The 72,089-nt window shown below is 35.3% G+C and overlaps 2 protein-coding genes across 2 annotated transcripts in view; both read left to right on the forward strand.

Annotated features, from left to right (window-relative positions):
- Positions 1-1,896: 1,896 nt before the first annotated feature.
- LOC148954798 (uncharacterized) lies at positions 1,897-52,503 on the forward strand. The gene is made up of 6 exons (XM_089107944.1): positions 1,897-2,176; positions 7,507-7,642; positions 13,535-13,621; positions 38,672-38,807; positions 41,653-41,841; positions 48,919-52,503. Exons 1-6 carry the CDS (start codon positions 2,156-2,158, stop codon positions 49,118-49,120), a joined length of 771 nt encoding a protein of 256 aa, XP_088964070.1. The 5' UTR covers positions 1,897-2,155; the 3' UTR covers positions 49,121-52,503.
- A 13,851-nt stretch (positions 52,504-66,354) lies between these two features.
- Positions 66,355-72,089, forward strand: part of jar (Myosin heavy chain 95F jaguar) — a 165,268-nt gene continuing 159,533 nt past the window's right edge. Inside the window, exon 1 of the mRNA XM_089098663.1 lies at positions 66,355-66,491. The gene's annotated coding sequence lies outside the window, so the exon portion shown is untranslated. The remainder of the gene's footprint in view (positions 66,492-72,089) is intronic.

The following is a 72,089-nucleotide window of genomic DNA, read 5'->3' on the forward strand; positions in this document are numbered from 1 at the left end:
TTACTTTACGGTTACTGACTGAAAAAGTTAAAAAGATTTAATAAAAAATTTATATGATATTCTTTTATTTTAAAAAGGTATTTGATTCAGTGGATAGTCAGAGTTTGTGGAAGATCTTACTGCAATATGGAATTCTTACTGCAATATGGAAAGTCATATGGAGATCTTACTGCACTATGGAAAGTCAGTTTCGCTTATTGTTACGTTCTATGAAGATAGCAAGGGCTGGGTAAAGACACCGGATTGCTAGAAAAAGCAAGCCAAACCGGTCTGAAAATAAATTCTAAGAAAATAAAATGCATGGTTACCACAGACTCAGCTTTTAGCGTCAAATGTGGGGAGTAACACATAAAGCAAGTCGTCCATTTGAAGCATCTTGGAAGCATTACTGAAAAATATGGATCGATCACAAAAGGAATACTCATAAGAATTGGTCAAGCAAATAAAGCCTTCAATAGGCTACGCAAGGTATGGCGGTCCAAAATCTTCTCTCTATGGCTGAAACTACCGATATTCAACAGTAAGGTTAAACCAATTTTCCTTTACGCAGCTGAAACCTGGCACCTGAACCAGAAACAAAATAGAACAATACTAGCTTTCGAAAATCTACTATATCTACATCCTCTAAAACTATTAAAAACAGTAACACTAGGATAGTAAAGATTCAACTAAAATCTGTATCTACATCCACCAGCAGTAGAAGATAACAAATGTGTCCAACCTCTACTAGATGGGCCAGCCTCTTGTGACAGATGTTGTTAGAAATAATAGGTGTAGATACCTTGGCACCGTACTAGGTATGGTCAATATTCGACAACACAACGCAACGCTCCACTGGCAACCAACAGGCTTGCACTTTAGATGCAGACCCACAAACACTCTGTGATGAACATACAGGAACGATCTGCATAAACTGCACATGTCAATCGAACCTCAGTGGGAGGGCATTCTGGCAGCATCAAACCCTCCGAATGGTTGGTGGCTATTCTTGGTACCTTGGGTGCCTCTGGAGGCACAGGTGGATGTCATGTCTAAGGTAAGGTAAAATTAGCTCCTTTCCCATTAATTTAGACAAAAAAATTTAAAAAGGCAGCGTTTGATGAAATCCAGATATCAAGGTAAATTCAAGAGGAATTACCCAAACAGAAATAAAAAAGAACTTGGGAATTCTAAATAAGAAAAAAAAATCATTTTTTACGTAATTTTATTTAATTTTTTATCAAGCTACAATATAATTATTTCTGCTGTATGTCCTAATCAATTGTTAGATTATTGAAACTTAGACTAAACTTTTTTGCATGCTGACCAATGGTCTGCGTTGCGCAGATACCGATCTTCTGATTCGATGCTTTCGGCCGGGAGTGCAATGCATGGTTGGAACAAATCCTCCGACGCTTCCAGTGTTTTTTCCCCAGGTTTCTCCAGGTACCCATTCAGAGCTGGGTTAAATCTGGCTGAGCTTACAGGATCACACCATTGACCCCGTCCCAAATCAAATAAACAGAAACACCAGGACTCGAGCACCTGACCTCAGGGGTTCAAGTCCGGAGCACTAACCACTCGGCTAGGACGGCTCGGCTATTATACTGCACGGTATTTTCATGTACAACAGAATAACAGACATGGTTATTTGCATCATTTCTATTGTAAATCTCTTTACCAGAAATATGAACCGTTTTAACGGTTTAGCATTTAACTTCTTTTCATCAACCTGTAGCTTCAATTTTCTTTTGTCCCGGCAGATTAATGATTTTGAATAGAAATCACTTTGAATAGAAGTCACTCAACAGTAACAAAAACAAAGTTTGATGAATTTAGTTATAATTAAAGTAGTGATAGTTATCTACCAATGATGCTATGAATAAAGAGATCAGTAACGAGAGGAAAATTGAAATTTTGACCAGTGATTTTACTAATGACAAGGCAAGACTGTTTACTGCGTCTGTCCCAACGTTTCTTAGTTCACTTGTTCTATTGCTTTATTTCAGTGTCTTAATATTTAAGTATTGTGAAAATAGGTGCTCAACAATAAAAACCCCTATTTTGTCTATATCTCTGCGTTCATCACAATCAAAAGTGAATACTGACAGTGAAGAAAATACTGAAAGTGAAGTAACAAAAATTTTAGAAGCAACAGAATCTTATCCTGAAGAGTATGAATATTACGATGATTCAGGTAATTTTGTTTTGTTTATCGTAAAGTATTCAAAATGATAATATAAATTATTCACGCTTGGATCGGATTCAGCAACCATGATAGAAAGCCAATTGATTGTTTTTATGTTTTTTTTTTTTTTATCTAATTTACTTTATTTTGGGCCGAACCAGGAACAACAACATTAAAAAAAAAATCGTTACTGTATTTTCGCTTAACTAGTCTGTGACCCAAAACCGTACTTACCCTTAAAAGTTTTTTTAACACAGAATAATTTAACATACAAAAAAAACTTTGATTGGTGTCCAAATTAAAAAAAAAAAGTAGCCTGTATTACTTCTATCTAACCCGTATTTCAGTACTTGGATTTTGTCAATTATCATTTTTATCTCGTCCACGCTTAAAGATTCGATACAGCCACCCTGTGAAATGAGAATTCTTTCTTAATGTCCTGACCTATTTATATCGTTTCAGTGGTCAGCCATTGCTGTTCCTTGTTTTCCAACCTTAGATTTTATTTTCCATTTGTTTTTCATCTTTACCTCAGAAAGTTTTTTCCACGCCTTTAAGAAAAAGGCAGTTTAGATTCAAACATCATCTCACTTAATTTCTCAAGAGGTTAAAAATAACAAATGCGTCTTTTCCGCTTTCAAACCACATATCACTGTTCAAAATATCGTTTACAATTCAATGTGATTTACTCAGTCGTTTGTTCCATGCCTTTTTCTTTAGCTGTTCAATTCTCACTTTTACTAGTTTTCTAATCACACTTACCTGTGCTTCATTTTCATCAATCACCCCCTTAAAAATTTTATATGACTTTAAATTGGAATTAGCGCCTTTGCCAAATTATGTTTTTTTTTTCGTTATAGGACCTTTAACTTTTGTCTTGGCTTGTCTTTTGTCATTATGAAAAACACAACGCCGAACCTTTGTTTTCTTAACAAAAGCATGGTAAGCATTGATGACCGTATCAATGTCAAAATCCAAAATCCAATCATCATTACTATCATTTTCAATTTTGGCCCGTTTTGATTCCTGCTGTCGTTTATCTTCTAACCCCGTTTTTCTTTCTTCTTCATTTTCGATTTTCATTACTTCAGACAATTTGCCAATGCCCTTATCTTTAGCTGCCTTTATTGGTCTAGTTTTACATGATGGTCCAGGATGTAGATTTGTTAGTTCTTCAGGTGGTGGGAAAAAAACGTCTTTTTCTTCCAACGAATTATCCTTTATAACATTTGTCAATTTTCATTTTTTGGGTATACCTCTAAAGAAGTTTTTCATACTGATATGTCTTCTCATACTGAGGTCTTTTCAAAGATATTTGATTATTCTAGCAATGCCGATTTCTAACACTAATTGTCTACTAAGCTTCAAACTTTAGTGGTTTTCTTTTTTAAGGTTTTGGAATTGTTTTAATTACTTTTTAAAATATATACAAATATTTTTGCAATTACCAGTTTTTTGTTCTTTAAGCAATTCAATCTCTTTTCGTGCTGCAGTCTTTTAAAAGATATTTGATTATTGAAGCAAGTCCGATTTCTAACACCGATTGTCTACTAAGCTTCCAACTTTTAGTTTTCTTTTTTAAGGTTTTTCAATTGCTGTAATCCCTTGTTAAAATATAACAAATATTTTTGCAATTACTAGTTTTTTACTCTTTAAGCCTTTTAGTGTAATCTTCTTCATGCATGAAAATCTTCAATTTTTCCACATAGTGTGACGAGTGTCACAACGTTACTGAAATACTGATGTGTATAAAAATGACGTTACTCACGTAAATATTTTTTCCCAAAATTAAGGCTTTTAACGAATTTTCTCAAATTTCTGACCTATCTAAATCGTTTTTTTTAGGCCGGAATATAGGGAAGCCAATTTTGCCGAAAAAATATGGAGCCGTTTTATGAGAAAAAATAAATAAATACACACGCAATTGATTTTGTTTTCTCTTCTTCTTTTCCCCCTCCTTTTATGTCATTTCTCTTTCGTTTTAGTTTCTTTTAAATTTTATGTGTTACTCTGTAACTGGTATTCTTTGATTTATATATTGATTTGCGTTGTATTTTTATGTGTTTTTCTCTGTGTTACTCCGCGTTTGATACCTTTGTATAGTGTGGGTTAGAAATAAATAATAGTAATAATAATAATAATATTATTATTATTATTTTTCGAGTATAAAGATAGTAATATATATATATATATATATATATATATATATATATATATATATATATATATATATATATATATATATATATATATATATATATATATATATATATATATATAGACTGGCATATATTGATTCTCGTTATTGCTTGTCTTCTAACCGCAGAATATGTGAGCCTCTTCTTGATGTTTTGGCGTCACCATAGGTTCGATATAACCACCTTGGGAAGAACATGAGTTCTTCCTTAAAGTTGTGACCTATTTAGATCGTTTTTGAGGCTGGAGATGTGAATATGCCAGTTTCAAGAAAAAAAACAACTAAGTATGCGATTTTGAAGCCGAGCTTCCAGTACTCGGCACGCGGCAGGCTTCTTTATATCGATTCTCATTGTCGCTTGTCCTCTAACTGCAGATAATTTGAACCTCTTCTTTATGTCATGGCATCTGGTTAGGTTCGATGCAACCACCCCGGGAAAATACTGAAAAGGCATATAATTTTACTAAAAAGTTCTTTTAAATAAATGTACATATACTCGTTTAAGGGTGTATACACATTCGTTATTTTTTTTTTTAGGCATGAGGTGTCAAAAAAGCAATAAAATTGAGTTAAGAAAGTCTGGCATGAATTCCATTCCTCCTTAGTTTTAATGCATCAAAAAATCATCCATTTTATAAGATTTGATTTGTTTCGCAACTCGTAGTGAATCTCACTGTTACTTCTATTCGCATTGGTATAATCATAGTTTTATTGTTCAGTTTTAAGTAGTAGGGTGGCAAATCAGCGACTTCAGTGGAATTAAGAAATTATGTCTTTAATTCGATTCCTTTAGCTCATCCTTTACAGACGCTAAAATAACATGTTCCTTATTTAATCGCAATTTTATGAAATAGCTAAACTCAGCAATAGCATAACTATGGTGCTATTGTTCAGATTTAAGTTACATTTTCGTTTACAATTAAACGTGAATTCTTGGTGTTTCTTGCTCCATGTCTTTTTCTTTAGCTGTTCAGAGTCGTTGTGTGTAATTTTGAAAGTGTTATCAATATTAAATATTAATTTGTCCTTCTTTTCTTCACAGAAGCTAAATTGACACGTTCCTTAATCAATTGTAATTTTCTGCAAATATATATGCAATTAAAAAAGCCAACCATTCAATTTGAAAAGAAAAAATGTGTGAAAGACAGAAGTTATCATGAAAACTAATAAGCATTTTTGTGGAAATTATGCATGTTGAAAGTTGAGAACTATAGATTAGATCGTGTATTTCCAAAGCCACATTCAAAAATTTATGAAAAATAAAGAAATCACAACAGAACAAATTATGCTATATATACTGTACTAGTTATTTTTCTGAAACAAACTTCGCTAAAACAAACTGGCTGAACTTCTCAATAATTTTCCCTAAATATGAGAAGAGCTTACGTGGAAGTTATAATTAAGGCTTTTTAAGAGTTTTGGTTGGTTTCGACGAGGATTTTTCTTTTCTTACAGTTTTTTTTATGCGAGCTGTTTGCTCCTAAGGCTTTCTAAAATATGAAGTAGGGCTATTAATACCTCCTTCAACTCCGGTTTTTTCCCGTTCAAGTTAATATTCGTAAAACAATGATTTAAATATGACATTCATTCTTGAAAAAAAAATGCACAACACAAATATTTAGCAGGACGGTGGGGGATGGGATATCCAAAATTACTTAGAGGGTAATTAAAACCATGGTTTTAAGGGTGGATTCTTCAAACAAACCTGTTTTATATGGATGTTCGTTATAGAAACAAGTGGGGGGGGGCAAACCACCCGAGAAACGAGAAGGTATTAAACTTTATATATACACAGGAAATGAGAAATGTAACCATTTAAAGTCAATGAAAACAAAGCTCTTGGTGGTACTTACTAGCCACCCCAAAAAATTTTTTGGTGACGATCATGACGTGTCCCCACCTTTCCACCTCTATGCAGGTAGTCATGTGAATATAATCTTTTATGCTACAGAGAAAAATATTGTCACAATGAGAGTTGCGCTGTCGCCCCCAGCACCAATATTAAAGGCGTAGGTCAAACTCGTTCCCAAAATCAAATGGAATAAGACATCATTTCTACTCGAATATGTTGGCTTGAAAATCAAGAAAAGTTACTTGAACTACGATCTTCTGCACGACAGCAGGTTTGTTTTTTTTTCGTTTATTTTCCCCACAGCTAGTAGGGCACTGGAGCATAATAGAGAGCTGTTTAATGGCTCATTTGAAAGGAAATTGATATATTTAAAGACCTTTCACAATTAACAAAAATAATTTTTAAAACAAAATCAATTCTTTACGAAAAACTGCATTTTTCTATCACTCTGTAGTACAAAATCTTCAAGCCTACGAAAATCAAAATAGGATTTTCGCCATTATAAAAAGCATGTAGATATAGCTATGTAAAATACAGTAATTTTTGGGAGCTTCAACAAAAATCTAATTGTCAACTGAAACTAGAATAATTCTGAAAATTTTAAATAAATAATTTTAATTTTATTTAACTGTAAACTACAAAAATATTTATGATGTCTAAGCAATAATTTTAATTTTTAATTCAAATCAGAAAAATACCTGAAAATTTTTAAATTAGTTTTTTTTTGTTAGGTTGTAACTACTTGATACGTGATTACAAAAAGAAATAGTAGAAAACCAAGTAAACAGAAACTACGGCACACAGTAACTAAAAGTAAAAATAATAAAAGCACCCTATGAAACAATACTTGTCTGGGGTATAGTGCCATACTGAAGCTCGTCTCTCACTATTCCAACTAAGAAAAAGCCATAGGCTTTTACTGTTTGTAATTTCACAGTTATTCCAGGTTACAGCAGTAGCTAGCAACCTAGTGAGAGACGAATATACGGGTTTCAGCTGTAGATAACACCGTACCTGGGTTGCAGCAATAGCTAGCAACCTAGTAAGAGGCGATCACGCACCATACTAAGAAATACAATAGCCTATAACTCCTAAAAATAAAGTCAGATCGAAACAGAAAGTATACTATTAGAATTGCCTCGTTTAAAAATCTATTCAAGAAGCATATAAATTAATAGCGTTAACGTTATAATTCATTTGCTCTAATTAAACAATAAAATAAATAGACCCATTTGCTTCATCCAGATCATTTTTCTTAATCTTGTTTATGCCGTTATATTTTCTTTTCAGAGTACAGTAGGTAATATTACTTTAGCGAGTCAGTCACAATTGAGTACCACAGTGACGGAGCAACCATTGGTTAATCATGCAGTTCGACCACTCTACTCTTATGACACATCGACGGTCTCTTTGTCTCGGTTGGTTGGTAAGTCCCATCAATACCCTCTAGACACCTTTAGTATAATTAACGGATTGGCTTTGGATGAATCTTTCTATTTTGCCACGATCGTCAGGAATGGCCAGGTTGCTTAAATAAAATTTTGAACTTAGCAGAAAATTGCGAGGGAAGGTTTCACATATGGTTTAGAGATGACTAACTTTTAAGATTCTATCAGTGCTAATTTGGATTCTATTAAGTTTCAGTGCTAAATTGGATTCTAAATTAAGATTCTATCAGTGCTAATTTGGTATCAGTGCTTCTATTTTTACTGATGTTTTTGCGCAGTTGTTGCCCTTATAAATCCTTTATGCACACAACTATATGATTTTAGCGTAAAGAGCGGGGGGACGCGGAGGAAAGACCCCATCATATGCAAAATAATGTCTCTTCATTTTATGTTTCAATGTTGCTCTTGGCTTTCATCCGAAAGAATGCACGATCTTGAATTCCTTTTGAGAAATTAAGTACAAAAAGGAGTATTTTTCTTTAAAAAAAGATAACTTTCTTTCCATCTTTGCACCAGAATGTGATAAAGACGCTACTTTGCTGAGGAAAATTTTTTTTGCCATTTAAATTGACACTAGGATTTTTAATTTTCATTTGCCTTATACGATTGCCTCTGGAAAAAATAAATAAAAACAAATACACACCTTTCCAATGATTGCTCTTCCCAGAAAAATTTGCAACGTTTCATGTTGTAAATAGGAACTTGAACCTCTGCAATGTGGCTCTCTAATATATTGAAAATTATGGGTTGAATTCCATCAAGATCACTCACCTGTTTGGGGTGGTTTTTCCCCTTTTTTTGAAAGTAGTTAGCTTTAAAATTAAATTTGTTATACATTTAAAGACACTACAAAAATTTGGTTTTATTATGATTATATGTTATCAAAACTCATTTCCTCATTAGTAGTACAAGTTGCATTTTACTTACAAATCGGAAGGTTCTGAAAAAGGGGGCTTATTAAAAATAACTTATTATAATTGTTATTTAAGGCTCATTATTAATACTAATATCATAAATTCAGTGAATATTTAAATTTCCCGTGTCTCTGTTTGTAGAAAGATTTGCAAAAATATTTTGTTCATTTCAATGGCTTCTCTGCAGTATCAAGGCTGCTGATACCAACAAAGCTGCACATTTTAAGACTAATAGCACAAATTGAGCGAACATTTAAATTTCCCGTGTCTCTGTTTGTAGAAAGATTTACAAAAATATATTTTTCATTTCCATGGCTTCTCTGCAGCACCAAGGCGCCCGACACCAACAAAGCTGCACACACTCCTCCTTTATCTCAATCAATTCAAAGCCTCCCTCTTCATACCCTACCAAGAAGTCCAGATTTCCTTTTTGTATATAAATTATTTTTTTTGATTGTTTTGTTTAGTATTACAAATGATGACAGTCACTGTATATGTAAACGAAATAGCTATTATTTTTTTTTAATGTATCACTGTCTATTAAAACGATTTAACCTTATTGTAAATTTTATTTATTGCTTAGATTAGGAATAAACTAGGACGAAGAGGTGATAGTAGGCAACGAGAAAATTGACAGGGTCTCCAGATTCCTACTATGTGTTTTTGTCGGAGTAGAGCGCGTGCGACTGCCTTTCCACGAGAAATCATTAATTTAATGTTTAATTGAATCCTTAATTAATTGATCCATTAATTGAATCAAAATTGAAATAGATTATTCAAAGTCCAAATTTCTATAGCGCGAATTTGTATTTTAATCTTTCACATATTAATGTGGAAACTTTACTTTACATTCATATTATTAATGATATTGAGCAGTATTTTAGAAATAGAAATGTCCCTATGTTAAAATTAATGTCGCTGGAGCTGTTTTGTTTATTATTTGCAGATGACATAGTATTGCTTGCAAAATCGGCTCCGGATTTGCAAAACATTTTAGAGATTTTGGATAGTTGTCTGGAGAGTAAAAAATTAGTTTTAAATATTTAAAAATCAGTTATTTTAGTTTTTGGAAATGATGAAAGGGAAAATAATAAGTTTTATTTTAAGGGGAAAGAAATGAAGGAAGTTAAGGATTATATTTATTTGGGATGCAAGTACACAAGTTCAGGGAAATGGAATGATCAAGTGCAAATAGTGAATTGGAAGGGTCAGAAGGCTTCTTGGGCGTTATTGAAGAATCCCCTTAGGCATCTAGGACCGGCAGATATTAAGCTACAGAAGAGAATTTTTTAGACGAAGGTAGACCCAGTATTGAGTTACGGTGGGGAAGTTTGGGGGTTTGAAAAAGGAGAAAAAATAGAGAGAATTTATTTAGGACATTTCAGGAGACTTTTAGGGCTAAGCGGGAAATTTAATAATCTGGTGTTGAAGGGTGATCTAGGATTGTTTTCATTAAGGGTAAAAAGATTGGTTAGAATGATAGGACACTGGGAAAAGGTGATTGGTTTACAGAATAATAGGTTAGTAAATGCAGCTGATCTGGAGGTGTTGCAGGATAGAAGGAAATGTTCATGGGCTTCCCAGGTGAAATCAATCTTAAATAGTTGTGGGTTATCAGGTGTTTGGAATGAAGGGAAGGGGATAGGGCTGGAAGTAGGACATGTAGTAAAACTAGTAAAGGGAGTGCTTGAAGATCAGGAGATTCAGAAATGGCAGTGTGAGGTCGCAGCCTCGGTGTCCCTCGGCATTTACCGGCAATGGAAGGAGGTCTGGGGATATGATAATTATTTTAAAGCAGGTTTAAATAGTGAAGAAATTAAGTGGTATATATCAGGGAGGGGTAATTTTCTAGCACTTGGAGAAAGGAGGAAATATTTAGGGAGGGTAAGGGTAACGGACGGTCCTTACTCATGCCCTATTTGGGGAGAAAATGGGGAGGATCTGCTTCACTTCATGGCCCTTTGTCCCGAATTACAGGATCTAAGGAAAGATTCATTTTTTGTTAATGTGGGGACAAGTGAGTGGTTGGTTTCAGTAATGGGATCAAAAAATTATGGGACAATAAGAATGATAGCAAAGTATATAAAATTGGGTATGTCACATAGAGATAGATTTTTGTAAAAAGGGGTGGGGTGAGTCTGGAAAGTATTGTTGTATGTGTGTAAGTTGTTTTCTTGTTTGTTATTTTTGTAGTCATGGCCCTTGATTGATGTAACATACATCTATCTATTTATGTTAGTTTAATGGTATCGTGTGCTTTATTATGTTTTTGTAATGTTTTTTAATTTTGCGTTGTTATTGTTATGTAGGCTACCATACTTTGCTATGAGTGTCATAATCATGTTATTATTTTGTGTGATTTTCCTTTTTTTGCCATGGCCCAAAGTGGCTTTTATTGCAATAAATATCTATCTATCTATCTATGACCTCTTACTAACGAATCCCAGCTAGGCACAATTTAATATCAGACTGTTTAATTGGTTTAAGTGGGTATCCACAAATAGGGACCTACTATTGTTAATTTCAGTCACCCTCCCACACGGCTTGGGCCTTGAGGCAGGGTATTTTGTGGAATATGCTACCAAGCTTGGATGATGGACTGAAACCACCAATTGCTGCAGAACTGTACCCGAGGTCAATGTCCTGGATTATGAGAAGGTGAATAGTAGATCGCAACATGCATCCTAAGGCCAAAAACAGAGGAGAGACAAGCTAAATTTTAAGACAGGCTCGCCAGTAAGATCGTAGACAGCATTTTTTCAGTCTTTGTCACTTTTTTCCTAAAGCTATTCTAAAATCTATTTATTATTCTTTTGTCCACCCATATTTTCTCTATTGCATTTCGGTTTGGGCATCTACCTTTCCGTCTGTTTTCAAATCTCTTCAAATACTTCAGAATAAAGCAATGAGGATTCTTTTTAATGTTGATTGCAGAACTTCAGTTAGACACCTATATGGGACTTCAGGAATTTTCTCTTTGACCAACTTCATTTAATTTCTATCTCTAGTATTTGTCATGATTATCAATATAGTAATTTACCTGTAAATTTCTCCGGCATTTTCTCAACTAATTCTCAATTTCATAATTATCATACTACGCATCGTTCAGACTTTTCGTGCGAAATTCGCCCGACATCGAGAGCGGGATTCAGCATCCGTCACATTGGCCCAAAAATCTGGAACTCAATTCCTGCATCAGTTCGAGAATGTAGCAACAAGCGACATTTTCTAAGACTGGTGAAGAAATATCTTATGACATGCTAAGCATTTTGTTCATTAGGGTTTTCTTTTTCGTTGTTGTAAAATTTAGTTAGAAAATGGCTGTGTATTTTCGTTGGCAATATTTTCAGCGCTAAAGTATGCCACCAGGCATGTGCGCTGTTTTGTGACATTTATTTATGTACGTGTTATAAATAAAAATATTCTACTCTACTCTACTCAGCCCCATTTTTGATCTCACCAGCCAAAATACCAATGCTAGTAGGTAAGAGCCTACTAGTAAATTGTAAGAAATACGCTATCAAATAAGCTATAATATGAACTCTGGAAATCCGGTTATTTCTCTCTATACAACGAAGAATTTCAAGTTATGATACGAACTCTAAAGCTAGTTGTTGGGGTTCTATCCCCTGTTTCTTTTCTTTTCAGATAAATGACCTGTTTTCGTTCCGTAATTACATTTGCTTAGATTTGCCTATAGTATAATTTTCAATTGCAATTTAAAGTCTCGTTGCTAAACCATAGTTGTTTTGCAATAAGCAAGCTTTGAACTAAATTCTATTTTGGACTTCCTGGTTTGAGTCATTGAAAGATAAAGCTAAGAAAAAGTAGAATGGGTTTTGAATAGGGATTGAGAGGATTGGCTGGGCCAAGCGAAGGTCCACCCCTATGAACAGTTGCTGTACAGAATATTATTTTTGAATTATTCTGCATTTAGACCCCGTTCGGGGAAGCATATTTTTGTTATTATATGTGACCGTTTGGAAGAATGCAAGTAAGGTATTTTCTACAAACTGTGCACTAGTTTTCCCGGAACCCAGGCAGGGTAGGAACAGAGTTACGAGATATCGTCATTATTATATTGACAGGGGGGTTTGTACCTCCAAGGAGAGAGTTAGAGATTTTTAGTGGTAACCCAGGGCGAGTACAGTTAACCTTAGAAATTGGCCATTTGACCACTCGATCACGTTATCATACCCTGGGGCAGGGTATACTGTAAATAGGGTAGTACCAAACTCCATATTTGCAGAACCGGTGTGGTAGACGCGGGCATCCCATTATAATTTGGTGCCGGGGCTTTCCCCTCCAATAAGTGGTGACACCCGTACATTACCACGCCAATACTGGTGGCATCGTGGCCTAACGGTATAATATCGGTGGCTATCAACCCCAACACTAGTCTATAGTCCTAATATTATACTCCTAATACTGTAGTCCTAATATCTCAAGCATTTATCTCCGAAGAGCATCTGATTTTAAAGTGGGGAGGGGGTGGTTGATTGATTAGTCAAAAGAGCAGAAAAGGATAAACTCTGCAAAAACTATTTGAAATACCGAAATAAAAGATAATAATGAAATTTAGATCAATATTACAATCGTTTTTCACGATCACTTTTTAGTTCGTTTGTTACGGATTAGTAGGTATCTGATTCTACCATAATCTTAAATATGAAAAAGGGGAATCACTTTTCTCATACTAATCCTAAAATTCACATCTCTCTGAAGTAATATACCCAAAAAAAACTTAAAAGTAACACCCATGAAACTTAAAAGAAAGGCTTGAAAATATGTTTTATATTTTTATGGATTCTTTGTTGTTAATGGAAATTATTTTGTATAGATCTGGCTTTGGATACTAGAAATATTGCCCCAATACCAAAATAATAACCATTGTCTTAAAAAAAAACAAGCATTCATGTTTGTACATTACTATTTGTCATATTATTCATGTTTTAGAGACAGGAAGGAGTGGTGGATATGGATATGGAAGTGGGTATGGACTGTCTACTGATCCTGTGACAATTCTGAGTTTGCTAACTTTAGGTAAGTTACCTTAATGTACATAATTGTGTCTAAACCAAGCATTATATGGAACTTTGGTACATTATCGTGAGTATAGCAGGAATTGGAAGCTGCTAGTGCCTTTGACAACGCTGTGTTACTCAATACCATAGGAAAAGAAAAACTCGATTTTAGATATGGATGTTACCGAGTCAAAATATTTGAGGTTGGGTTACTATGTACGTTAGTATGTTAGTATGCAGTGTGCAGTATGTTAGTATGCAGAACGTAAGGAAGTTAAAATAAAAACAAAATAAAATGAATAAATATAAATAAAATTAAGTTCTAATAAGGGTGATTAAATGTAAAAAAAAGGAGTTAAAATAAAACAATAGTTAATTTCTGGGAAAAGTAGTTTTTAACCTTGGCCCAAAGTAAAGTAAAAGTAAAACAAAAGAGGAAAATGCAGTTATTAGTTAGATTTTTAATTAGCTTGCTGGTTTTTTGGGTAATCCATTTTCAATTTATTAGCATGCAGAAATTAGTTTTTGTATTCTTCAAAAAAAAAGTTAAGAGCCATGTTAAACTTAATACCAGCAGAAATAAATAATAGGCAGCGCAATAGTAATAGGCAGCGCAATAGCGCTGCCTAAGTAAAGAACGATGTTGGCACAATCTATTATTTATTATTTATTTTTTGGTTTTAGACCTGGGCAATTCGTATCGAAGGAGTTGTCGTAGAAAATTCGAAAAGGGCTCATTCTATTGGAAATTGCAGTGGCTTGTGCACTTTTTAATAGTCGAAAGTGATTGGAAGGCAACTAACACCCTTTCCACGCCCACAATTTCGCCAAACACATCCAATCAATATTTAAAGATATTCATTTTGTTCAACGTAATTAAAAGTTCTAGAAATTAGGTCTTTTAGGATGATAACCCCCACAGCTCTCAGGGCAAGGGTTGTAAACTATGCACTGAGGGCATATAAGGTTTTATAGAAATTGTTGTCATGGAAACTTCAAAAAGGGCTCATTCGATTGGAAATTGAAAGCACTAGTGCCATATTTAATAGTCGAAAGTTATTGGAGGGCAACTAACGCCCCTTTCACACCCATAATTTCCCCAAACACATCCAATCAAAATTTTGAGACAGACATTTTGTTCAACGTAGATGAAAGTTCTGGAAATTAGGTTTTTGAGGATGACAAACCCCTCCCCCCAGAGCCTTCAAGGCAGTGGTTGTAAGGAATGCCCTGGAGGGTTATGGTTCCAGCATGTCACGGTTCCAGCAATAGTTCTAACCTAGCAAAGAGCGAACCACAGTCCATAGTTACTAAATGTTAAAAAACGTAAAAAAAACTGTGACTAATGAAAAAAATTCATCATTTAAAGGTGGCTCAGGAATGATAGCTATCATATAGTTTCATCTTAAAGGCTTATTGCAGAAACAAATTTTCCGGAATTTTGAAAAAGAGCTTAGAACCTTCAAGGATGGCAACGAATCGTACCAAAAAAGTTCACCATTGGAGTCACCACGGATGAAAACTATTCAATCGAGGTTTTAATCCCCCCCCCCTCTCCTATCTTGAAAAAGAAGGAAAATGGTTTTTGCATTAGTAGCAGTGATATGTCTATATTTTATTCTTCCAGAATCATTCTTTTTAATAGTCGAAAGTGATAGGAGGGCAACTAACCCCCCCTCTCACGCCCACCGTTTGCCCAATCACATACAATAAAAATTTTGAGATAGCCATTTTGTTCAACGCAGTTGAAAGTTCTGGAAATTAGGTCTTTGAGGATGACAACCCCTTCACAGCCCTCAGGGCCAGGGTTGTAAATTATGCCCTGGGAGCATATAAGGTTTTATAGAAAGTGCTGTCGTATAAACTTCAAAAAGGGGTCATTCGATTGGAAATTGAAATGGCTAGTGCCCTTTTTAAAAGTCGAAAGTGATTGCAGGGCAGCTAACGCCCCTTCCACGCACACCATTTCCCCAAACACATCCAGTCAAAATTTTGAGACAGCCATTTTGTTCAACGCAGTTGAAAGTTCTTGAAATTATATCCTTGAGCAGGACACTCCCCCCACAGTCTTCAAGGGAAGGGTTATAAGTTATGACCTGGGGCCATATAAGGTTTTTATTCAAAGTTTTGTCTTAGAAACACGAAAAAGGGCTCATTCGATTGCAAAATCAAAGGGCTAGTGCCCTTTTAATAGTCGAACGTGATTGGAAGGAAACTAACCCCCCTATTACGCCCACCATTTACCCAAACACATACAATCAAAATTTTGAGATAGCCATTTTGTTCAACGTAGTTGAAAATTTTGGAAATTAGGTCTTTGAGGATGACAACCACCCCAAAGCCCTCAGGGCAAGGGTTGTAACTTATTTCCTGGGGGCATTTAAGGTTTTTATAGAAAGTGTTTTCGTAGAAACCTCAGAAAGGGCTCATTCGATTGGAAATTTAAAGGGCAAGTACGCTTTTTAATAGTCGAAAGTGATTGGAGAGCAACTAATCCACCTCTTACACCCACCATTCCCCCAAACACATGCAATCAAAATTTTGAAATAGGTATTTTGTTCAGCGTAGTGGAAAATTCTGTAAATTATGTCTTTGAGGATGAAACTCTCCCCACAGCCCTCAGGGCAAGGGTTGTAAGTTATGCCCTAGGGGCATATAACGTTTTTTTTTTCGTAAAATTTCAAAAAGGGCTCATTCGATTGGAAATTTAAAAGGCTAGTGGCCTTTTTAATAGTTGAAAGTAATTGGAGGGCAAGTAACCCCCTCTCATGCGCACCATTTCCCCAAGCACATGCAATCAAAATTTTGAGATATTCATTTTGTTCAACGTGATGAAAAATTCTGGAAATTAGGTATTTTAGGACGATAACCCACGCAGCCCTCAGGGCGATGGTTGTAAGTTATGCTCTGGGGGCATATAAGTTTCTTATACAAAGGGTTTTCGTAGAGACTTCAAAAAGAGCTCCTTCGATTAGAAATTGAAAGGGCTAGTGCCCTTTTTAATAGTCGACAGTAATTGGAGGGCAAATAACGCTCCTCTCACGCCCACCATTTTCCAAAACACATCCAATCAAAATTTTTAGATAGCCATTTTGTTCAACGTAGATGAAAGTTATGGAAAATAGGTTCTTGAGGATGACAACCCCCTCCCCCCCCCCACAGCCTTCAAGGCAAGGGTTGTAAGATATGTCTTGGGGGCATATAAAGTTTTTTTTATAGAAAATATTGTCGTAGAAACCTCAAAAACGGCTCATTCAATTGAATATTGAAAGGACTAGGGCCCTTTTTAATAGGATAGTCGAAACTGATTGGAGGGCAACTAGTCCCCCTCTCACGCTCACCATTTCTCCAAACGCATCCAATCAAAATTTTAAGATAACCATTTTTTTCAACGCAATTGAAAGTTCTGGATATAATGTCTTTGAGGATGATACCCCTCCCCCACCACACCCCTCAGGGCAAGGGTTGTAAGTTATGCCCTGGTGGAAAATAAGGCGTTTATAGAGAGCGTTGTCATAGAAACTTCGAAAAGGGGTCATTCGATTGGAAATTGAAATGGCTAGTGCCCTGTTTAAAAGTCGGAAGTGATTGCAGGGCAACTAACGCCCCTTCCACGCCCACCATTTCCCCAAACACATCCAGTGAAAATTTTGAGACAGCCATTTTGTTCAACGCTTTTGTAGAGAGTGTTGTCATAGAAACTTCGAAACTTCGAAGGGCTACTGCCCTTTTTAATAGTCAAAAGTGATTGGAGGAAAACTAACACCCCTCCCACGCCCACCATTTCTCCAAAAACATCCAATAAAAATTTTGAGATAACCATTTCGTTCTACGTAGTTTAAAATTCTGAAAAATTATGTCTTTGCGGATGACAATCCCCCCACAGCCCTCGGCGCAAGGGTTGTAACGCGCAAGGGTGATTAAATGTAAATAAAAGTAGTTAGAATAAAAGTAAAATAAACCAATAGTTAATTTTTGGGAAAAGTAGTTTTTAACCTTGGCCCAACATAAAGTAAAAGTAAAACAAAAGAGGAAAACGCTCATTTCATTTTTGGTTTAATGGAGGTTTTTACTTTTTTTCTTTTTTAACTTATTTGTGACAAAAGGTTTTTTGATTAGTTTCTATAAAAGTTCAAACTCAAAACGACCGGATATTGCTATTATAGAATAAATAAAACCCAAAAATAACAAAAACTAAATGAACAATCATAGCATATTAACATAAAACAGGTAGGCCTACTAATATAAACAAATAAATAAATCTTAAAATGTGTACAACTTAAACCGAATATTCAAAGCAAACTTTAAACAAACAACAATAACTATAAACAAGAGTTTGCCTAATTATAACTCATAGGGTCATCATTTCCGCAGTATTCAAGGCAATTTCTTTGAGCCTCCCCCTCCCCCGGGAAATCTTCTGATGGAGCTCAGAATACCTGCCCCACTTTTCTGCCTTTTTGCTGGTAAGCATGCGAATCTAATCTTGTATGTTACACGGAAGAAGATTGTCTCAATAAGAGGGACGATATCACCCTGCAGCACCCATATTTCAAGTGTAATCTGAAAAATCGTTAAAATCAAGGACCAATTTGCGTTCCTAACTCCAATACTTCTTCGATATTTATCTGAAGGCACATAGAGAGGCAGAAATTTTGGCATGAAAACGTACCTTTTGAGGTTCAAGCAAACTCCCCCAGCTTCACAGAGATCTACCGGTTCTCGTTTTTAGTGGCTTATATGCGATTATACACCATCAAATGAACCAACTTGGTTAAATAAAACTTTAAAGTAAATGCATATATGTCATATAATATTGTCTATACTTGACCTGACTTGACTTGCTTTATTTACAACTAATTACAAAATAAACTATATACAAGCAACCGCCCGGGGAAGGCTCAAAAAGCCTGATGAAAGACGGCTGCAATCCTCTAATTCTCAACCTTTTACTAATTTCATTTAAAAAAAAAAAAAAAAAAAAAAAAAAAAAAAAAGAAACCTGAACGCTCCCTCTCAGTTAACCAATAATACCAAAATCTAAGAAGAAAAGAAAAAAAAAGAAAAAAAAAACTGAGACATTAGTAATAATAATGACAATAATAATAAATTACCTGCCCTCTCCCAATAATTTTTTTTTATTTTTAATTTAAACGACCCAATGTGTTCAGCTTCCCGAACGCCAACTGGGATATCATTCCAAATAGCCGGAGCCAAATACCGAATTCCCAAACCTGCACGTGTGGTGTCTCGGTACTCAACCGTAAAATTTTCCGCCTCTCTAGTCGCATACCTGTGGAGGGAACTATTTACGCGAAAAAAAATTGTAAGAACTGGAGGACATACATCATTCCAACATCTATAGGCAAAAATAGCAGCTTGGTAATCGCGAATCTGATCAATGTTAAGCACTCTTAATTTTTTAAAACATGACGCGGTATCATTCACATTTTCAATATAATTCCCAAGAAGACGTACTGTTTTATTTTGTAAAATCTGCACTCTTTTGAAATTTGCATAAAAATTAATAGACCAAATGACACAACCATAAGAAATATAAGGCGCAACAATACTATGATACAATAATAAAAGAACCAATAATGGTAAAAAATGCTTCAAACGACGCAAAATTCCCAGACCTCTAGGAACTTTAGCTGCAACAAGATCACTATGGTGCTTCCAAGACAAATTACAATCAAGCTGGAAGCCCAAATAACGCACTCATGCACCTGTGACAAAGGCTTACCATAAAAAAATATCTCTCCATCAACACTCGGAGGCTTACCAACTCTTCTAAAAATCATAAAATTAGTTTTTTTAACATTCACTGACAAAAGGCTGAAACTTGTAAATGCATAAAATGACTTTAAAACCCTACTTACTTTCAACAATAGATCATCAATCATTCGACTAGACATAGTTAAAGCAGTATCATCCGCGAAAGTCGTGATAAAACACTCCAGTAAGTAAAAATGCATTGAATCAACATACACAAGGTACAGAATTGGTCCCAAGACAGATCCCTGAGGTACACCACACTTCACTTGATAGGGAGAAGAAAATGCATCATTTAAAACAACTTGAATAGATCTTCCTCTTAAAAAACTATCAAACCATTTCAGATAATTACCACAAACTCCAAGGGACTGTAGACGTTTGAGTAAGATTTTAAAATCCACTGTATCAAACGCCTTTCTAAAACCAATAAAAACAGTCAAAGGGATTTCACCACGTTCAAAGCGTATTTACAATATCACAGAGAGAATGCACGGCGTCCGACGTCGAGTGACCTTTCCTAGAGCCGAACTGAGTTTCACTTAACATCCCTGCTTTCGTAAGGTAATCATATAGCCTTCTATGCACAATTTTTTCAAATATTTTTGAAAACAGGGGAAGGATTGACATAGGTCTATAATTTTCGATATCTAGTTTAGACCCACCTTTATGGAGAGGGATGACTTTTGCCCTTTTAAGCGCATCGGGGAATACACCAGTTTCCAGGGAAAGATTGATTATGTGGACTAGACATGGTATTAAATAACACATCACTGATTTAAAAGCCTTCAAATTAATTCCATCTGTCCCTGCTGAATTAGATTTGATTGTTTTCACAACCTTCAGAATTTCATCTCCAGTACACGGTTGAAATTCAATTTCATTTCCAATTCCTCTTTCATCCAAAAATTCGTCCTCCAAGGAATCATTATTAAAATTCATTAACCCTTCTGCCTGCACATTTTGACCAATACTTGAAAAGAACTCAGCAAATTTATTAGTAATAATAGTTTCATCACTCACTGCTTCTCCTTGAATCAGCAGCGAATTGGGTGGAGCTTCTTTCCTCTTTCCCAGTAGGTCATTTATAACCCTCCAAGTTCCTCTCGCATTATCCTTATTTAAACTCAGTTGGTTAGCAAAATATTCTTTTTTAGCTTTTCTTCTCATTGAGTTCACTTTATTGCGTATTATTTTAAACTCTTCCAATTTCTTGACACACTTACTATTTAAATAATCTGCATACACTTGATTTCTTAAATCTGACGCTTCAAGAATTTCTGTAGTTATCCAAGGCTTCCTGGGTTGATCCTTATGCGGTTTCACAAATTTAACTGGGCAAGTCTTGTCATAAATTGGCTGTAAGATCCCCATCATGCAATCAAATGCCCCAGAAGCGTCATCTTTTATCTCCAAAATCTCGCTAAGATCAGTGCTGCTTAACTCATCACCAAACCTCTGTAAGTTCTCTTTTTTTAACGATCGTATCTTCACTTTTTTTCGTTCATTTCTTTTTATGCAAACACAAGGTACCGTTCCGAGAACTGGAAAATGGTCAGAACAAGGGTACAGAACCACATCAGCATAACTACGGTCCAGATACTTCGAACCAACAAAAATATTGTCAATAAGAGTAGCTGAATGACTCGTAACCCGTGTTGGAATATTAGCTAGGGGAAAAAGATCATTAGCAATCATCAAATTAAAAAAATCAAGATTCACTCCATTCAGCGATAGCAGATCAAAGTTAAAATCACCCATACAAATAAAATCTAAACCTGTCCGAGACACCGCACGCGTAAGTTGATCAAATCCACGCTCAAAATCTTCCTAGCTTGCGCTCGGTGGCTTATACACAATATTAATCAAAAATTTACTACTACCCAAATTTATATCTATACTAAAACTTTCAAACTTACCCTCTATCCAAACATCAATATCATTTCTTACTTGGTATGTCAATGACTTTGAAATCAAACACGCAAGTCCCCCTCTGTGAAGTGACGTCCGGTTTATAGCCTCCAAATTATAATCTGGAAAAGAATACAGCGAGAAAGAGTGTTCCTGACTAAAAAAAACTTTCAGATATACCAATAAAACTAATTTTTCCCTGAGAATCAGAAACAAATTGCAACACATCTTCATAACCAGTAGTGAGGAAATAGGCCAGGCCCCGGGACTCGGCATGTGGTGTGCTTGTATATATTAATTCTCATTGTAAGTAGCAACCTCCAAATTAGTCAGCTTTGTCTGCTACCCTTTCATCGGGAAAATGGAGGGTCCCGAGTAGCACAATTCTTTATTTTTCACTCCATTTTTGAGAGTTTCTGACACCCGTTTTCTCGCGACTGCTTGTAATTCTCATTGCTGCTTATCTTTAAACCGCATATTTCCTTGTTCTCGCTGTGGTACATCTATTAACCGCATATTTCTTTGTTCTTCACTTTGGTTTTGAGAAGTTTTGATTCTTGCATTCCCTTATCTTCGAACTGTATGTTTCTTTGTTCTTCACTTTTGTTTTTGACTCGTTGTAATTGTTGCTGAGGGAAGTACTCTGACTGTATGCATTTGTTCTTCATAAACTTTTAATGCCCTTTACCTTAGCTGCTCAGATTGGTCTTGTCACGTTTGATGATCTAGGTTGGGAGGGCGGGAGGTGAAATGATGCAGTTTATTCTCTTGAATTATACTCATAAATATAACGACAATCATGTGTTTTCTTGTCAATAGTAAGTTTTTTGTGTAATTTTGCCTGCATCATAGACACTAATTACAATACAACCGCTAATGAGGCAAATACGACGTATGTATGCGCATAAACGTGACGTCACTCATGGCTTTTTTTCCAAAATTAAGCCTTTTAACGAATTTTCTCAAACTTCTCAGAATACCAAATTTCCCGCCCAAACATCGAGCCGTTATCGAGGAAAAATTTATGTACATACAATTAAAACATGATATATAGCAACCGATAATTGGATATATGATATATATATATATATATATATATATATATATATATATATATATATATATATATATATATATATATATATATATATATATATATATATATATATATATATATATATATATATATATATATATATATATATATATATATATATATATATATATATATAATATATATATATATATATATATATATATATATATGATATATATATATATATATATATATATATATATATATATATATATATATATTTTTATATATATATATATATATATATATATATATATATATATATATATATATATATATATATATATATATATATATATATATATATATATATATATATATATATATATATATATATATATATATATATATATATATATATATATATATATATATATATATATATATATATATATATATATATATATATATATATATATATATATAATATATATATATATATATATATATATATATATATATATATAAAATAAAAAAAAAAAAAAAAATTATATATAAAATAAAAAAAAAAAAAAAAAAAAAAAAAAAAAAAAAAAAAAAAAAAAAAAAAAAAAAAAAAAAAAAAAATATTAAATAAACTATTAATAATAAAAAATATATATATATATATATATATATATATATATATATATATATATATATATATATATATATATATATATATATATATATATATATATATATATATATATATATATATATATATATATATATATATATATATATATATATATATATGTATATCATATATCAAATTATCGGTTGCTATATATCATGTTTTCGGTTGATTTTAGACCATGTTGTTCCTGATTTACAGTTTGTTACGACGATCTGTTTGATAAATAAAATGAAAATACTGTTTTATATAAGTAACAGGTAATATATTCATAAAGACAGCGAATAAGATAATCTGAAAAAGCCCGACCAATTTGGCTTCAGTTTGGGATGCTCTTTGTCAACTAAACATAGCAAAATCTTTATCCATTAACTCTTAATAGATACAATACAATTGCATTAAAAAGCCGTTTCCTAAGAAACTGCGTAGTCAGAAATATTTCCCAATGCATATTGAATAATAAATTTTAATTAACAGATAGATGCAACAGGAAAACAATTTGTCAATGTGGAAAAAAAATATTTAGGAATTTCAAAATAAGCGCGAAATCCGACAAGCGTGGAATGTTTTGCCAATTACAAAGACGTCGTATATAACAATTTACTTTCACTCTCTATTTTTTTTTTTGTTTTTTTTTCCTTGTTGCTCAAGATTCTCTGTAATTATTTAAAGTTGGTATTCAGCTATATTGATTCCAAAAAGAATCCCTAAAAAGGAAACAATCTTTTATACTTGTGACTTAAGTAGCTTTGTTGGCTACAAGCATACAAGTCATCATAATGTAATGGGTAAGCATAGTCATGGCCAACTAGACAAAATACGTGAACGCATGACAAAGATTTAGTCATCCCGAATACACTCTTAAGCACAGATCCTGACAGCTCAAAATCATATAGACCGCATCCTCGTGTTTAAGCGCTGGAGTTCCTCCTTTAATAACGCAGTTTTGTTTGCTAGCAGGGTTGCCAATATTTTGGTCAATGAATATGTCCCTTGAGCATCCAAAAATGTGTCCTTTTTAGACAAATTATGTCCATATTTTGCCTATAATATGTCCATAATATGTCCGCCTTGAAATCTCAGAAACTAGTTTTTTTACGACTTGTAAACCTCTTTCAAAGTGGTCAGCTAATATCGAATATAATGAAAACAAAAAGATTCATTTAATCATCCATAAAAAGTGAACTAGTGTGAAAGCACAAAAGTCATAAAAACATATAAACAGTAAAAAATTAATTGTCGGAGCTTAAGGCTCATCTTCCTACGAGAGTTTCGCTTGACAGGTACGGTCGGCATGAGGGTCAGCATTTTCACATCTTTGGGTAGCTTTATGCCAATAAAATTATTTCTTGCGCATGTCATAAGGTACAATCCAGGAGTCAAGCGAAGTTGCGGAGCGTTAGGTAAGCTGGGTTGCCTTTCAATCAGGGGGTGACATCCCCGAAGGCATAATTACTGGACCTTTCAAAAATGCTGAACAAAATAGATGTCTAAAAATTCTGATTGGATGCTGGTTTTCGGAACTAATAGGCGCGGGGGGGGAGGCGCTGCCCTCAAATCGCTTTTGACTCTTATAAAGGGTACTAAACTTCAATCAAATGAGCCCCATCTGAATTTTATACGACTACTCATTCCATAAAACCTTATATGCCCCTGGGGCATAACTTACTATTATTATAATTAACCGAGTCAAACTTAAAACGAGCAGAAATTAGCATAAGTTGGGCGCAAAACCCCTATGCCTTCCCAAGGCCAGAACAAAATTTGCACTTTACTGAAAAAATATAAATGTTTTTACTTTTATAGCTTTAACAAATCAAATAATATTAACATTTTGATTACTAAATATCAGTATATGTATATTAAACTGACAAGGCACATTTATTTGTATTTTTTCAGTAAAAAGCAAATTTTGTTCTGACCTTGAAAAGGCATAGGTGTTTTGCGCCCAACTTATGTTAATTTCTGCTCGTTTTGAGTTTGACTCGGTTAATTATTGTAATTTCTGTTCGTTTTGGGTTTTATTTATTTATTAATGCTGATTTGTGGTAGTTTCACGCTTTGTAGATTATTTGATTTTATTTTTGCCCATTTTTTGTTTAATGGAGTTCTTTCCTTTTCTTTGAAAAACTTATTTTATGGAAAAAGTGTTTTAGATTAATTTCTGTTCGTTTTATATTGACATACTCTTTTCAGGGAAAAAGAAAATAATACTTTAAATCTTTTCGTTTTTTAAGACTTTATAGTTTGGCCTGCTATTTGTATGCTGGAGAAAAACTTTCAGCAATTTTTAACAACATACACCCTTTTAAAAATCTTGACATAAATAGTACTGTTTAACTTAGTTTTATACCTCCTCTAGTTGACCTGAAATGGAAAACTTGATACCATTCGCAAAAAAATCTTTTTACTTTCTTTGATAGCTTGGATACTCTTACGCTATTTTGATTTGGTTAAATTTTAAGAGTAGAAACGGGAGGGTTGGCGTGGGAGAGTGGGCGTAGGAGGGTGGAAGTGGAAGGGGGATTAGTTGCCCTCAGATCACTTTTGACTATTAAAAAGGGTATCAGCCCTTTCTATTTTAAATCGAATGAGCCCTTTTCGAAGTTCCCAAGACAACTCCTTCGATACGGAGTGCCTGGTCTAAACAACAACAACAACAAAAAAAATACATTATACCCACTTCGATCTTTACTATAAAAATGCAAGCCTTCCAATCACTTTCGACTATTAAAAGGGGCACTAGGCCTTTCGATTTCCAATCGAATGAGCCCATTTGGAAACGAAAACACTTTCTACAAACACCTTATATGCCCCCAGGGCATAAATTACAACCCTTACCCTAAGGTCTGTTAGGGTGGTTGTCATCCTTTAAGACCGAATTTCCAGAACTTTCAACTACGTAAACAACATGGCTATCTCAAAACTTCAATTGGATGTGTTTGGGGAAATGGTGGGCATGAGAGGGATTTTAGTCACCTTCCAATCACTTTCGACTATTAAAAAGGGCACAAGCCACTCCAATTTCCAATTGAATGAGCGCTTTTTGAAGTTTCTACGACAACTTGTTCGATACAAAGTACCCTGCTCTAAAGGAAAAAATTAATAAATAATACACTCTGCCAACATCGTTCTTATATGCCCCCAGGGCAGAACATAAAACCTTTGCCCAGGGGGTTGTGTGGGAGTGTTCTCCTCTTTACTTAGTCCCCGTTTCTTGTCTCGTTCTTGAGTTTCCCCATTCTTTACTTAGGAAACGCGATCGTGCTGCCTATGATTTATACAACAACTTTCTATATAAACCTTATATGCCCCCAGGGCATAATTTGCAACCCCTGCACTGAGGAAGGTGAGGGGGCTATAATCCTAAAACACCTAACTCCCAGAACGTTCAACTACGTTGAACAAAATGGATGTCTCAAAATTTTGATTGGATGTGTTTTGGAAAATGGTGGGCGTGAGAGGGGCGATAGTCACTATCCAATCACTTTCAACTATTAAAAAAGGCATTAGCCTTTTCAATTTCCAAATGAACGAATCCTTTTGAAGTTTCTATGACAACGCTTTCAACTAAAACCTTATATGCCCCAGGGCATTATTTACAACCCGAGCCTTGAGGGCTGTGGGGGGAAGGGTTTTCTTGATTAAAGACCTAATTCCAAAAGATGCCTACTCTACTGGAACGAAACAACTAGCTAAAAATTTTGATTGGATGTATCTGGGGAAAAGGTGGACATGAGAGGGGGTTAGTTGCCCTCCAATCACTTTCGACTATTAAAAAGGGTACTATCCCTTTGAATTTCAAATTGAATGAGCCCCTTTTCAAGTTTCTACGACAAAGATTTCAATAAAAACCTTATATGCCCCCAGGGAATAACTTATAATCCTTGCCCTGAAGGTTGTGGGGGAGTGTCCTCCTCAAAAATACATTTTATATCTGGAAATCATTTACGCTGAACAAAATGGCTATCTCAAAATTTTGATTGGATGTGTTTGGGGGAATGATAGGTGTGGAGGGGGGGGGCTAGTTGGCCTCCAATCAGTTTCGACTATTAAAAAGGGTACTATCCCTTTAAATTTCCAATCGAATGAGCCTGTTTTGAAGTTTCTATGACAACGCCTTCTATAAAAACTTTATATGCCCCCAGGGCATAACTTAAAACCCTTACCCTGAGGGTTGTAAGGGAGTGTCCTCCTCAAAAACGTATTTTTAATGTGGAAATCAACTACGCTGAACAAAATGGCTATCTCAAAATTTTGATTGGATACGTTTGGGGGAATGATGGGCGGGGGGGGGCTAGTTGCCCTCCAATGACTGTCGACTATTAAAAACGGCACTAGAACTCTCAATTTCCAATGGAATGAGCCGCTTTTGAAGTTTCCACGACGACCCCTTCCATGTGAAGTGCCCTGCTCTAAAGGAAAAAAATAATAAATAGTACATTGTGCCAACATCGTTCTTATATGCCCTCAGGGCATAACTCAAAACCCTTGCCCCAAGAGTTGTGGGGGAGTGTCCTCCTCGAAAACATATTTTCTATTTGGAAATCAACTACACTGAAAAAAATGGCTATCTCAAAATTTTGATTGGATGTGTTTGGGGGAATGATGGGTATGGGGGGGAAGGCTAGTTGCCTTCCAATCAATTTCGACTATTGAAAAGGGCAATAGCCACTCCAATTTCCAGTCGAATGAGCCCTTTTCGAAGTTTCTACGACAACTCCTTCGATACGAAGTGCCCGGGTATGGAGAAGAAAAACACATTGTGCCCACATCGTTCTTTACTTAGGCAGCGCTAGCGCACTGCCTATGATAAGACAAAAGGTCTAATATTAGCGTAGAGAGGGTGGTATTGAGGAGGAGTAGCCCCCGTCTTATACGGAATAATTTCTGTACGTTTTAAGTTCTAATGTCACTCCTTACTTTTCAGTAGAAAAAACTAGTTTTTGTATTTATTTCTGATCGTTTTTCAGATAATCCCAGGAAATCCACCCTTCTCTGTGGAAAATTCCCCCACGAAAATTCTTCTATATGAAATTTTTCCCATGTAAAATTCTTCCGCCGGGAAATTACTCCCGTTTAGTTCCATCCCTGCTGCGAATCCTTCCCAGAAAATTTTTGGTTTACGATTCTGCCTTAAAAATACCCCTTACCATACTTTTATTTGAAGAAAGACTTGTATTCATTCTGTTTCTGGTCCTTTTTAAGGTAATTGGGGAATGTCCCTGTTTGGAAAATACCCCCCTCCCCCTGTAAAGTTTATCCCCCAGAAGTTTTCCATGAAGAATTTCTCCTGGTAATAATTCCCCTATGGTAATTTATCCCGTGGAAAATACCCCCCCCCCCCCAAAAAAAAAAAATAAAGATCCCAAGAGAATTCTAACTCCGTTGAAATCTTTCCCCTGAGAGTTCCCTCAGAGTGTCTCTACATGTACAATGGGATCAACAACGAGAAAAAAGACAAATAACAAACATTCTGTATACAAATTATGGTAAATTCTCCCCATGCAAAATTTCCCCTGAAAGTTCACCTCCAGAAGCTTCCATTCCAATGGGAACTTCTCCCCATAGAAAATCCATCCCCAGAAGATCTCCTTCCTCCCTTGGAAAATGTCGGTATACTTCCCTATAACAAATACTATATGTAAACAATGGGCAAATTTCATAACTTGTGGTCCTTCCTCTGGTGGTTCTGAGGGGTCATGTCATCTCCAAAGACATATCTATTGTACCTTTCAACAATACTGAACAAAATGGCTATCTCAAAATTTTGATCAGACGATTTTTACGAGAAAAGGGCGTGGGACGGGGGCTAGTTGTCCTCCAATTTTTTGGTCACTTAAAAAGGACACTAGATCTTTTAATTTTCGTTTGAACGAGCCCTCTTTAAAATTTCATTTTTATAGATGGGAGCTTGGAACCTCTACAGTGGGTTTCTCTGATACGCTGAATCTGATGGTGTGATTTCTATTAAAATTCTTTGACTTTTATGGGGTGTTTTCACCTTTTCTGAAAATTTGGCAAATTTTCTCAGGCCCACTATTATACTTAAAAAATATTATATCTTTGGAGTCAGCACAATAAGCTAATTTTTTGGTACATCTATGGATATCAAAATTGATTCCAGATCATCAAGAATCTAATTTTTTTTTGCTAACTTTTCATTTCCAGTTAGTAGTACTTGATAAATAGATAGATGTTTTCCTGACTATTGGAAGCCGGAAGCGATTGTTAACTAAAAAGGTGCTTGCTTGTCTATTATCTTGACTGTAGCATAAAACCAAGAAGAAATAAAATCGTTTATAAATGAAAGAATACAAACTTGTAAAGAATTTCTAGAGTATTTGCAAATATTTGTCTGCAGAAAACAGCAAGCAACTCCGGAAAATAATAACGTTTGTAAAAAATTAACGTTTGTAAAAAAAATTAGCAGAACATAAGTAGTTAAGTAAATTTAGTGCTAGACAAGTAGTTGTAATACTGATTTGGTGAAAAATGATTTTTTTTTTTTTTACAGAAATATTTATCCAGCGGCGAAACATTCTATTTTATGTCATAAATTTGCAAAATATGTCTGTTTTATGTCCCAAATTTATGAAATAGGCCCTATGTCCTTTTTTTGCCCTGTTATGTCATTGTGTCCCGGTGCATAGGAATATGTCCTTTGGACATAAAAGATGTCCAGTTGGCAACTCTGTTCGCTAGTGGTGACTTCAATACGACCGCTCACTTTTTATATCTAGTTTGACAACAAAATTTAAAACAGTTTTAAAGGTGTCAATTAAAATCACCGAATCTTGAGTAAGTGATACACCGACAAAAGTTATAGTGACTAAGCAACCCAAACAATACACATTACCAGCGTATCTGAGAAGATGTCAGAACTGACGGAAAACAAACCGTCTATTCTGTCTAAGAATGATACTGCAAACCTGGTGACTAGCAGCGTGTGGATGATCTGCGATGTCAAACTCCACATGTGCTATTCGAAAGATTTATCGAAAGCCTTCGATCCCAGCCAATATCATTATTTTATGTGATGAAAAGCACAACCTTGTCAACAAGCAAGGCGCTAAAAACAAAGACCATTATAAGCAACTCAAAAGGCTGATGAGAAAGACACATTTCATTATCATTAGCTCTTTATTAAGAAAATGTAGGCAGTGCAAATAGCCTTCACTGAAGGCCGTTTTTCACTTCATGTACGAGCAATGGGATTATCTAAAATAAGGACTCCAAGGCATGCCCCTACTTAACGAACATGGTAACACGACACATTTCATTGATGGAAAAAACACTTGTAATACAAATTAAACTTGTAAATCCTCGTGACTCAAAAGTACTCTCCATATTCCCAATGATCGACACAAAGGAAAAACCTACCGTCTCTTCGCTCGGAAATAATAGCAACCATCAGAGATTTGTAAACAGACAAAACTGTTGACTCCAACAGAATACGACTGGAGCTTCTGAAAGACAACTGAAAACCCATATTTGATCAATTGAAGTCAACCAAAACCCATATTGAAAGTCAACTGAAAACCCATATTACAAAATTGTTAAAGCTGCTTGGCTCTACAGAAGAAATACTCAAAAGCAGTTTGCTACAACTACTGACCAATAAGTCTTGCCTTTCATGCCATTAAAATACTTGGGTGCTTCTCAACAACATAATCAGCAGTCATCCCAGAATACTAAGCTGGTTTCCTTCAAAAGGTGTCAACGATCGCTAAGATTTTGCCCGTCCATCGGAGTATAAAAAATATCTTGGACTCAATTGCAGTATTTGCCATCTATTCATAGACTTCAGACAGACATTCAACCTCATCCAGAGAGAAAGTATACGATAAATTCTTCTTTGGCATGGTATCCAGCCCAAATTTGGTCTCCCTGATTAGAGATACGGTACACGAAGTTCGGAAGTTCTTGTTATTTTTGGAGAAGGGCTTACCAAAAGCTTCAAAAAATCGAACGATCTTTAATAAGGTATGTCTATTGTCACTGAAGCTCTTCAATCTCTTGTTAAACAGGATCGTTTTTACAGATAACCCGTCTGACGCCCTCATAGGACGAATATTGACAGATAAACTTGCTTAAATCGACAACAAAGAGATAATTGCTGAGTCCGTCAACCATAACCAGTCTCAGTTCGACATCACCCATTCGATGATGACAATCATCGAGCACTGAGGACGACTATGAGCACTGAGGACGACTTGGCGGTGGTCCTTGTCGAAATATTTGCTTGTTTCTCGTCTTTACATTTGGCTACTGAGTGACAAAATCCTCGTTTTTGTCACCTATTTGATTTTATTTTTCATTTCTTATATCTTCTTGTTTCTTTGTTTCATATATCGGCAATGTCATAGCAACGGCTAATTATATTAAGGTTTAATATCCAGTACTTGATGAGAGGGATGCTAAACTGACCAAAAGGCCATATTTTAATATTACTGTTGCTACTAGCAATAGTGTTGTTACTATTAATACTACTATTAGTACTACTGATATTACTACTGTAACTTCTATAACTACTATGCCTAAGGGTCTGAAGGTGAAATTTTCAGGGAATTTTGAGGGGAGAATGTGAACTAAATCACACAACGTCGTCTGTATGCAGATTGTCACAAGGATGCATCAGCAGTATCTTACGAATAGTTTGGTGTGTGAGTTTGAAGCCTACATGGCTAGTTGTGAGGGATGTTGAACTAACCAAAAGACAATATTTGTATCCTAATGCTACTGTTTTGACTCATAGTATTACTAATATTGCTGCTTTACTACTGCCACTACTATTACTACTGGTACTACTACTAGCGTTACTGCAATTACTACTGGTACTACTACTACTGCTACTAAAGCTAAGGGTATTAAGGCGAAAAATTTGGGAAATATTGAAACTGTATTGAACTAAATGGAAACACACTATACCCACACAAATTGTCAAGAGGACGTATCAGAAATGCTTCAGGAACGGTTAATGGTATTGAGTAGAAACTTTCAGCGTGTGTTGAAGAAAACCAAAAGTGCTATGTGCATGCTGCTGCTAAGGCTACTACTGTTAATAAACTATTGCTACTACGCAAGCTAAGAGTAAAAAGGTGAAGTTGTCAAGGAATATTTAGGCGGATGTTGAACAAAATCAAAATGAACTATGAGCAAGTAGATTGTCAATAGGGTGGCGGAACAATATCTTGAGAACGGCTTACATTATTAAGTTAGACCTTTCATGGTAAGTGTGGCGGATTTTGAACTAGCCAGAAGGCACTATGTGTACACTATTAATACTACGACTGCAGTTGCTGTAACTAGTGACGCTAAACTTGTGAAGGGGAAACTTTTAGGGAACGTTTAGGGGAATTTTAATTAAAAAAAATATATATATGCATGCAGGTTTTCAAAAGGACATATAAGCGATGTCATAGATAGTACCACTCTATCATAACTAGCAATATCATTGAAACTTTTAAAGGAGATAATTCTATTGAAAATTAAAAGTTCTAGTGTCTTTCTTAAGACCCAAGAATGATTGGAGAGCAGGCAGCCCTCCTCTCACGCTCATTGTTTTTTCTAAATACATCCAATCAAAATTTTGAGACAGCCATTTTGTTCAGCATAGTTGAACGGTGCAATAGCTTTGTCTCTAAGGATATTGAGTATGCCAACCCCAAACAGCTATGTAATTTAGCCCGAGTCACTCCTTACTTACATTTTGTTACCATGAAGTGATAGATTCTACACTAGGCCACATGTATTTTGGAGTGTAGGTAGAATATTCCTGAACCCCTTCTTTTCTTCATTCTTTCTATTCGTCTTAATTTCCCTTTGGCTGCTCAATTTTCAACATGGGGAGAATTATCACAAGGGAATTGTGGGAAGGATTTTGCCGGGGGAGAAAATATTATGTAGTAAGGGGAGATACTTCCACAGGTGAGATTTTTCGGAGGGCATTTTCCACAGGAAATTTCTTGGTGGGGTAATTTTCTGGGGGTATACGCCAGACCCGCCAGACCAGCCAGACCAGAAGAGAACTTGTTAAGGACCAAAAAAGAAAAAATTAAAGTAACACTGAAAAAAAAGATAGAAGAATAAAACATGGGTACGCATAATTAAAGCAAATTGGTCAAATGTTGAAAGGTTAAATTATATTATGAAGTTTTGTTACATTGTTGTACACCTTGCAGAAACTTGTGGCTAACTCAACACTGGAGGGTATTTTGTTCCATTGAATAATAGATTTGTAGATGGGAGATTGCGAGGGGTTAACAACTGGGCATTTTGAGGGACACCTGGAGGCATGAGGCACGCCGGAGGCATATTCCAAAGGGCGCAATATGTAAATATATACAGCTTGCCTGTTATTTGGTATCTGTCGAATATTTCAGCACCTTCAAAAGCGATCTTTTAAAACTTGGAAAAAATCATTTACGGGTTTATTTGCCAAGGAAAAGAACCCCCAAGACTGAAAACAACTGATATGTACCTAAAGAAGAAGAACGGAGGACTGCAAGTTGTTGATATCCATACAAAAACTAGGTAACCCTACGATGGCACTGATGGTGTCACTTTTTCCTATTACACATGCAGCGTTGCCACCAGCTCAAAAATAAAATTCCGATTGTTCTTCAAAAAAAAAATCCCGAAATTTCAAAAAAAATCCCGGAACACGGTTTTGAAGTTATACAACATAGGACTGCGTGGCGATGACGTAAAAAGCAAGGTGCGAAATTCAAAGTACCGTGAAACGTGGTTTCTAGTTGTAACTAACAACTGATTGTCAATATTCCAAGTATTATTTCGACGTGAAAACGTTCTGGTGGATTAGTAGGATCTACGACAAATATTTTAGGCCAAAACAATTGGCCAAAGTTCAGAAAAAACGTGTCTACGCATCCACGTTTCATCGTTATTTGAATTTCCCGCCCAAGAATTGACGTTACGCTTCGCAGCCCTATTCAATATGGCTTGACCAGCGGTAAAAGTAGCCTTTTATTACGTCTTCACACGTCCCTTTCCCTTTTATCGTTCCTGCTTTTCTGTTTAGTGGCTGTGCCAAGACGCACCCTTGGATCTCGGATTCTTAATTGTACTAAAAAAAAAGGAATCTGGTGCTTTGACACGAAAGAATCCGAAAGAAACACAGATCCATTTTTCCCGAATGTACTTAGAATCCAACTTTCTTGGTATTAAACCCAGGCCTTTGGGTATTTGAAGAGAAAATTGTAAAGCAACAGTCAGAAAAACTGTAACTACTGAGTTATTAGTAAAAAGCGCTAAGTAAAGCAACCAACTAAAAAAATAACTAGTTTCTCAGATATTTATTGGTACGTTTCAGTAATCATCTCGATAATCACAGCTCAAATGACAACCCTAAGAAACTGGACAAATGAGCTTCAGTAAATCAAACTAAGCTCAGTTAGCACAAGTATAAACACTAAGTCTTCTACTACTAAGTGTTCTACTGAGCATAACAAGTTTTCCAATGGTATTCATCGCTTCCGCTGCCCTAGGAATGCATCTCGGAATCCATTCAAGACTCATAAAATTATATCAAGAACTCAAGCAAATGGGGCACCAGGGGCAGACGCACATGAGCTGGAAGGACCAGCCCCGCCGTGGGTGGCCTCCTCGTCCATAGGAGACATAGTTCAAGATTCTGTTGAGTTCTGTGCCCTCATGCACGTTGGTATTAAGGCTATTTTTGATTTTTTGTTGAAGGGTTTGTTGTATTTTTTTTTGTTGATTAAGGTTGGTCGTAAAAAGGGCTGAAAAAAAATATAAAAAGAAGGAAAAAATTGCCACCGCAAGAATGGGTTTCTTATGGACGGAAGACGCCCAGTCTACGGGAGAGCAAATAGTTTTTTTGTGTTAAAAAATTTTAAAGTTGTAAGAGTAAGCCTTTTGGAAGTGAAAATCGAGAGATATGAATTTTAAGAAACTGAAGTAAAAAAGACCACCGGAAAAGCGTCTCCTAGAGGGGGAAGGACACCTTGGAACAGGGGGAGCGATAGATATTTGGCAAGAAAAAAGTTAAATGGTAGTGTGCCTTCATGTCCACTAACACATTGACTGGTATATAATAAAAAAAAAAATTTTTTTTTTTTTAAGATTAGGTGATATAGTAATGTATAAGGTTGTAAGATTGATATGTTTTTGCATTAACATATCACCGAGTAGAGAGGAGGAGGGGAGAGAAAAAAACAACAACTACCTTTGAAAAATGTTAAACAAAATTCCTTCTGTTGATACACAGAGCATGGCGATGGTGGTGTTTATGGTCTTGAGATCAGTTTTGGGTTTATGTGCCATTTTTAACACGATGATTGCGATGCTGACAAGACATCAAAAAAGTGGAACTCTTTCTTCTGGATAAATGAATTCAGCTTTGTGAAGACGTCTGAGTCAAAGCCAAAGACACTGTTGGTGCCGATTTCCATAGAAACGGGTTCTGCTGAATGCATGATATACAGACTGGAGTCACAGTAACCCTGGTCTACCAATGCGGCAGTTAATGTGAGATTAGCATTCAGCCAGAACCACTGGCACAGAATTCCTATGTCGTCAGGGAACGGCATCGCCATATTCTGCGTGTCAACAGAGTGGCATCTTCGCCCAGATAAGTAGCCAAACTGTATGACCCGCCCAACTAATACTCTCTTTCCCCTGCCAACCGGTCTGTATACGCACCATTCACCGATACGCAATTCCGACTTCACACCGACCTCTGCATTGGTTTGCGGCGACTCACGTAGTCTTACTCGTCGGCCCTGGACCATCACCCGTTTTAATCGGTCACTACTCAGCTTCTCAGAGCTTTCCCTCAGAAGCCAAAACAGGGTGAATTTTTTTATTGGTGTTATGGAGCCGTCAGAAGTCTTGACAAGACAAAAACCTAGAATCTTCATGTTCGTCACAGGCTCACTAACCCAGTTTCTCTCAACTTGGTGTTTCACACAGTGAGCAATCACTGGCAAATCTTCAAAGATGCCGTCACTTTCCGAGCCCGATTCAGTGTCAGTCGCGGAAGCCTTTCCCTCCTTATCAGAAGGAGTATTTTCCTCTGAGTCATCGCCTGAGTCACTGTTGTGAAGTACAGAAAGAGGAACATTCGGTACTTGGTGACCGAAAGCAGAAAGTACGTCGTTGGGTATCAAGGCTTTCATTATTCGCTGGCTTTCAATATGACCTCGCCCTAGCTCGAGCTTGATTTCATCGTCCCAGGGCAAAGAAAAATCGGAACTGACAGACACAACACCAATGGATCTAACTCGCCTGGCCTTGGGCAAGGACAACTGTTCATTAGGATATTGAGCTTCAAAATCCGTTATACTTTCATATCGACGAATTCGATGTAGAAGTTAGAGGAACGAAAAGTTTATTTCAGTACTGTAAGTGCTGGTTTGAGACCGCATCTTCCTAAAAAAAATTTCACACGGTTGGCTATTCATGTCGGAGAGTTTGAAAAGACGTTCGAGCCCAGGCCGTTTGAATCGACGAACAAGAAGCACTAGGGAATGCATATTTATCTCTAGGCAATGGTAAAGGTTTGTGGAAATAAAATTCTCGTTAAAAACATAATGTCCACTTTTTAAGACCCATGATCTCTAATTTCGAACTCAGTAAATAACACGACAAAACAAAGATAACATCCCGAGAGGAGAAATTTTGCCGACGTAAAAAAACACGGCATACGCTATCCACAACCCAAAGATAAAACCATGTCCTATTGCTTCCAGTAACACGCTGTTTCAGGTGTGCCGGAGGCACGGAGGCACAGCCGGAGGCACGAAGGAAGGGTCAGTTATAAGCCCCTCGGGAGATTCCTGGGCAGTACTAGAAACACATTTAGGAATTATAAAGGCTCTATAGGATGAACGTAGACAGTGGGCTTCCGAATTATGAATATTATAATAGGTTAGTAGTTGAGGAGGAAGATTATTGTGGAAAGCAAAGTAAGCAAGCGATAAGTTTAGTTTTTGTATGATTTAATCTAGTGGAGCTATGCCAAAATCTGAGTACAAATCACGAGTTGGATATAGACGGGGAAGCCGAAAAACTGCATTAATGGCATGGTTTTGTGCAAATTTGAGTTTTTTTAGCGAAGGAACCGTTTGTATTTCCCCAAACTGATCCGCAATAAGAAAAGCAAGGAAAAATAAAGGAATAATAGAGGGTAACTAGGAACTCAGGAGGAAGAAAATAATTCACACGGTTAATCATAGCTACTTGTCTCAAAATTATAATTGTGATGTAAGAAATGTGATTAGAGAATGAAAAGCATGAGTCAATAGATACACCATGAAACTTGGCAACCTCCACTTGTGGGAGGATGTCGGAGGAGTACTTGAGACCAAGAGCAGGTTGGATTACGTCTTTGTTGTAGGGGGTTCTGAATACTACTACTTGACTGTTTTTGCTATTAGTGGTCATGTTATTCGTAAGGCTCCACGCCTGGACTCTGTTCAGAAGGACTTGGGCAGAGGTTATTGCCGATGGTAAATTGGTGCCAGTGATGAAGAAGTTGCTGTCATCAGCAAATAGTACAGGATACACTGAAGGGCCCAGTTCCAGAACAATATCATTGATATATAGGAGAAATAAAATCGGGCCTAGAACGGAGCCTTGCGGGACACCCCTCCGAACAGGTAAGGGCTGAGAGGGTACTCCACCTAAGCTCATACTCTGCACCCTACCAGATAGATAAAAATCCAACCAAGAGAGGGGAACACCACGAATACTGTAACTATTTAATTTACTTATTAAAATACTATGATCGACCGTGTAAAAGGCCTATTTCAGGTAAATTTATATTTTTATTTACAGGTAACTTATTTTGTGACTTAATTAAAGTGGGTTTAATGACATGATTTCTGAGTTCCTATCCCGGGACCTCTAATAGACATTATTTTATTAGCCTGCGACCAGCTGATATGTTCTTGTTAATATGGAAAGCTAATTAAGAGCTAGTTGACAGAAATAAAATTTATTCAGCCGGGAAAAAAGAGAATATCTTCCAAAAAATTCATCGGTAAAAAGTGCTTTAATTTTATTGGTTTATATTTGTTTGTAAGCCAGTCATGTTACTTCTTCAAAGCCTGCTACAAAGGAACACCTATATTCATTCCCCATTTTACAATTTAAGTTTTTCATTGTTTCTCACGTCTGAAATTTGAAGCCAGTAATAAGAAAGAAAACTTAAAAACATTATTTCTTCTTCAATTAATAAGAGAAGCGATTTCTTTTTTTATAAACTAGTTACCGTAATTAGGACATTGATTATAGAATTCTAATTAATTATTTCTAATTAATTAATAATGTCTTCTTATGGTTTACTATAAATTTACTTGAACACAGTTAGCAAATTACAATAAATGAAGAGAAAGTTAGTTAATGTGCATTAATCTATCAAGGATAAGCATCTGATTATCCATGTAACTTCAAGAAGGATACACAAATAAAGCTACAAGCTAAAGAGTGTCATTTAAGAAACGATCACAAGATTATAAGATCAAACTTTGTGCCAAACAGTGGAATTAATTTTTTTTTCTTCTATGTTTTGGAGTTTGGTGAATTTTTAAAGTCCAGCTTGACCTAAGTCTCTAAATTTGTTTTTGTCTTGTGAGCTTATGATTTTGATGATTATAATTTAACTTTTCTTCTTTGATTCTCAGGAGCCCTGGTAATTCAAAGCCTTTTGAGTTTGACCACAGCATCTTCTGCAAATAAAAGAAGCTCACAAGATGGACCTTTAGAATGGATAGCCCTCTTTGATGACTGGATTCCCAGTTCTATTGTCAACTATGCAAGGTGACATTTCGACAATTCTTTATTTTTCTTTGATGTCTTATTCCCATTTGCATGTCTGACGGGTCGGAGCTTTAACTTGCATAAAAAAAATTGATTCCGTCACTCCTTAAAAAGACACAGCTAAGTTTTTCGTCGTTTTTAAATAGCAAATGAGGAAGCAGTTTTAGAATACACCCGAGTGGCAAACCAATACACCTGTCTTTGATGACCATCAGAAATATATATAACGAAAACGAACAGTAGCAAAAAGTCTCATGCTCTACATGAAATATTTTTGAAACACATAAACATAAGCCACTCTTCATGACTCCGACCTCGCACACGCGCAATGACAAATGACATACACATACTATGATCCATTCCGATGGAAAGTCAAGCAGCAACGCAACAACCGCACCTATTGCTGTGACAGTTCAGGAACCTTCCCGAAAGAGTACGCTTTGATGTATCATTTTTGGAGAAACTTTTCGCTACTGTTCGATATGTATATTTCTGCTGTGTTGATGACTGACTTCCTGATTCTGTTGTCAAATATGCAAAGGAATAATTTGGCAATTTTTTTCATCAGTATCCCTGTACAGCAAAGAGTTATGGGTTGATCAGGCTTTCTAGGTGGCTTATTTTTTTTTATGTTGAACTATTGTCTTCAGGCTTTATATTCTAAAGTTACTCTTTGGGTGGTATAATGCTGTCTTTTAGATATTGAGCTTAAACTATCTCTTAACTTGTTGCATTGAGACACTCCGATCAGTTCGCTTGTCCAATGGGTTGGACTTTCAGCATTTCTTTTCGAAACGAATATTTTGGCTACACACCTATCAGAAGGACACAGCCGACTAATCTCTTTTTTTTATTGGCTAATAGGGAAGCGATTTCAGAATAAATTTATATGGCTCTCTTAGATGAGTAGATTCCCACCTCCCTTTTCAAATAGTTTTTGGTAACGAATAGAAAATAAGGAGTGACACAGGCTAATAGTAACCAGAACTCTAAAAAAGCAATACATAAGAAATACATTAAAAACTTATAATACATAAAAAAATACATAAAGATACATAAAAAGTGCAAAAACATAAGAAAATATTCTGTTAATGCTGATTTTAAATATATAAAATTCGTCAAGTTTGAAGTAACTCATCAAAATAAATCATCATATAGCATCAAGTAAATCACCTAAAAAAATGTCTGATTCCCGAAAAAAGAAAAATACCCCTGAGCAGCCTATGAGAATCCCACCTTCAGATTCAGCATATCATAGAACCCAATTGTAGAGGTTTCAAACTTTTATTTACAAGAATGCAGGATTTTGCATTTTTTTTTCCCGGAAGAAATACAATGTGTTTTTTTCACAGGGCAGATCGTTTCCAACCAGTCCGCGTCAAACAGTCCTTTAGAATCAGGGGATGACTTATTCGAACTTAAATTAACAGTAAGTTAACCTAAACTACGTAAATTTAATTAACCTAAACTACTGAAGACTCCCTGTCAAAAGAATTTTTTTAATTTTAGACTTAAAATACATATGAAGCAGATTCTTCAATGTCTTCTAGTATTTTATTCCAAATCTGAACACGCTTGTATCTTAAAGAAAAAGAACCCCTTGTTACATGGCGATGTTCAACCACCAGCGAATTGCTAAGTGCAGGAGAATTCAAATGACGATTATAATCCGTAAAGCAGCGGAATAGATGCACAGTCAATAAGCCCTCTGGTGCGAAATCATTCTTAATCCTAAAAACAAAAGAGGAAACTCTGTGAAGTATTTATTGAAAAATCGAGCTTTAACTGTGCTATTTTAATTTCCTGTAATTTTGTCTATGTTATAACTGAATGACCTTATTATTTTTGTTATTTTATGAATCTTGTTTAATATTGTTTAAACATTTCCTCGCTTTTGCTTTACATATCAGAATAGACTAGTAATTTTGTTATTTGAACTGTGTGATACTTTTCCGGGAGAAAGACTACCTTACAAAACTTTTCCTTTTGGAGGGAGGTCATTTTTTCCAAAAAAAAGCCTAGCTTCTATACATATGAAAAACTACTTTTCCATTTTTGTCTTCCAAGTTTGGGAGGGAGAAGGGGAGGAGAACGCTTGGTATGTCCTTGGTAGTCCTGTGTTCAGTATAACTAAAGATAATTAGTTTCTAGATGGGGTTAGTAGTAAAGAAAAATTATAGAAAAGCCATGGAAAGTCATGGGAAAATGCTATTTTATATAAAAAGACACAATTATTTTTCGCTTATTTTGTATTTTCGTTATCAATATGCTTTGTAATCAATCTTCCAGGGTGTATGAAAATAATACATACATTTTTATGGTAAAATTTCATGATAACAAACTTCATCACTTATTCACTGAACATCACAATCACAAATCCAATCCTTTATTTAATTTCGTAACTGACATAAAATTTTGTGCAATACTTAAAGGGACATTACAGTAGATAAAAATATAAATCAAAATACTTCTTGCAAAGTTTATAGTAATTTAAGTGTGGTCCTCTTTTCAACAAATCAAAAAAGGTTGTACTTATCCATCTCGTAAAAAATACTTATTTGAGAAATTCAAAGAGCAAAAATACATGGGAAAAACTGGGAAAACAAAACAGGACCTGCAAAATAAATACTTCATCAGAGAAAGTTTGATGGAATAATCCAGCAGAGTTATCAGAGAGTCATGAACATTTTATTTCCCCTCAAGCCACTACTTCCGCATCTTACTTGTACCCAAGATTTTATTTCATTTGCTTTTCTTATTTATTTGATTTATCTAATTTGACACGGTAGACATCATTTTATTTTCTCCCTTAATTTTTTATCTCATTTTTTTTTTCTCTCTCTAGAAGTGTCGACACGGAGTCTTTATCTGGCCTACGAACAGTTTCTGGAAGTTTATGGTCGTTCCGTGCCTTGAATGGTTTGCAAGAGCCACACAATATTAGGAGCGATTGTATGCGTCGAGTAATGTGTGAATGCAGTCTATGTATTAGCAGAGACAAAACCTTGCTTAGAAGTCTGTCGGAAAGTATTTTGTAAGTTACACTTTAGATTTCAGAACTTAATGATTTACCAAAATCGTTTAAGGAAGCAATTGAAGAAAAATAATAAAAAACATAAATAAAAAAAGCGTGAAGACAGACCGGACTTTAAAAGAAGATACTGGGAATATTTTACAAGCCCTAATAAGAATATTTTAATGATAAGAGACCCCGCATATATTTTGTATCATTACATAAGAAAGATGAATTAGTCGTCTTATTGCAAATCAAATCAAAAGACAGGCTACATCATTAGCCATGAAAAGAATTCATGCCTAGTCTGATTTTCGAATAGTCTAATTTTTGTGTTTTATTTCTTTTGCCTCATTCTATTTCCGTTACGATTGCTTCCAAAATGTAGTTTTTTCTTTTATAGCATATATTGTGCTTAAGTGACGGCTTAGCCGAGGTCTTTCCCCAAATATCAGCTTTTTTCCGTTTATTTACTCACTGAAATTATTTTGGTTTAGTTTCGTTTTGTCGTAGTTTTTTCCCTTCTTCGTTTAGTCGTACGTCTAGTCATTGTGTACTCAAAATTTGTTTACCTGTTTACTTTAATATAAATAAACTTACTTAGCAACGGCAGGTGCAGTCAGTTGCGGACCATATACTCCATTTCAGGGTCGAATCTTCTAGCTTAACCCGCAGCACATAGCCGTGTTGTCGCACAGTGGATTGAATCAATAACTTGATGACTTTGGAGGCTTTTTTATTTATCCTTTTTAAAATAAAGTTCCTTATATGTATAGGTCTATAGGTATTTATAGACATAACAAGCTTTAACATATTTAAAGTCAACAGTCAGAGTTCAATCAACATTAAATTAGAAATTATTATTTTTTTTACAGTAGTAGTGTGTTAACTCTATGTCCCATGACACCTATAGGGGGTGTACTTGGAGTTTTCAGCCCGTCAATAATTTTTTTAGAAATGATTTTTTTTAAACCTACAGGGCCCGTTCGAAAAACTGCTCACGGGCATTCTCCAAGACGCTCTCCAAGAAAGATTTTTTTTTCCTTCGAGATTTTTTTTTTTCAAGATTTTTTTTTTCTTCAGGACATTTTTCAAGGTTTTTTTCGTCAAAACATCTTCCAAGATACCCTTTATAATCTGACATCTAAAGTATTTGTCAATCGAGCAACAAAAGTGACAACAAAAGTGACAAAAGTATTTGTCAATTTGGTGTGGCAATCGAACGTGAGACCCGAGATTTCCAATGGAGCGAGGCCTTAGTCAACTGAATTGACAAGGGACTGATGCTATTATGATCTTACAAATATATTCTATGGAATAGGCTTCGAGTATTAATGAATTTGACCTCCTTTTCCTTTCTCCGTAAGGAATGCTATGACGTCTTTTTTCTACGGGAATCGTATCCTGGAAAATGAAGCGCATCGCGCAAACCCCTAAGATTGTAATCGCATGAACACACGCACATAGATATTATGTGTAAACACGTATCAGAATGACTACAAGGGGTGGTTTTTTAAATGAATTAATAGATCTAAATTAAGAAGCAAGCTAGCATGGGAATTCAACAGGGGATGTTAACAAGTGAAACTTTTTTGTGGTAGCTAAAGGGCTAAGTAAATTTAAAGTCAGTTGTTATTAATTGTTTGACAATACCTAAATAAGGACTTGTTTTTTTTGTAAATGTACAATGATTATTCGTGAGACCTGCCAACGATTATTTTTTAAAGAGATAACGTAAGATTCCCATTTAATTCGCATTTAATTTCCATTTAATTCCCATTTAATTCCATTTAATTGTGTGTTGTGTGTGTGTGTGTGTGTGTGTGTGTGTGTGTGTGTGTGTGTGTGTGTGTGTGTGTGTGTGTGTGTGTGTGTGTGTGTGTGTGTGTGTGTGTGTGTGTGTGTGTGTGTGTGTGTGTGTGTGTGTGTGTGTGTGTGTGTGTGTGTGTGTGTGTGTGTGTGTGTGTGTGTGTGTGTGTGTGTGTGTGTGTGTGTGTGTGTGTGTGTGTGTGTGTGTGTGTGTGTGTGTGTGTGTGTGTGTGTGTGTGTGTGTGTGTGTGTGTGTGTGTGTGTGTGTGTGTGTGTGTGTGTGTGTGTGTGTGTGTGTGTGTGTGTGTGTGTGTGTGTGTGTGTGTGTGTGTGTGTGTGTGTGTGTGTGTGTGTGTGTGTGTGTGTGTGTGTGTGTGTGTGTGTGTGTGTGTGTGTGTGTGTGTGTGTGTGTGTGTGTGTGTGTGTGTGTGTGTGTGTGTGTGTGTGTGTGTGTGTGTGTGTGTGTGTGTGTGTGTGTGTGTGTGTGTGTGTGTGTGTGTGTGTGTGTGTGTGTGTGTGTGTGTGTGTGTGTGTGTGTGTGTGTGTGTGTGTGTGTGTGTGTGTGTGTGTGTGTGTGTGTGTGTGTGTGTGTGTGTGTGTGTGTGTGTGTGTGTGTGTGTGTGTGTGTGTGTGTGTGTGTGTGTGTGTGTGTGTGTGTGTGTGTGTGTGTGTGTGTGTGTGTGTGTGTGTGTGTGTGTGTGTGTGTGTGTGTGTGTGTGTGTGTGTGTGTGTGTGTGTGTGTGTGTGTGTGTGTGTGTGTGTGTGTGTGTGTGTGTGTGTGTGTGTGTGTGTGTGTGTGTGTGTGTGTGTGTGTGTGTGTGTGTGTGTGTGTGTGTGTGTGTGTGTGTGTGTGTGTGTGTGTGTGTGTGTGTGTGTGTGTGTGTGTGTGTGTGTGTGTGTGTGTGTGTGTGTGTGTGTGTGTGTGTGTGTGTTTGTGTGTTGACATTCTAAACGTTGGACTTGCTAGCGTACCCTAAAAAGAAACAACAAAGTAATGCAATAAAAAAATTTGTGGAAATAATGGCATGTGCAATATCATCATAACAAAACTTAAATGTTTTTAACCCATGCTATAAAATACTTCATCTCGTTTTCTCTTGAGGTGACACTTATTCCGTTTCGGGGTCATACGCGATTTTTAACATGGTTTCAGCTACAACCTCATTACAAATTTTATAATTGCTACTACTGTTTTAAATGAGTGGATATTTAAGTGGACTAGCAATAATACTAGTAACGCTTGTAGACGCGTTGTTTTTCATCGATACAGCTTTATATTCCTCTCCCAGTCTTTTTACTTATGCCCTGTCCTTTTTACTTTACTTGCGATTTCACTGTCTATTACTGCATTATTTTTCCGTAGATTGCAGTTTTGACACATAGACAAGATATACATAATAACATTATAACATACATAATAACATACAGCTTTATATTCCTCTCCCAGTCTTTTTACTTCTGCCATGTCCTTTTTACTTTACTTCCGATTTCACTGTCTATTACCACATTATTTTTCCGTAGATTGCAGTTTTGACACATAGACAAGATATGCATAATAACGTTGGTGAAGCAGTAGGCCTTTTTTCCCCTTTGCTTCCATTTAAATGCTAATACCAAAACAATGGCGATTGGATTTATCAACGGGTAGTGTGTTACCACTAGGAGTAGCAAGAAGTTGGCCTTTGTCATCAACTAATAGTGTCATGTTTGCTTTGATTTTGACCTTTATCATCACTGGAAATGTTACTCTTGCATACCCACCATTAGGAACACTGAATTTTTTCTGTAGTCCAAAGTAATCTAATCTCTTCCTGTCATGACAACGCACGCAAGCATTTCCAATAGTATTACCACTAGTACTTGTTTCGTAGTTCAAATATTTGTCTTTGTCAGCATTCAAAGCTGCGGTAACTTTGTCATGTAGACAAATTTTCTTAAAATATTTGGTCTTCACTTTGTAAAGTAAGATGTAAGTGATCATCCTTCCAATTTTCAAAATAATACTGATCGAAAACATACAATAAACTAGCTACTGCCAATGACCAACCACAGAGTACCACGGGGACATCCGGATAAAAATGTCTTGGAACCGGCGGAGCTCGGAGCGTAATTAGAGGAATCGGAACAGTAGAATCGGGATAGAAGTGGTGGAGCCGGAACTGGAAAGGGAGCAGGGGGTTGGAGCCAGCAGAATCGGAACTGGAATCGCTGTAACCACGGCCAGAAGTGGCAGGACCGGAACTGGGACTGATATCTGTCCAGCGTAAACAATGTGTCTTCGGGGAGGCCCTTAGGCTTTTACCTACCCGACCAATTTAAGCAATGTGTCTTTGAGAAGACCCTTAGGTTTTTTCCTATCCAGTTGGGGTTTTTCCTGTCTGCCCAGTGTAAACAATGTGTCTTGAAGAAGGCCCTTAGTTTTTTTCAATCTGACCAATGTAAACAATGTGTCTTGGAGACGGCTCTTAGGCATTTTCCTATCGGCCCAGTGTAAACAATGTGTCTTGGAGAAGGCTCTTAACCTTTTATCTATCTGTCCATTGCAAACAATGTGTCTTGGAGAAGGCCCTTGTGGTTTATCATATCTTATCAGTTTTTCAGTTTATACGTTTATTTTCTTAGATAATAGGGGTGACAGGGTGCCATGGGTCAGTCACAGAGTGCCACGGGCCGTGAAATGCCATGGAGTACCACGATCTAACAATGAAATGGTAACTCCCGCCGTCCAAATAAAAACATCTGTCAGGATATTCAAACGTCTGAAAACGCTTAAGTGAAGATGAGAGTTGCCACAGGGTACCATGGGCTAGCCACAGAGTGTCACTTTCCGTGAAATGCCATGGAGCATCACGATCTCACACTGAAATGGTAACTCCCGCCGTTCAAATAAAAACATCTATCAGGATATTCAAACTAAAAAAAAAAGATCAATAAGATCGTTGGGTAGGGAAAATCAGTATTTAACAGCTGGAACCAAAACGGACTAGAAACACTAAAACAAAATGGATACCACTTTATCATAGAAATCTTTGAAATTGCATAATAAATATTATGTAGGGGTTGCAAAAACATAAACCAATGGATTTCAAGCACCATTTTTATCAAGAAAATGTCTGACAATGCCTTAGGAATGATAATATGTGCAACAGGATAACATGGTTCAGCAGGAGAGTGTCAAAAGCCGTGAACTGCCTTCGAGTATCACAAGGGGGTTGCTTGCGAAAACAACTTTCACAATTGAAAAGGAATGATAATAGATACTAAAAGAAAAACAGTCATGGTCCATGGACGGTAATTCATTTCTTGTTATTTCATCCAATGGTTTCATCATTTGCTTCAAAGGAGTATTGGCACAGAAAACTTGAATTAGGTCTTACGTTAGTAATAAAATAAATAAAAAATAATCGTTGACAGGTTTCACGAATAATCATAGTACATAAACAAAAATCCCATGTCCTTGTCTAGGTCGTGTACAAGAATTAATAGCCATGGGCTTTAAATTTACTTATCCGTTTAATTACCACAGGGAAGTATCACCCTTTAACATTCCCTCTTGAATTCCCATGCTAGCTGGCTTCTTAATTTAGAGTGACAGAATCATTTGAAAAACCATCCCGTGCAGTCGTTCTGATACGTGTTTACATTTAATATCTCTGTGAATGAGTTCATGCGATTACAATATTAGGGGTTTGCATGATGCGGTTCAGTTTTCAGGATACGATCCCCATAGAAAACAGACGTCATAGCATTCCTTACGGAGAGAGGAATAGGGGGTGATATTCATTATTACACGAATCCTATTGTATAGAATATATTTCTAAGATCACAGCATCATCAGTGGCTTGTCAGTTCAGTTGGCCAAGGCGTCGTTCCATTGGAATTCTTGGGTCTCGCATTAAATTCCTACAGAGACAAAAACCTTTGATGTCGGGTTATAAAGGTTCCCTGAACCAAAACACGTCTAGTGTAACTTGTTTGGGAAATGCCTTGAGGAAACATATTGAAAAAACAAACTACGGAAAAATGTCTTGAAGAAAACAAATCTTGAAAAATACATATCGAAGGAAAAAAATCTTGAAGAAGAATATCTCGAAGAAAAAATATTGAAGAAAAGAAAATAACACCTGCATCTTGAAGAATGCCCTTGGGGGGTTTTCTGAGCGGGAAAGAGTGAGGGATTAGCAGCTCCAGGTGCATCTGCTATGGGTCATGAGACGTAGAGATAGCACCTACTTACAGTATTACGTAGATAATTTCGGAGACCACACTGCCTTTCCATGACGATAAATAAAAGTTCAAATAGGGATAAAATCCTTTTAATAGACAGTGATGATGATAACAGTGATAGAAATTCACAAAAAATACCAGATATTTTGGTCACATATACAGTGACCGTCATCAGTAGTAAAACTATCACTTGATAGTTTTACTACTGAATGTTTTACTACTGATGACGGTCACTGTATATGTGACCGAAATATCTGGCATTTTTTGTGAATTTCTATCACTGTTATCATCATCACTGTCTATTAAAAGGATTTTATCCCTATTTTAACATTTATTTATTGTCATGGAAAGGCAGTGTGGTCCCCAAAAAAAACTAACTCATATTTATGGGGAAGATTTAACCGAATATATTAATGGATATATAAACACTCAGAAAAAACATGCAAATGTTATCAACCAACAGGATTTTCTTCTACGATGTAAGAAGATGAGAATTGTACCACCTTCACTAAAATTCAATTTACATTTGGTCACTTTCAAAAAAAAAAAAAAGTTTTACTACTGATGACGGTCACTGTGTATGTGACCGAAATATCTGGTATTTTTTGTGAATTTCTATCACTGTTATCATCATCACTGTCTGTTAAAAGGATTTTATCCCTATTTGAACTTTTATTTACTTACAGTATTAGTTACTATTGCCGAAATTTCCACTTTAACGACCCTGTATTACTGTTAATGGTTTTGCTGTACTAAACGGAGCGTTGTTGACTATATTTTGGATGCGTCTAATCAGCAAGTAGAGATGTGTCTTCCTTATTAATTTTTAAATATATATATATATATATATATATATATATATATATATATATATATATATATATATATATATATATATATATATATATATATATATATATATATATATATATATATATATATATATATATATATATATATATATATATATATATATATATATATATATATATATATATATATATATATATATATATATATATATATATATATATATATATATATATATATATATATTTGCAGATTAGCAGCTGCCACTGTTTATGGGGACATAGATGCATCAGCTTATTTGGATACAATCCGAGGGATGACAACGAATTATCAGCCAAATGACATCGAAGCATTTTGTAAACGAACAGCACCACTATGTCTACAATCTACATACAGCACCTCAAGGCGATCTAAATTTAATTTCGAACAAATATTTGCATTTCTTGGTTTTTAGCTTCTAAGTGAAAAAGTGGTTATATTGAGGAGCTTGTGGAAAAAAAGAGTAGGCTACGGTAAAGAATATGGGATGAGACAATCTAAAAATACCTCAAGAATTCAAAAAATATTTACGTTTTTTTTTCAGAAGAGCAAAATGAAACACATTCATCCAATTCTTAAGGAAATATATTTGAAAAAATTATAGGAACACAAAATCCAAGTTTTCATTCTAAGATTTTCATTAGATTTATCAAAATGTTATTAGAATATTTTAAGAATAATACGGATAAACCCTGATACGAATGAATAACCTGTTTACTTACAATATAGGTATCCATGCATAATTTTCCCTAATTAAAAAAAAATTCCGAACTTTTTATTTTCAAAAATTTGACTTAAAATATTAAATACTGAATTCTAAACACATTAGTCTCTACTATTTTATTAATAAACCAAAGAACGAAAGAAAGGCTTTTCATTCCTGTCTTTCTGCCGTAAATCATGCACTTTATTTTCATGGCGTCTCGGGTGTATTTTCTTAAAATAACTACATTATTCCTTGTGTGGGTTGCCAACAAAAAAGCTTTTGAAAACATGAAAGGTTCTTCAATGCATAAACAATTTTTTGTCTTCTACTGACTCCTGACTACTGACTACTGACTATGTATTGTGCAAATTTTTTTTTTCAGCCAGTAACGATTAGACATGATTAGTAGCAGTATCGGTGTCTTTCTATGACTCTCCTGTTACTAGTTTTTGTGTGGGATTTATCCTTTTTATTTTCAGGGACAGTTTTGCAATGTTCAGAAAAATCGATTTAATTAGGGAGTAGTCTATGAGGGAAAATGTGTTGACTTCTTTTTCAAATTTGGGATCTATAAGCCCCGTCAATATTTCGTGTGGAGTTCGTGAGCAGATTAATACCGTGAGTACCAAAAGACTTATTACGTGAACAGCATTTTGGATCCCAAGAATCAAAGGAGACTTTTATTTTAGACCTTATTGAACAGGCGTAAGGATGATGAATATCAAAAGAAACCAGCAGATACTGAACCACTTGACTTCAGTTTCGTCCTTTTTTTGTGGCCTTATGGAGACTTCTTCTGCTATACTGAACAGCTGGTAGAGGTTGTCAATCTATCTCTTGTATGGTTGGCCTTCGACATACACGACGAGCAACCCTTCTTTGAACGTAAATTTCAGAACCTACTTGTCTGCAATTTCGTGAATATTACCTACGAACATTGAAGCTGTTGACTATCACGTCGTAAGCAGTGAAGATGTTGACTTTTCATCGGTTAAATGACGGTGCAGAGGAGGCGGATGATTTTACAGATGTTTTTATTTCAAGCCCAGAAAATATGCGTAGTCCCTGATATTCGTAGTAGACATTTACTTTCAATTTCAGAGACTCTTTTCTCATCATCAACCTTTATTAACCAAGTCTCACTTTAGTATAAAACTGTAAGAAAGTCAAAGAATCGGATCTTTCAAGGTGTCGACAGGGTCTGGCTTTTCTCAACTGGTGGAAATCCTAGGTCTCCACCAGGTCTAGTTTTGTATTTAGGCATGTGGGTGTTCCGGTTTGGAACAGTCCTCCGGAAAGCACTAGGATGGCTGAGAGGGTATCTTCTTTTAAAAATAAGATACAGAATCTCTTGATGAGTAAGGATGGGTGAGGGAGGGGGCTGTCTTCTGTAAGTATTGGTTCGCGATTCCCACGAGGTTTACTTTTAATTTATTTATAAAATTGCATTTTTCTTCTTTTTTTAATATATATGTAGTAAGTGAGTAAAATATTGAGTCCTGCCACAAACAAATCTGTATAGATTTGCTGTTTTGGTCTGTTTGTTATGATTTTTTGTGATTATTGGTCTTTAATTAAAAATGAATTCCTCTGTCACTGCCTAGGTAAAGAACGATTGAACATTTTTCAACTGACTGTTTGAGCGATCATCCCAAAAACTTCAGTTGCTGACAATATTGCGTCAGTCTCTACTTAGCATAGATCTGTCTCTTTTAGATTGTTAACTTGCATTATAATGTCTGCCTATAGCAGTTTTTTGATTAGTTTCCTATCAATAGTTGGGCTACCTATGGTTTCAGTAAGGGACTGCGCTGCATTGAGGGGAAGAATTAAAAGAGAGAGAGATAAGACAACCCCACAAAAAAAACACTAAAATCAGAAATTCATCTGTCACTTTTTTGGGAGCATTGACCTACCTAAGGAACTTTGTGTACACATCCCCGGGCAGAGATGTGATATCTCAGGGATTCCATAGTATAACAGAACATCCCAGAGTCCTTGCATCCAGGTTCGTTACGTATGGGGAGAGGAGGACCCCTCCCCCATTGTTTTTCTCCAGTCGGTTAAAAAAATTGAGTCGGTGCGATAGTGGTAAGAAGTGCCGCTATGTTAGTGGCTCATTTTTTATTTTTTGTTTTATCATTTGACAAATGGGCAGATGGAGAAAAATTACATAAAATCAATGGAAAAAGATCGGCTTCAAATAGTAAAAAAAATAATACAATTTAAATTGCAGTATCACCCAAATTCGTTCCTAAAAATGACCAGCCAGTGGGTAAAATCTATTACCCCCCCCCCCCTCCCCGTCCTACCTGCCTCCAGATATTTAGGCTAGGGACGTCTCTGTCTGTCTGAATATTAAGTTAAAAGCGTACTTGAAATTTATTGAAAGTAATACGAACTGTGTCGTGTCGATATGTTTCTTTATCAGTCACTAAGTGGAAAAAATCTGCTCTAAGACTGAATTGTCTTTTCAAAAGTCACCTTTCTATAAAATGGTTTGTAAGAGATTTCTCTATAAAATGGTTTAAAGAGATTCCAGTCGTTTAATGAACATTTTAGCAAAAATCTTTACCATGACCTTAGAAAATTGCCATTTGTTGATATCAGCCCATTCTTCTGGCCCTGAATTTATCATATCTGGCAAAATAACATCTAGGCCAGGGGCTTTATTACTATTTAAAGATTGTATAGCAGAGGATTCCTCATCTCTTAGTGGAGGGGGAGGGGGGCCCAGACCAATCTTGTAGAGCTAAGTTATCTACAAAAGATTGCTGCTTCTGTTGGGTTGCATTAACTTTTGGACGTATTTCTCATCAACAGTTGGTTTATAATACAAATTTAAAAGAAAAAATGGCAATAAAATTTTCCATGTTACCTTAGGTTATTTTTAAGCATTAGAAATAATTGAACTTAAACGAGGCCGTAGTGACTATTTTGTTTAGAAAGAGTGTAGAATAGGTCCAATTTCTGTGGTATACTTGAATTTTAAGAAAGACTCGGCTTTTACAAACAGTATTTTTCAGTTTTTTTTCCTTTCCCATTAAGAGACTGTGTTGTGTATTTTAAATGTTTTGAGTTAGCGCAGCTGATTTGTATAGCTTCTTGATAATTCTGGGTGTGCACCTTAGTTATCTTTGTTTGGTTTTTAACAATAAATATCGTATATGTTTAAACGAGCAATTATTATTGGACGGTCAATACTAGAGACGCGGCGGTTACTGCTTTCTCATTTTCAGAAGCGGGTTTCATTTACGTATAGCCGTATTGTGGCAAATAAGCGGAAGTTTGACCGTCGTCTGCTGGCCCGGGTGTACAATGCTATGGTTGTGCCTCATTATTTGTACCTCAGCCCATTCTGGCGTATATTTACGGCTACAGATAGACTGAAATTGCGTTCAGTGTACTACAAGTATGCAAAGTTTTTGTTGCGTTTACCACCATGGACAAGCAATCGATATGTTTCGCATCGGTACGGCATCATGAATCCTGAAGAAGCTATCCTAGCGCAGATTACTCGATATAATTTGACACTTAAGTCCAATCCCTGGGCTATGATTCTCCAGCAGTAGTTGGCATAAGCTGTTGGTTGTTGTGTTTGGTTTTTTTTTTTGTTTGTTTAAGAGGAATTAGTGTTTTTGCGTTTTTTCTTGTCTTTTGTTGTGCTCCATCTGTTTTTTATTTGATGGGTAATAAATGCATTTATTTATTATACATTTATGTGTTTTTTTCGAAAACAGCACGATAATCTTTTACTGAAAATTGACATAATAACATTCTCTGATGTGACAAAAGGTCATATCAGAAAATATTATCATGTCAATTTGTGACAAAAGATCATTTCAGAAAATGTTCGACTTTGATCAAGACTTCGGGAATATTCGCTTCCTCCTCCCAGCTGTCTTAATATATTTTTCTTAAATTCTCTGCTAACTGAAATTAGAGACCAAACAACTGGTAAAACTGTCAAATGAAGTTTGACAGTTCGACAAGGATGAGTAAACTTCATAAGTGTCTTTTCCATTCTTAAGCATTCCATCCTAGGTTAATTTTGTATTGTATTTAATCTCCTATTTATATCAAATTCGTATGCAGCGATGATTTAATTAAATAGTCGCCTTGCTGGTCAATTGAACCTTTGAGGTAAACAGAACAGGTCAATCAAAATTTGAGAGTAATCGTAACAAGATATGCAACTAAAAATATTGTTATTGTTATTGTTATTGGACGGGATTTTAACAAAGTAAGGTTTGTTTTAAATTTAGTTCTTAGAGATCAATTCACGAGTTGAAAAGGCAAAAATAACATGAATGTAAGTAGTATGCTTATATTGAATTCTATGGATGCCCTAGGAAAAAATTTCTATGGATGCTCTACACCTTTTCAAAGAGAGTCAGAACTCCCTCACATGGCCTTATGCTTCTATGGCACTATGTTCCTTCCTATGCTCTTTGGGATTATATAATATGTTATGAAGAACGGGTTTCTGACATAATTTATGTAGGCCAGATTTCTACTTCATAGTATATATATATGGCCTACGTGTCTTTTAGGGTAAATCCATGCCAAAAAAAAACGGTGCGCCTTGACTAGGTGTTAATATATTCAGTTTTTTTTTACTATAAAATCAAGTTTCAAAGTAGAATTTTCTACAGTTTGAATAGTTCATTCGTTCTATCGATATACATTTTGCGATCATTTACATTGGTAGAGATATGGAATATTCTAAGCGACTTGTGGTGAGTAAAATTTTCTTATATTATAATAAAAAAGAAATTCATTTTTGTCTCGTCATTAAGTTAAGGAAGAATTTCCTTAACCTTCCTTACTTACGCTTTTTTCATCGTGCTGTTAGCTCTTTTAAAAAGCTTATTAAAACCACGTGTTTCAATTTTAGTAAATATTCAAAAAAAGAGAGGCAGGTTCACTTCGATTTTGGCTCATCGTACATGAAAAAATTAAAACAGAGTTTGCATATTAGTTTCGGCAGATATGAAAGGTCGCCTCCCTCCTCAATATCATGCTCTTTACACTAAAGTTCAAATTTTGTTCGAATCACAAACTCCTCAATCACAAAGGTCGGTTAATTAGAATAGATACCTCTTTTGAAAGTGCTAAAAAAAAAACTTAAGCGTAAAGGGTGAGGTATTGGCTAGAGGGCGATCCCCTTTATATACTTAATAATGATTAGCTTTGGCTATGTCTAAGAATCTTTTTCTTCCTTTTTCTGTGATTTTAAGTATTTCGTAATTTAGGTATATAAGTTTTAAAAGCTTTGCATATAAAATTGAAATAGATCTATAATTGTCAACTTAATATGGAATTGAAGGCCCAATGCCCTCCATTAATATTCTGAATAAGTAAAAATTGAACTAGCTAATTAAATTGTGTCATTTTTTTCAAATTTTGGGAGTTTGGTACTGTGATATTCGCAATTTAGGTAGCTTTGCATATAAAATTGAAAAAAAAATCTATAATTGTCAACTTTTTGTGTTTGATACTATGGAATTGAAGGCCCAATGCCCTCTATTAATATTCTGAATAATTAAGAATTGAGCTAGCTAATTAAATTGTGTAATTGTTTTTTCAAATGTTGGGAGTTTGGTACTGTGATATTCGCAATTTAGGTATACAAGTTTTAAAAGCTTTGCATATAAAATTGAAATAGATCTATAATGGTCAACTTTTTGTGTTTGATACTATGGAATTGAAGGCTCAATGCCCTCCGGTAATTTTCTGAATAAATAATAATTGAAGTAGCTAGTTAAATTGTGTCATTTTTTCAACTTTTGAGAGTTTGGTATTGTGGTATTGAAGGGGGCAGTGCCCTCTCGTAAGCTAAATAGTTTGGAAACTGAAAATGATTTTTATTTTAGGATGCTGTTAATCAGCCATTGCAAAAAAAGTGTTCAAAGTTGGATGAAGCCCAGGATAACACCGAGACAGGGATAATCGAATCTTTAAATTCAATCAGGCCAAGTGTAATTCGCTTCGCATCTCATTCCGAAGGAAAGGAGGAATCTAGCGGGCTAGCTGTGATTTTTGACGTAAGTGTAAATAGATATTCTGAAAATATTTTAATAATTTAGTAAATCGACTCCTTATATGCTTGCGGTGAATAATGCTATTTCGCGATTGACGTGTAAAAATTTGCGTCACAATATAATTAAATTGGTATGCATATATTTGTGGTAATAAGATACAGAAACCATTTGGTCGTTAAAGTTTTATAGAACTGTCATCTTCCTTAATGCTTGAGTTTTCATTGAAAAACAAATTTTGTAGTAAACCTCTTTTCAATCCATTACGTACGAACTAAGTTTGAAACACAAGGATGGTTCAATGAAAACACTAAGTAACTTTTTTTGAATATTCGTCTTCGATATTCAACCGATTTTTAATGTTTAAATTTTTGTGTTAACTAATTAGCTCCTATTTCTAAAGTTCAACGCGGCACCACTGACAAAATGGAATACTGGGTACTTGTCTGTTAAACGAAACACATTCAAAGGAGTGAAGTTATATTAATCCTAATGAAATATACCAAAATATGATGACAATATTGTAGAAAACAAAATATGGAAAGCAGGCTAAATAGAACAAACTATATTAAATACCTAACTCCCCTGAGAATCTCTATACATCCGATAGACAATTAATATATGCATGTATCGTAGTTTTTTTTCTCGCCCAGAACAAGCCAATTATAACTGAACCCACAAAGGGAAATCAGTTTCTGTCCAGATCGTACACAGTGTAATTCTAGAGTGTGTTTCGTTTAACAGACAAGTTCCGGGTAATGTTTGAAGAACTTCATAATTTTTGAAACAATCAAAAGAAAGATAACAGTGAAGGCTACTTTAATAATAAAAGTTGGTACAAGATTCGTCATCGGGGGGATATTTACCTTAGCTTTAATTCTTAAATTGTTTGTAAATTTTTAAAGCTTTTCCTTTGAAAAGAAAAATTGTGTCCTGTGGAACTGGTAAAACTACTCTCAATAGGTTTCAATCACGAAGAAACAAAAAACATTTCTTACTATCAAAAGCAAACTGATATTCATTAATCAAAATTTCTGTCAGGGATTAAGCGTTAACAGACAGAAACTCAATCTCCATGGATTTAGTAAAAACAATTGTTATGATTAGTGAAGCACAAATTGCACTAATTATTTTCATAATTATCTTATTCAGTTAATAATCAAAGTTGTTGCAAGAGTCACCATCGGGATTTTCAGGGCAAAATTTTACAGCATTATTATGTGTAATCATGAGCAAAATCGAAATTTATTACTTTATTGTTCGTGCAGGGAGAAATCAAAATGGAGGCATTATGCAAAGGTACTTAAAGTCAAAGGGGGGGGCACTTTAATTGTGGATATGGAAGGATAAAAAAGTTCTTCTCTTACAATGATTTAATTATTACGGGTTTAATGCTACCAGCACTTCAATCAAATCCATCACCAAGCGACATAATATATTATGCATTTGTTCTGTAAATAATGCTATAAGAAAAAATTCGTTATTTATTATGCATTTGTTTGATAAATAAGAATCCAATTCATTCAAGAAATTATGAAAAAGTTGTAAGTAAGGGTTCCGTTGTAATCAATAGGCTCATCAAAAGAAACCATAGTGGACGGCGAGTTTAGGTGAAACTTAAGTCCAAGTATGGATCGAAAAATAAACTATTTCTGTAGAATCTGAGCTAATAAGGGTTTTTGATCATAAACTCTAGTGATATTTTTGAAATCCCCATTCCCCCCAAACTCAAAATTATCCCAAATTTTACTTTAATAGATTTTTTTTGAATATTTCTAATGCACTAAGACATAGAGCGCTACAAACATCAGAATCAACTTTAGAGAGCAATTTATCTGTAAAAGAGGGGATTATTATTTCCTTACTAAATTTTTCTTCTTTTTTTTAAGAAGGAAGTGGATTCATGCAATTACTCTACCCCTGAAAAGGGACCAAGATGGAACGATACCACATCGATGCAAGCTACCAAAATACACGGTGAAAATATCCCTTTACACATTGACAACGATTCGAGTGAAACAAGAAAACGGTTAAGGACACTTGTAAAAACACAGAAAAAGGACAAACATACCCTTCTTTATAATGCTAGAGATGTAAGATGCTTTAATCAATTAAATCACGCAATGAAATACCCCGTGATATCGTTATACCCTGTGATATCGTTATGATAAGCATTCAAAAACAAGAAAATGCTTCAGCGACCAAAGAGATTTTTTTTTAATGTTTCTGTACATTATAATTTAGAAATTAAAGGCTATTAAATGTTTCACAAGTTCAAAACGATTAATAGGCGACTCGAATTTCACTTTAAGCAATTGTAACAATAGTAGATTTTCAACGGATGATAAATCTTCCATCAAATCATGAGAAGAAAATACACTTTCAGATCCAGCATGCCAGGAAACACACTTTCAGATTCAGCATGTAGGAGAACCCTAAATGGTCATCCCTAAAAAGGTAAGTTAACCCTAAATGGTTAACGAATTTCTCTCACGTAAGCTAACCTAACCTAACCTATGATTTTGGTATTTCCGTGCAAGAATGTGGAATTTGTATTTGATGTTTCAATTGTGTATTGTCATCTATATATATTGTCCCATCCTCAACACCTAGCTCTTTACGCTAAAGTTTGAATTTTACCCCAATTCCTTAAGAATGACAATAGGGTTCATTCGAAACATTGCATTTTTTGCCAAAAGAAGGATTATGCCTGATTAGAGCTTTTTTATTAATCATCTATGTCGTCTTTGTATTTCTCTCTCACTATGTATGCTTGCGGCTGTAGCAAACTTACTCTATGGTTGCTCTTACATTGGAAGCGGCTTTCCCAGTGGTACTCCATGGTAGGTTATCGAGACTATCTAGTTTATTACATGTATTAAATCAGTAATTTTTTCCAATTGGAGAGATAAACACCTACACCATATTTTTTTTTAAAGACGTGAAAATGAATTATTCGACGAAAGTGTGTGCACATGATAAAGTAATTGTTGCCTTGAATGCTGACAGAGAGATATATTTGAACTATGGAACAAGTAGTAGTGGAAATCTTATTGGGAATGTATGCCTACGTCGTCATGACAGTGAAGAGTTAAATTCCTTTGGAGTACTCAAGAATTTTCATCACTCAAAAGGTGGATATGTGAAGGTAATATTTCCAGAGAAGTTAGTACTCAAAGACAAAGCCAACATAAAAATAATAGTTGATGAAGAAGGGCAACTTCTAGCTAATTGTTCTGGTAACATGAAAGCCGTTGATAGATCTTATTGTCATCTTTCCGGTGTTAGCATTCGAATGAAATCAAATAGGAAAAGAAAGGCCTACTGCTGCACCAACATTATAAATCATATCTTGTCAACGTGCCAGAACTGTTACCTCTGTAAAAATAATGTGATAATAGACAGTGAAATTGCAGGAAAAATAAAAAGAGCATTGGCAGACAATATCACTAATGAATATAATGAAAAATTGATTGGAAAATGAAGCACAAGTGAGCATTATTACTACCATTGATTATATAGTCAATGAATCAAATAATACCAGGGCTGAAACACATATTGAACCAGTATGTGAAATCCCAGTAAAAATTGTATATGACTCAAAATGGATGAATGATTATTCTAGTGGTTATTAACTAAGAGAAACGACTAACTCTAGTATCCAGAGAGAGCATTATAAATTATTTTATGGACCAGATTCAGAATGTTCAACGTTGTTCAATGATGTTAGTAACGAATAATAATGTCTGTAACATATTTTTATGTTAATATTCTACATGCTGTTACTTCAATAAAAGTATTTATGCATTAGTTTGTTATGTTTCCATTATTTTAGGAAACTATAGCATGTCAAGCGCTTGGAATGTTTATTAAAAAGTCGGAGATTTTTCATTTTCATTGGAAAAAATTAGAATTGAACTATAACTTTTTTTCTTTTCTCTGAGAAAATTCAGAAGAGAACTTGAACTTTTCTTCACTTCGCTGTGAAAACTCAGAATTAAAGTGGAACCTTTTCTCTTCTCAGGGAAAACATTCAGAAGAGAACTTTAAATTTCTTACTTTCTTTGGATAAAATTAGAATTTGAATATAGCTTTTTTTCTTTTCTTTGACTAAATTCAGAAGAAAACATGAACTTTTCTTCACTTCGCTGTGAAAACTCAGAATTAAAGTGGAACCTCTTCTCTTCTCGGGGAAAACATTCAGAAGAGAACTTGAACTTTTCTTCACTTCTTTGAGAAAAATCAGAATTAAAGTGGTGCTCCTTATCTTCATGGTGAATATACACGATAAAAGTATAACTTTTTTCTATCTTCTATGGAAAAATTTGAAACAGAACTTTAAATTTTTCATCTCTTTGAGAAAAATTGGAACTGAATTTAAGAAAATTTAGAATTAAAGTGAAACTTTTTATCTTCATGAAAAATATTTACAATCATAGTATGACTTTTCCTATCTTCTATGGAAAAAAATTAGAAAGGAACTTTAAATTTTTTTATGTCTTTGAGAAATTAAGAACTGTAGTGGAAGCCTTTTTCATTTTCTTTGGTAAATTTCAGAATTGAGCTAACTTTTTCTCTTCTTTAAGAAAATTCAGAAGAGAACTTGAATATTTGCACTTCTTACTGAAAACTCAGAATTAAAGTGGAGCTCCTTGTCTTCATGGTGAATATTCACGATCAAAGTATAACTTTTTTCTATCTTCTATGGAAAAATTTGGAAGAGAACTTTAAATTTTTCTTCTTTTTGAGAAAAATCGGAACTAAATATAGGAAAATTTAGAATTAAAGTGAAACTTTTTATCTTCATGGAAAATATTCACCATCATAGTATGACTTTTCCTATCTTCTATGGAAAAATTTAGAACAGAACTTTAAATTTTTTTTATGTCTTTGAGAAATTAAGAGCTGAAGTGGAAGCTTATTTTTCATTTTCATTGGTATAATTCAGAATTGAGCTAACTTTTTCTCTTCTTTAAGAAAATCCAGAAGAGAACTTGAACATTTTGCACTTCTTCGAGAAAACTCAGAATTAAAGTGGAGCTCCTTATCTTCATGGTGAATATTCACGATCAAAGTAAAACTTTTTTCATATATTCATATATATTATTTTCATATAATACATATATATATATATATATATATATATATATATATATATATATATATATATATATATATACACACATATATATATATATATAGGTCAATATATACCAAATCATATTATTGAGTTAGGACTAAAGTGAATACACTATTCGATGCCTTTTTTTATGCTGAGTATGAATATAATAAGCATTTCTATCGGAAATGAATTTAATCCCCCCCCCCTATATAGGCTATACCTAACCTAACCCAACCTAACCTAACCTAACACTGAATTGGCATATACCGGGGGGGGGGGCTGAAATTCATTTCCGATAGAAATGCTTATTATATTCGTAATCAGCATAAAAAAGGATCGAATGGTGTATTCACTTTAGTCCTAACTCAATAATATGATTTGGCATATATCGACCTATACATATATATATATATATATATATATATATATATATATATATATATATATATATATATATATATATATATATATATATGTATATATATATATATATATATATATTTCATATACGGAATAATTTCTCTTCGTTTTAAGTTTTAATATCGCTCCTTACTTTCAGTTAAAAAAACTTATTTTTTTTTATTTAATTTCTGAACGTTTTTGGAATAATGCAGCTTTGATTTTGGCTCACCGTACATGAATAATTAAAATGAAATTTGCATATTAATTTTACTTTTTTGGCAAAATGGCTTTTGCGTACTTTTGATCTGACGTAACTTACGAATTAACTTAACCCTTAGTCAATACCTCGCTCTTTACGCCAAATTTCAAACTTTCTTCCAGTTTTCAAAGAATGGCCCCTTAACCACAAATGCCGTTAATTAGAATAAATAGCTTTGATGAAACTAAAAAAAAAAATTACCGCAAAGAGCGAGGTAATGACTAGGGGGCAAATCCAATCATGTACGTATTAATTTCTGTTTGTTTTAAGTTTTGGTGTTGCTCCTTACTTTCAGTTGAAAAATTGCATTTTTATTTAATTTCTTATTTTTTTTTAAATAATGCTGGGAAGCCGATGTCACCTTCAAAGCAATGTCCCTTCCTCCGTGGAAAGCTCCTCTCCCTTAAAACCCGACCCCCTCCCCAAATACCAGAAAAACTTGCCCTGAAAACTTTTGTATACTTCCCAATAACCAATATTATATGTAAACATTGGACATAGTTCATAACTTGCAGACCGTCCCCCGGAGACTGTGGGGGTCATCATCAAAGATATAGTTATTGTATTTTTCGAACATGCTGAACAAAATGGCTATCGAAAAATTATGATCCGGTGACTTTGGGAAAAAAGTGAGCGTGGGAGGGAGTTTAGTTGCCCTCCATTCTTTTTGGTCACTGAAAAAGGGCACTAGAGCTTTTAATTTTCGTTCTGAACAAGCAAACTCATCAGTTTTCTGGTCTGCCCTAAGAAAATGTAAGGATGCCAAGGATAAAGAAAAATACAAGGATCTTTGTAATTTTATGCTAACGTTATGTGGCCGGCCAAACTTCAGCAGTTGCTGGAAGACAGTTTAAGCAACTAATTTGGCGTTCTGGAACGTTGCTGGAATCCTGGATTATACATTTTGAAATGCGCAAGAAATACTCCGATTGGTAAATAGCTAGCAAAGGAAGAAATAAGACTGACTCTCATGCTGAACATAATTTTCAAGATGAATTCTCGCTAGAAGACTAATCTTAAGCTCCCACAAGTTTTTTTTAGTGTTTACTTGTTTTTATCAGTTTTGTGCTTGTATTAAATGTTTTTTTTTTTCGTTTTCAATATATTTTATGTTGACTGGCCGCTTTGAAAGATGTTTCCAAAGCGTCTTTTGGTCAATATCCCAATTGATAAGAAAAATAACCTCTAGGTTCTGAGATTTCAAGATGGACATATTTTGGACATATTTAAGACGAAATATGGACATATTTTGGCTAAAAATGACATAATTTTGGATACTCAGGGGACATATTTATGGACCCCAAAGTTGGCAACCCTGTTCACAGTCCTTTTTTCATGTTCTCTCTGCTTATCTAACTAGTTGGTGTAAAGATAAAATGTAGCATTAGACCTAAAATTCTTGAAGATTCGAAGTAGGTCTTGGGAATTTATTCCGCGGTCATGAGCTGACGCAATAATTAATGGAGGTAGCAACAACAAATTTCACACAAGGGGGGGGGGGTCAACCCTGCCAGGTACATATCGCAAAGTTGGGGGTTTCAAAATGACTTCTGTTAAAAAGCTAATGATGAAATCTGTTTCTGCTGGCTGGTAGAGTTACGTGTTCTCTGGCTCTTGCGTTTTTTGCCAAGATGCTTCTTTTGTAAGATTAAATAAAAAAAACAAGTTTTTTTTAAACTGAAAGTAAGGAACGACGTTAAAACTTAAAACGAACAGAAATTATTCCGTATATGTTTGCGGCTGTCCCCTCCTGAACGCCTCGCTCTTTACGCTAAAGTTTTATATTGTTTAAAAAAATAAGTTGTGGTAATGTCAAACCTTAGCGAAAAGAGCGAGGCGTTGAGGAGGGGACAGCCCCATTCATATACGGAATAATTTCTGCTCGTTTTAAGTTTTAACGTCGTTCCTTACTTTCAGTTAAAAAAACTTGTTTTTTTATTTAATTTTTGAACGTTTTTGAATTAATGCAAGTTTTGATCTTGGCTCTCCGTACATGGATAATTAAAAGCAAAATTTGCATATTAATTTACTTTTATTTGGTTAAATGTCTTTCTCGAAACTTGTTTAATTTTATTTACGAACTTTTTTATTAGTAATAAATATACGTAACTTACTAATTAACTTACATAACGAACTTCTATATTCATTTATATTTAATACGTATATTAGAGGGTTCGCCCCCTAGTCAATACCTTGCTCTTTAAGCTAAAGTTCGAAATTTTGCTCCAATTCTTTAAAAATGACCGCTTAATCACAAAGGCCGTTAATTAGAATAAATAGCTCTTATGAAAGTACTAAAAAATCTTTGGCTTAAAGAGCAAGGTATTGACTAGGCGGTGAACCCAATCATATATGTAATATTTTCTGTTCGTTTTAAGTTTCGATGTTGCAGTTTTTAATATATTTAATTTCTGATCATTTTTTAAATAATGCTGGGAAATCCGGCTTCCTTTTCATAGCAATGTACCTTCCCCCATGAAAACTTCCTTCGTGGAAAGATCCTCCCACATAACCCCCACCCCACTCCCACTACCAGAAAAAATCCCCCCTGATAACGTCTGTGTACTTTCCAATAAACAATACTATATGTTAACATTGGGTAAAGTTCATAACTTTCAGCCCTCCCCCCGGGAACTTCGGGGATTAAGTCATCCTAAAAGACATACTTATAATATTTTCAAACATGCTGAACAAAATGGCTGTCTAAAAATTTTGATCGGGTGACTTTGGGAAAAAAATGAGCATGGGAGGGGGCCTAGTTGCCCTCAATTTTTTTGGTCACTTAAAAAGGGCACTAGAACTTTTAATTCCCATTCCAATGAGCCCTCCCACGATATTCTAAGACCACTGGGTCGGTACGATCACCCTGGGGAAAAAAACAAGAAAAAAAACAAATAAACACGCATCCGTGATCTTTCTTCTGGGAAAAAAAGCAAAATTCCACATTTTTGTAGATAGGAGCTTGAAACCTCTATAGTAGGGTTCTCTGGTACGCTGAATATGATGGTGTGATTTTCATTAAGGTTCTATAGCTTTTAGGGGGCTTTCCTCCTTTTTTCGAAAATCAGCCAAATTTTCTCAGGCGCGTAACTTTTGATGGGTTTAGAAGGATTAAACTTGTGTACATCTTTTATCCCCAGACTAGATAGGCAACACAGCAACAACTCAAAATCCGCAGTGTCGAAGGCTTTTTCGAAGTCGACAAAGATCGTTAAAGGAATAAAACCTTTTCTAGAGCTCCATTGACTACATCCAGAAGATGGTGAACAACATGGCTAGTAGAATGTTTACTGCGGAATCCGAATTGGTTGTCACACAATATTCCTAGTTTATCCCAATATTCATAAAGTCTCCTGTGAATTATCTTTTCATAGATTTGAGAAAAAACAGGCAATAACGAAATCGGTCGCTAAATCAATAGTTCTTGTTTGTTGCCTACTTTATACAATGGTATTACCTTTGCCAGTTTAAGACCACTAGGGAATTCACAGGTCTGGAGTGATAGATTTATCAAACGAAGTAGACAAGGTAATATATAAACTAGGATAGCATTTAAAGCTCTAAGATTAAGTCCATCTATTCCAGCCAAGTTGGACTTCAGTCCTTTCACTGTGTTCTCGATCTCCTTTGCTGTGCACTTCTCGAACGAAAAAATGCGTCCTTCGCCTCGATTATCAATAAAGGACTTTTCCAGATGTCTTCCAGACTTTTTAGCTACTTTTTCCTTAATACTTTCGCCTATGTTCGTGAAATATTTTCCCAATTCATCTGCCATTTCCTGTTTATCAGTGTTTTCACTTCCATTCACCAACAGACTCTTTAGTCCATCATTATTATTAGTCTTCCCTTTTAAAACCTCATTTATTAGTCGCCAGGTTCCTTTTGCATCACCACTTTTACCATCAAAAGCAGAAGCATAATATGCTTTTTTTCACTGCGACGCTTATAGTTAACTTTGTTTCTCACTCGCTTAAATTCTTCAAATAAACACACATTCTCCGGGCTCTGTAAATGTTTTTCAAAAAGCTGGTTTCGCATTTCCATCATTTGATGCAATTCTGTGGTCACCCATGGCTTTCTTGGCTCATTTTTCTTTTTCCTCATTTTCTTGAGAGGACAAGACACCTCATATACCGGTAAGAGAATATTCATAAACCTGTCGAACGCTGTAGTTGCATTTTCCTCTTTGCTAACTTCTAACTTGCTCTTTCAGCTTTCTCATGTTATTATTTCTCATATCTCTATAAACTCTCTTACTTAGGTTTTTAGCCGAAGTTTTAATACTATTTATCATACAAACAATCGGGAGGATGAAAACGTCAGATGTGTGAAAACGTCACATAAGAACTTTGGCGCAATAGCGACGATATACAAAGCACGCACAGGGTTGCCAACTGAAGACGTTTTAAGCCAAAAGGACAAACTCCCATACGCCGAAACACAATGACATAAAAGGGCAAAGAGTGACACACCTTAGAAATTTGGAACATAAAAGGACAAAAAAGGGACACATTTTTTAAATTTACGACATAAAATGAAATATATCCCAACTCGATATATATTTTGGTAAAAAACAAATATCACTTTTCACCAAAGTAGTGCTTTTTCTCGTTTTTTTGCATATATATGTATGTGTTTTTTAACATCCAGGTTTTGCCAGAGATGTCGTACCTAAAGGGTTTTCTCCAAAGTAAGAGATTTATATGTTTATATGAGCTTTGTGCTTTCACACCAAGTAATTTTGTATGACAATTTCGACCTGATGTTTATCGTTTTCATTACATGTGATGTTAACTGGCCGCTTTGAAAGGGGTTTACATAGTATGTTTCGGCCAATGATACAACTCGTAAAAAAATAACCTCTTGTTTTTGAGATTTCAAGAGGATCACATTTAACTAAAAATGACACATTTTTGGATGCTCAGGGGACACATTGATGGCCCAAAAAGTTGGCAGCCCTGAGAATGCATCCCCTTTGCTTCATCGTGTCAAACGCCGTATGAAAGACCAATTCCAAGAGAGTCTGCCATTTACTTCAGCTAAAACAAATTAAATTAGACTTGCATATCTCGTGACTGACAAAAAAATCTTATCTTGTTCAGATGTAGCCCGATGACAAACGTTACTGATAAGCTTCGTTGGACGTAACGATGCAACTTTGTGTACCGTATGGAACAAAGCAATTTTTAACTGAAATTATCATCAGTATTGCCTAAGTTTCACTTGTGAACAGCTGGTTCTGAAAAATACAAACCTGTAAGTTTTGTAATTATATATCTGAATATGACTGAAGTGTCATGAATTTCCAAAGGCTAAAATTATTATAAGCTATTTATTTATTACTGATATTTTTTGTTTCATTGTGCAGTTGGGGCTGTTGAGATAGAAACTATAAAATTCTGAAAACATTCTAAAAAATCCTAAAATACTAATTAAATCATTCCTAAAAGAGATTTACTTGCATTTACCCCTACTGTGCAAATATTTAGCCCAAATTAAAGTAGTTCCAATGCATTTTCAATTTCTTGATTTCGTCAACTTTGCTTCAATGTACGTGTATGAGTTGAAACAAAGATTGACGCATGGCAAAATCAACTGGAAATTTATAATTTGGGCTAGGGGGGGGGGGGGGAGTAAAGTAAAGTTAAGTACTCTTAGGAATGAAATAATTAAGTATTTTAGGATTTTTGAAAGTATTTTTCATGATTGTACAGTGTTTCCTTCTTGACAGCCCCAACTGTACACTGATGCTCTTTCTTCTTTTTTTTTATCACAATAGTCTCCAATTTGAGGTTATTTTGAGTTATTTCTTATAAAAAAAAATAAATTAAGAAAAATCTTTAAGAGTCTCAATGTTTTTGGGTACTGTAGCTCTTTCATAGGTATTTTTTGGAGCCCTTGAGTTCTGCAGAAGGTGCCTTAGGGTTCCAGGAGAAACGGCGAGGGTAACACTTGTACCTGGTTTCTTCTGAACTAAATATATTTACAGGACAGTATTACCATTAAATTTCCCATTCAACACTGATTCAAAATACAATAATTGCTACCACGATAATTACATCCCATGAAGTACCTACCTCCACTCCTTCTCCCTCTAAAGGGTCCTGAAATTCGTTTTGTTTTAATATTGCTCCTTACTTTCGGTTGAAAAAAACTTATTTTTTCGATTTAATTCAGGAAGGAATTAGTCTTATACCCTTGTATTTCAAATGACATATTAATTACCGTGTGGTGTCAATTCGCGGAAATGTAGGGGGAGGGGGGGGGGGCGAAACGCACGTTTAAAATCAAAGTAGGTGGCAAGTACGTTGTTTTTTTTTTCTAATTTTTTCAGGGGAGGACGAATTTTTAGCTGGAGAGACTTTGCACGGAGTGAATTTTCCATGGAGAGGGAATTTTCTAGGGGGGAACTTTTCAGGGGAAATTGTATACTGGGGTAATTTGATAGAATTCCTATACAAAATTTCTTGATATGTCTTGCTTTCTCTTGCTGATTCAATTTTACGCGTGGAGGTGTTAAGGGTAAATTTTCACAAGGATTGAATTGTCCTGAAGAAATTTCCGTGGGGAGGGGAATTTTTTCGTGGAGGTGGAGGTGAAGCCGGATTTCCTAATGTTATTTAAAAAACGATCAGAAATCATAGGCAGCGCAATCGCGCTGCCTAAGTAAAAATGATGGTGGCACAATATATTTTTTTTTTTGGGGGGGGGGGTAGACCAGGGCACTTCGTATCGAAGGAGTTATCGTAGCAACTTTGAAAAGGGCTCTTTCGATTGGAAATTGGAGTGGCTAGAGCTCTTTTCAATAGTCGAAAGTGATTGGAAGGCAACTGACACCCCTTCCACGCCCACCATTTCCATAAAACACATCAAATAAAAACTTTGAGATATCCATTTTGTTCAACGTAGTTGATTTCCAGATAAAAATCACGTTTTTGAGGAGGACACTCCCCCACAACCCTCAGGGCAAGGGTTGTAACTTAGACCCTGGAGGCATATAAGGTTTTTATAGAAAACGGTGTCGTAGAAACGTCAGAAAGGGCTCATTCCATTGGAAATTGAAATGGCTAGTGACCTTTTTAATAGTCAAAAGTAATTTGAGGGCAACTAACCCCCCTGTCACGCCCACCATTTCTCCAAACACTTCCAATCAAAAGTTTGAGATATTCATTTTGTTTTACTTAGTTAAAATTTCTGGAAATTAGGTCTTTTAGGATGACAACCCCCTCAGAGCCCTCAGGGTAAGGGTTGTAATTTATACCCTGGGGGCATAGGATAACTCATTGAGGATGACACTCCCCCCCCCCGAGCCCTCAGGGCTAAGGTTGTAAGCTATGTCCTGGGGGCATATAAGGTTTTTTTTTATAGTAAATACTGTCGTAGAAACTTCAAAAAAGGCTCATTCAGTTGAAAATTGAAAGGGCTACTGTCCTTTTTAATAGGCAAGTCAAAACTGATTGGAGGGCAACTAACCCCCCTCTCACGCCCACCATTTCCCCAAAAATATCCAATCAAAATTTTGAGACAGCCATTTTGTTCAACGTAGTTGAAAATTCTGAAAATTATGTCTTTGAGGATGACACTCCCCCCACAGCCCTCAGTGCAAGGGTTGTAAGTTATGCCCTGGGGGCATATAAGGTCTTATAGAAAGCGTTATCGTAGAAAATTCAAAAAAGGCTCATTCGATTGTAAATCGAAGGCAGTAGTGCGCTATTTAAAAGTCAAAAGTGATTGGAGGCCAACTAATACCCCTTTCACGCCAACCGTTTCCTCAAACACATCCAATCAAAATTTTAAAATAGACATTTTCTTCAACGTAGTTGAAAGTTCGGGAAATTAGGTCTTCGCCAGCGTTGTCGTATAAACTTCAAAAAGGAATCATTCAATTGAGAATTGAGAGGGCTTGTGCCCTTATTAATAGTCAAAACCGATCGGAGGGCGAATGCCCCCCATACCCATCATTTCCCCAAATACTTCCGATCAACATTTTGATATAGCAATTTTGTTGAACGTAGTTGAAGAGTCCGGAAATTATGTTTTTGAGTATGACAACCCCCAACAGCCCTCAGGGCTAAGGTCGTAAGTAATGGCCTTGGGGGTATATAATGTCATATAGAAAGTGTTGTCGTCAAAACTTCAAAAAGGGCTCTTTCGATTGGAAATTGAGAGGGTTATTGCCCTTTTTAATGGTCGAAAGTAATCAGAGAAAGAATCCTCCCCTCCAATGCCAAGCACTTCCCCAAACAGTTCCGATCAACATTTTGATATGGACACTTTGTTCAACGTAGTTGAAAGGTCTGGAAATTATGTCTTTGAGGATGACAACCCACCCCAATAGCCTTCATGACAAGGGTCGTAAGTTATGCCCTTGGGGGATATAAAGTTCTCATAGATATTTTCGTCATAGAAACGTACAACAGATCTCATTCGATTGGAAATTGAGAGGACTAGTGCCTTTTTTATTGGTCGAAAGCAATCAGAGGGCAAATGCCTCCCTCCACGCCTATCATTTCTCCAAACAATCCCAATCAAAATTTTGATATAGCCATTTTGTTTAGCTTATCAGAAAGGTCTGGAAATTATGTCTTTGAGGATAACAAATCCCCCCAGCCCTCAGGGCAAGGGTTGTAAGTTGTGCCCTGGGGACAAATAGGTTTTTTATAGAAAGTGTGGTCGTATAAACTTCAAAGGGACCTAATTACCATGTGATTGGTAATTAGGCACTCTAGTGCTCTTTTTAAGAGTCAAAGTGATCAGAGGGCAGCTACCCTCTCACCCCTACACACACGTCATATTGTCCCGAAATGCGTCTAATAGAAGTTTTGAGATAGCCATTCTATTCAAAATAGCCTAAAAACCATATAACAAGCCTTTTGGGGTTGAAACAAACCCCAGAGTTTTGGGGCAAGGGTTGTAAGTTATACCCAGGGGGTATTAAAGGTTTTTATGGAAGGAATGGTTGTTTAACTTCAGAAGACATATAAAACGATCAGAAATTAATCAAAAAACATTTTTCCACAAAATAAGTTTTTCAAAAAAAGTAAAGAACTCCATTAAACCAAAATTGAACAAAAATAGAATCAAACAATCTACCAAGCGTACAACTACCGCAAATCAGTATCAATAGATAAATGAAGCCCAAAACAAACAGAAATTAACATAAGTCAATTTCAAAACGAGCAGAAATTAATCTGAGTAGGGTTCTAAATCCTATGCTTTCTAAAAGCCAGAATATAGTTTGTACTTTACTGAAAAAAATATTCTTTTAAATGTTTTCACTTATAACTTTAAGAAAACAAAAAGTAATCAAGATTTTGGAGAAATAAATATCAGCATATGTATATTAAACTGACAATGCATATTTTTTTCAGTAAATTCATTTGAATTTTATTCAGTAGAGTACAAATTGTATTCTGGCTTTTAGAAATTATAGGGTTTAGAACCCTTCTCAGATTAATTTCTGCTCGTTTTGAGTTTGACAAATTTTAATTTCTGTTTTTTTTGGGTTTCATTTATTCATTGATACTGATCTGTGGTAGTTGTATGCTTGGTAGATTGTTTGTTTCCGTTTTTGTTCATTTTTCGTTTAATGGAGTTCTTTACTTTTTTTTGAAAAAACTTATTTTGTGCAAAAAGCTCTTTGATTAATTAAATGAAAAAAACAAGTTTTTCAACTGAAAGTAAGGAGCAATATTTAAACTTAAAACGAATAGAAACTATTACGTATACGAGGGGGGTCGCCCCCTTCTCAAAACCTCACTCTTTACGCTAAAGTTTAAATTTTTTCCTAATTCTTTAAAAATAACTCCGGAAATACAAGGATCGTTTAATTAGAACAATAAGTAACTTTTTTTAAAAATACCGAAAATTTTTAGCCTGAAGAGTGAGCTGTAGAGGAGGGGGGAGCCCCCCTCGTATACGCAATAATTTCTGTTCATTTTAAGTTTTAACATTGCTCCTTACTTTCAGTCCAAAAAACTCAACCGATGCCGCTGTAATTACAAAGACTTTCCATGGTACACCTGCTCCCCCGAACGAAAATAGTTGCTATGAGGCGCCCGTAAGCTGATTTATAGGGGGGGCTTACCTGCTCTTATCGGGACTTCCAATGCTGTATAATAGAAATCACAAAACACAAATATCATAGGCAGCGCAATAGCGCTGCCTAAGTAAAGAGCGATGTGGGCACAATGTACTATTTATTTATTTGTTGTTTTTTTTACCAGGGCACTTCTAATAGAAACAAATGTCGTAGAAACTTCAAAAAGAGCTCAATCGATTGATAGTTGAAAGGGCTAGTGCCCTTTTTCATATTCAAAAGCGAGAGGGCAACTAGCCCCCTCACGCCAACCCTTTCTACAAACACATCCAAACCAAATTTTGAGATAAACATTTTGTTCAGTGTAGTTTAAAGGTTTGGAAATTATGACTTTGAGGATGACAAGACCCCCCCCCCAACCCTCTGGGCAAGGGTTGTGAGTTATGCCATGGGGGTATATGCCAAGGCTTTCATAAAAAGGGTGGTCGTATAAACCTCGGAGGGGGCTCATTGGATTGGTAATCAAAAGTTCTAGTGGCCTTTTTAACAGTCAAAAGTAATTGGAGGTCAACCAGCCCCTCCCTCCTATTCCAATAATTTCTCCAAACACATCTAATCACAATTTTTAGACAGAGATTTTGTTCAGCGCAGTTGAAAGGTCCAGAAATAATGTCTTTGAAAATGAAATCCCCCCCATTGACCTCAGGGCAAGGGCTGTAAGTTACGTCCTGTGGGCATATAAGGTTTTTATAGAAAGAGTGGTTGTATAAACTTCGGAGAGGGGTCAGTGGATTGGTAATCAGAAGTTATAGTGC

The sequence above is a fragment of the Artemia sp. Qi Xiang Cuo genome, chromosome 2 (assembly GCF_049724085.1).
Source record: "Artemia sp. Qi Xiang Cuo chromosome 2, ASM4972408v1, whole genome shotgun sequence".
In the NCBI taxonomy this organism is placed as follows: Eukaryota; Metazoa; Arthropoda; class Branchiopoda; order Anostraca; family Artemiidae; genus Artemia; species Artemia sp. Qi Xiang Cuo.

Excerpts from the sequence above, each read along its gene's own strand:
- LOC148954798 (XM_089107944.1), top strand. The coding sequence starts at position 2,156 with ATGAATATTACGATGATTCAG. Across the intron at positions 2,177-7,506 it reads TGAATATTACGATGATTCAG|AGTACAGTAGGTAATATTAC; the intron begins GTAATTTTGTTT and ends TTTTCTTTTCAG. Across the intron at positions 7,643-13,534 it reads CTCTTTGTCTCGGTTGGTTG|AGACAGGAAGGAGTGGTGGA; the intron begins GTAAGTCCCATC and ends TTCATGTTTTAG.